The sequence below is a fragment of the Moschus berezovskii genome, chromosome 26, assembly GCF_049115385.1.
Source record: "Moschus berezovskii isolate FMDL1 chromosome 26, NW_MosBer_1.0, whole genome shotgun sequence".
Taxonomy (NCBI): domain Eukaryota; kingdom Metazoa; phylum Chordata; class Mammalia; order Artiodactyla; family Moschidae; genus Moschus; species Moschus berezovskii.
In genome coordinates this window covers 34955418-35027506 of record NC_142485.1, presented here as the reverse complement: position 1 = coordinate 35027506, position 72089 = coordinate 34955418, and positions in this window count along the sequence as shown.

The following is a 72089-nucleotide window of genomic DNA, read 5'->3' as shown; positions in this document are numbered from 1 at the left end:
CATTCTCAACACATTATAGCTACTCAATAAATATCTGGCATCAATTATCAGTAGGGTTGATCTGTGGAGTGGAAGGAGAAGCAAAGTTCCATGGTTTCAACTTTGGCAGAATGTGATAAATGTAGAAAAAAGCACAAAAAGTAGTTAACTGAGTAAAGATACTACCAAATATGGAGCGGACTGTAATATGTACGATATGGCTCCAAACAAATTAATATGGACATGGTTACTATGGTTGTTGCTGCTGCCTAAGCATAGAATTATAACAATCTCAATTGATTTTGGAATTTATTTGTATATAGCTTATTTTCTGTCAGAGATTACTCCATTTGAGTAGAGTGACCAAAAAATCATTGCTTTCATATGCTGCTGCTGCTGCTAAGTGGCTTCAGTCATGTCCGACTTTGTGCGACCCCATAGATGGCAGCCCACCAGGCTCCGCTGTCCCTGGGATTCTCCAGGCAAGAACACTGGAGTGGGTTGCCATTGCTTTCATATAACACACCCTAAAATGCTTTACTTACAATAAAATGTAGTAGATGATCTAGTTTTAAAAACCATGAAAGAGGAAGAGATAATTCTTGGCCTACATATATTTTACCAATTAGTCTGAAAAGTAACTTGGAGGGGCATTTGAATCTCCTGAAGTATACATTTTCATAGAATATTTTTTTTTCTGCTCCACACATCCGTGTCTCTGCTGTTGTCTCGTATATAGGGTTATCATTATCCTCTTGCTTTATTCCATATATATGTGTTAATATACTGTATTGGTGTTTTTCTTTCTGGCTTACTTCACTCTGTATAATAGGCTCCAGTTTCATCCACCTCATAGAAATTTTTTAAAAAGAATGATGTGTTAGTGACGTGTTTCAATTCAGTTCAGTTCAGTCGCTCAGTCGTGTCCAACTCTTTGCGACCCCATGAACCACAGCACGCCAGGCCTCCCTGTCCATCACCAAATCCCGGAGTTCACTCAAACTCATGTCCATCGAGTTGGTGATGCCATCCAGCCACCTCATTCTCTGTCGTCCCCGTCTCCTCCCACCCCCAATCCCTCCTAGCATCAGAGTCTTTTCCAGTGAGTCAACTCGTCGCATGAGGTGGCCAAAGTATTGGAGTTTCAGCTTTAGCATCAGTCCTTCCAATGAACACCCAGGATTGATCTCCTTTAGAATGGACTGGTTGGATCTCCTTGCAGTCCAAGGGACTCTCAAGAGTCTTCTCCAGCACCACAGTTCAAAAGCATCAATTCTTCAGAGATCAGCTTTCTTCACAGTCCAACTCTCACATCCATACATGACCACGGGAAAAACCATAGCCTTGACTAGACAGACCTTGGTTGTCAAAGCAATGTCTCTGCTTTTTAATATGCTATCTAGGTTGGTCATAACTTTAGTTCTTACTAAAAAGTAAAACTCCTTCAAACTCTATTGAAGAGTTTGAAGAGAATGTAGCTGCATATACATTCTCTAGTGCATCCAGGAGATATAACTATCCTACATGGAAGAGTGAGTATAGGCATAAGGAAATTAATTTTATTTCTCTGTGTAGGACAAAAAGATAAGTAAAAATGAAGCTGAAGAGTAGTGCAACCGTCAATTAAGAGTGTTAGAAGGAATTCATGGCAATGTAAATGCTGTAGCCCCATCTTCAGACAAGTCTCTGCCTGTCATTTTAGAAGTAAATGGATGCTTTCTGCAGCAGTTAAATTAGGGAGGCAGGAAAAGCAACATCCACTGCTCTAACTATAGCAGCCCCACCATGACAGGCAAGCTTATAATCCATCCAATAACTGTAGCACTTGAAACCACAAGACAATTGCAAACAATCAGTTTTAATGGCCAAAGAGTGTGTAAGCAAAACGTATTAATCAAATGTTTTCTAGTAAAATTCAGGTCAGGGATGAATTTATTTTTAAGCACGGAACTCATAAAGTATCCGTATTTGTGTTAATTCACTTCCTAAAAGCATACTAATTGATAACTCATTGATCACAATTTTTATAACTTAAACATCTCATGCATTCAAATGGGCATATTGTTTTCAGTGAAATTACTCACTTTCACCCAATAAAAAACACTGTGGTAAAGTTCTGGGAATATTTTACAACAGAATTAAAATAAAAAACTCCATCCACTTTCACAAAGTTAACCTAATCACTATCAGAGGAAAAATTCTCAAAGTCAAATCACTTTCAACATTTTGCTTTTAGAAACTGACCTGAGTCTGTATAATATGGGATAAGAATGTCAGTCAACCGAAATGTATAAGCACATTACATTTAATAGGGAGAATCTGCAATAATAAAACTATTATTGTTATTCATACATCAAAATACATATATCATCTTAAATATTATCAATAATAAAATATTTGAATTCTGAGAACTTAAAAACAACAAGTGACTAGGTATACATAATAACTGTACGTGAATGTAATTCAGTAAATATGTCGTTTTATAAACCTCTCACGAGTGCTCTCATTTTCTCACTGCCACTCAAGAAAGCATGTACTTTTAAATGTTGATGATATTCTTAATAGTTGTCCAAGAGGATGTTACTGCTGTGCATTCAGAAACTACTCTCTGAGCATTTACTACTTTTATATCTTCTGACAATCATGGGATATAGGATAATATAAAATCTAGACCCTTGAGACAAGAAATCCATAAACTAATCGGAGAGAAAAGGATACGGAATTAAACAAAAGGTTAAGTTAAATGATAAATTGTGTCACAAAAAGAAATGCCTTGGAAATTAAGATTATGTAAGGAAAAAACAATATCCATGGTCATGATAATTTTTTGAAATGACCAAGATTTAAGGTAGGCCTGGAGGATTAGTCAGCAGTAATCCTCTGTTTTCTCAAACAATTTTACTCAAAATTACTCACCAGTAATTGTTGAGTGGTGGTTTTATCATTTAAAGAAGGTGGGATCAAAGACAGGATTATAAATTCCCACTCCAGTATTTAATTAATTCATTCCAGTATTTAAAATATTTGTCATAATAAAAAATTCAAATAAACAAAATAATGGAAAGATCAATCATATTTCCAATGAACTATTTTTCACAAATACTTTATGAATTTTAAGTCATTGACTTAATTTCCTTTAAGCAAAACAAACATTTAAAGTATTCATAAAAGTGTTACTCTCAACTCCTTTTTAAAAAAATTATTTTATATTTATTTCTGTCTGCTCATTATTGATTATTTTTTGTTACTTGATTATTACACATATACAGAGAATTTCGAATTCAGTCTGTCACTATTTTTAATAAAATAAGCATATCATTTAACTACTGTTCAAGACAAATATAGAAAAAGAAAAAATAATAATTTCCACCATGCTCTTCTCTTCATTATAGAATATAAATTAATCAGCCTTCTAACATCTATCTCCTTGGTCTGGTTCTACCTTTTCTGAAGTTTACATAAGTTGAGTCACATAGTGTACATACTTTCATGTTTGGATTCTTCCCTTCTTTTTTTAAAATTTCTTTTTAAATTAAAAATAAATGTTTTATATGTCACACATTCTAAGGATCTAAGATCATACCTCACCCTCCTCCAGGTCTGTGAACAAATTCTAGGGTGTCCTGGAGACCTCTCTATTCCACATTGAACAACGGTCATCGTCCAAGATTCAGTAGTTGACTGAATGAACAAGATAGTAAATGTCATATTTTAATTTACAAACAGAAGTCTACTTTGCATGAAACTACTCTTCAAATGACTGCTTCCTTGATATTCTATGCCTTTGCTTTTATGGAAACCATATGGAAAATAGTTAACTTTTCTTCTTGACTTTCTAATTAGTACAATAAACTCTTTTTCAAATATGAATAAAAATAAGTAAATATGCATTGTCAAGCCCCTTGAAAGGACCAGAAAGAAATATAATCTCTATAAATCAAAGATACAGAGGGAAGTCAGTACTTCATCAGGAAGATTACCATATCTTCTGGGAGACAGGATAGCATACCAGAATGAACAGATTCATATGATAAAGTCTGAATGGGTAAGAGTCACATCAGATATTCTGAAAGCTCCACTGCCCTCCTACAATCCACCCTGTCTCACATTTTGCTAGAAAAGTTATACACTTAGTCTAATTCAGATACAGATTGCTATTGATAGTTCTCATTTGAACCAGGAAGAATTTTATGAAGTTAGTTCTACAAATTTAGAACATAACTACAGAGGTACAAATGACACTGAACATTCAGACACGAATCACTGCCTCCCCATCAACTGCCCCAGATTAACACAGCCAGGTTCAAGTGCTATCCTGAACTTGGAGCTGCTGAACTAATACAAAGGTCATCTACTGAGAAGTCTCAGGGGCATCATTTGAACTGATCCTTAAATCAACTGCAAAATTTAACCTGAAAGATCAAAACAAAAAAGACACATGGGGGACCATTTCAGAATATTGTTGGAAAAACACTTAAGGTACTAACATTTTGAAACTAACTGTTATAGAGACAGGAACTATAAATTAGGGCCACTCCCAAGAACTGTGACATTATTTCACACTGGAAATTAGAGTAAATGAGGTACATTTTTCTTCTAGTAAATGTTTCTGAGAAAAATAAATATTGATAAAACTGCATATATGAACCACAAAAAGATGACACTTGTTTATATCACCATTAGCTGTTCAGGAGATTTAAAAAAATAAAATATTTGGATTTCTCATGTAAACTTGTTTACATCCAAAACTCATGTTTCTAAAGAAAATGATTGGGCAAGTAAAAAACAAAATCCAAAAGCTATGGAAGAAATTCTAAAAGAGTTTAAATCCCAAGCATACTATAATTGCTTTGAAATGGGACTCTCATTAGATCAATTCTTCTCAGAGCATAGTCCGCATTATGGACAGAAATTGAGAGTAATCACTTGAAATATTTTAAAGAAATCTGACCTTATGGTGACAATCAAGAATATGATTTCTTATATCACAAAAATTATAGGCTGTAAAGAATTGGGAAAAATCTCAAACTGGTACTCAAAGATATTTTAAGAAACACTGCTCTAGGTTATTTCTTCCCAAGAACTATTTCCTCTATTGAAAGAAACCTAACCCTCCTCTTGTTTGAGAAATACGCACACTAAATGACCATATCTATATAGTCATAACATCTGTGAAGGTATTATGCATCTGATGATATTAACATGGAATCTTGGGTTCTAAGACAATTTTTGTCCTGGTACAATCCTTCTGAGTACATGTTACAATTTTCTTTTTTTAATTTATTTATATTTTAATTGAAGGATAATTGCTTTACAGAATTCTGTTGTTTTCTGTCAAACCTCAACATGAATCAACCATAGCCTTTTGAACTTCCCTCCCTTCCATCAACCATCTAGGTTGATACAGAGCCCCTGTTTGAGTTTCCTGAGCCATACAGCAAATTCCTGTTGGCTATCTATTTTACATATGGTAATGTAGGTTTCCATGTTACTCTCTCCATACTTCTCACCCTCCCCTCCCTTCTCCCAGTGTCCATAAGTCTGTTCTCTATGTCTGTTTCTCCATTGCTGCCCTGTAAATAAATTTTTCAGTACCATTTTTCTAGATTCTGTATATATGCGTTAGAATACAATACCTATCTTTCTTTTTCTGACTTACTTCACTATGTATGATATGTTCTAGGTTCATCCACCTCATCAGAACTGACTCAAATGCATTCCTTTTTATGGCTGAGTAATATTCCATTGTGTATATGAACCACATTTCTTTATCCATTCATCTGTCAATGGACATCTAGGTTCCTTCCATGTCTTAGCTATTGTAAATACTGCTGCAGTGAACAATGGGATACATCTGTGTTTTTCAATTTTAGTTTCCTCAGGGTGCATGCCTAGGAGTGGGACTGCTGGGTCATATGGTGGCTTTATTCCTAGATTTTTAAGGAATTTCCATACCATTTTCCATAGTGGCTGTTTCAATTTACATTCCCACCAACAGTGTGAGTGTTCCCTTTTCTCCACACCCCCTCCAACATTTACTGTTTGTAGACTTTTTGATGATGGCCATTCTGCCTGGTTTGAAGTGATATCTCATGGTAGTTTTGATTTGCATTTCTCCGATAATGACTGATATTGAGCAACTTTTCATGTGTTTGTTATCTATCTGAATGTCTTCCTTGGAGAAAAGTCTGTTTAGGTCTTTTTCCCACTTTTTGATTCGGTTGTTTTTCCAATATTGAGTTGTATGAACTCCTTCTATATTTTGGAAATTAATCATTTGTCAGTTGTTTCATTTGCCATTATTTTCTCTCATTCTGAGGGCTGTCTCTTCACCTTGCTTATAGTTTCCTTTGCTGTGCAAAAGCCTTTAAGCTTTATCAGGTTCCACTTGTTTACTTTTTCTTTTATTTCTGTTAATTTAGGAGGTGGGTCATAGAGGATCTTGCTTTGATTTATGTCATCGAGTGTTCTGCCTATGTTTTCCTCTAAAAGTTTTATAGTTTCTGGTATTACATTTAGGTCTTTAGTCCATTTGGTATTTATCTTTTTGTATGGTGTTAAGAGGAGAAGGCAATGGCAAGCCACTCCAGTACTCTTGCCTAAAAAATCCCATGGATGGAGGAGCCTGGTGGGCTGCAGTCCATGGGGTCGCTATGGGTCGGACATGACTGAGCGACTTCACTTTCACTTTTCACTTTCACACATTGGAGAAGGAAATGGCAACCCACTCCAGTGTTCTTGCCTGGAGAATCCCAGGGACAGGGGAGCCTGGTGGGCTTCCGTCTATGGGGTCACACAGAGTCGGACACGACTGAAGTGACTTAGCAGCAGCAGCAGCATGGTGTTAAGAAATGTTTTAATTTCATTCTTTTACATGTAGCTGTCCAGTGTTCCCAGCACCATTTATTGAAGAGGCTGTCTTTGCCCCATTGTATATTCTTTCCTCCTTTGTCAAAATGAAGGTACCCATAGGTGCATGGGTTTATTTCTGGGCATTCTATCTTGTTCCATTGTTCTATATTTCTGTTTTTGTGCCAGTATCATAGTGTCTTGATGACTGTAGCTTTGAAGCATAATATGAAGTCACGAAGGTTGATTCTTCTAGCTCCATTCTTTCCCAAGACTGCTTTGGCTATTTGGGGTCCTTTGTGTTTACATATGAATTGAGAAAATTTTTATTCTAGTTTTGTGAAAAATGCTATTGGTAATTTGATAGGGATCACACTGAATCTATAGATTGAGTTTGGTAGTATAGTCATTTTCACAATATTGATCCTTCCTACCAAGGAACATGGAATATCTCTACATCTTGATTTCTTTCATTCAGTTCAGTTCAGGTTATTGATATTTCTCCCAGAAATCTTGATTCCAGCTTGTGCATCTTCCAGCCCAGCGTTCCTCATGATGTACTCTGCATACAAGTTAAATAAGCAGGGTGACAATATACAACCTTGACGTACTCCTTTTCCTATCTGGAACCAGTCTTTTGTTCCATGTCCAGTTCTAACTGTTGCTTCGTGACCTGCATACAGGTTTCTCAAGAAGCAGGTCAGGTGGTCTGGTATTCCCATCTCTTTCAGAATGTTCCACAGTTTATTGTGATCCACACAGTCAAAGGTTTTGGCATAGTCAATGAAGCAGAAATAGATGCTCTTCTGGAGCTCTCTTGCCTTTTCCATGATCCAGCGGATGTTGGCAATTTGATCTCTGGTGCCTCTGCCTTTTCTAAAACCTGCTTGAATATCTGGGAGTTCACGGTTCACATATTGCTGAAGCCTGGCTTGGAGAATTTTGAGCATGACTTTACTAGCGTGTGAGATGAGTGCAATTGTGTAGTAGTTTGAGCATTCTTTGGCATTGCCTTTCTTTGGGATTGGAATGAAGACTGACCTTTTCCAGTCCTGTGGCCACTGCTGAGTTTTCCAAATTTGCTGGCATATTGAGTGCAGCACTTTCACAGCATCATCTTTCAGGATTTGAAATAGCTCAACTGGAATTCCATCACCTCCACTAGCTTTATCCATAGTGATGCTTTCTAAGGCCCACTTTGACTTCACATTCCAAGATGTCTGGCTCTAGGTGAGTGATCACGCAATCGTGATTATCTTGGTCGTGAAGATCTTTTTTGTACAGTTCTTCTGTGTATTCTTGCCACCTCTTCTTAATATCTTCTGCTTCTGTTAGGTCCATACCATTTCTGTCCTTTATCGAGCCCATCTTTACATGAAATGTTCCCTTGGTATCTCTAATTTTCTTGAAGAGATCTCTAGTTTATCCCATTCTGTTGTTTTCCTCTATTTCTTTGCATAAATTGCTGAGTAAGGCTTTCTTATCTCTCCTTGTTATTCTTTGAAACTCTGCATTCAGATGCTTATATCTTTCCTTTTCTCCTTTGCTTTTCATTTCTCTTCTTTTCACACCTATTTGTAAGGTCTCCTCAGACAGCCATGTTGCTTTTTTGCATTTCTTTTCCATGGGGATATTCTTGGTCCCTGTCTCCTGTGCAATGTCACGAACCTCCGTCCAGAGTTCATCAGGCACTCTATCTATCAGATCTAGTCCCTTAAATCTATTTCTCACTTCCACTGTATAATCATAAGGGATTTGATTTAGGTCATATCTGAATGATCTAGTGGTTTTCCCTACTTTCTTCAATTTCAGTCTGAATTTGGCAATAAGGTGTTCATGATCTGAGCCACAGTCAGCTCCTGGTCTTGTTTTTGCTAACTGTATAGAGCTTCTCCAACTTTGGCTGCAAAGAATATAATTAATCTGATTTCGGTGCTGACCATCTGGTGATGTCCATGTGTAGAGTCTTCTCTTGTGTTGTTCGAAGAGGGTGTTTGCTATGACCAGTGTGTTCTCTTGGCAAAACTCTATTAGCCTTTGCCCTGCTTCATTCCGTGCTCCAAGGCCAAATTTGCCTGTTACTCTAGGTGTTTCTTGAGTTCCTACTTTTGCATTCCAGTCACCTATAATGAAAAGGACATCTTTTTTGGGTGTTAGTTCTAAAAGGTCTTGTAGGTCTTCATAGAACCGTTCAACTTCAGCTTCTTCAGCGTTACTGGTTGGGGCATAGGCCTGGATTACTGTAATATTGAATGGTTTGCCTTGGAAACGAACAGAAATCATTTTGTTGTTTTTAAGATTGCATCCAAGTTAGCATTTAGGACTCTTTTGTTGACCATGATGTCTACTCCATTTCTTCTAAGGGTCTCCTGCCCACAGTGGTAGATATAATGGTCATCTGATTTAAATGGTCATCTGATTTCTTTCTTTAGTGTCTTACAATTTTCTGGGTACATTCTTTTGTCTCCTTAGGTAAATTTATTCCTAAATATTTAATTCTTTTTGTTGCACTGGTGAATGGGATTGATTGAATGATTCCTTTATTTCACTTTCTGATTTTTCATTGTCAATATATAGAAATGCAAGTGAGATATATATATACACAATGGAGTATTACTCAGCCATTAAAAAGAATGCATTTGAACCAGTTCTAATGAGGTGGATGAAACTAGAGCCTTTTATACAGAGTGAAGTAAGCCAGAAAGAAAAACACCAATACAGTATACTAACACATATATATGGAATTTAGAAAGATGCAAATGATAACCCTGTAAAACAAAAGAGACACAGATGTATAAAACAGTCTTTGGGACACTGTGGGAGAGGGTGAGGGTGGGATGATTTGGGAGAATGGCATTCAAACATGTATATTATCATATGTGAAACGAATCGCCAGTTCAGGGTTGATGCATGTTACAGGATGCTCAGGGCTGGTATGCGGGGATGACCCAGAGGGAGGATAAGGGGAGGATGGAGTTGGGAGAGGTTTCGGGAGGGGGAACTCATTGTACACCCGGGGCAGATTCATGTCAATGTATGGCAAAACCAACCAATATAATATTGTAAAATAATTAGCCTCCAATAAAAAATAAATAAAAAGCAGAGATATTACTTTATCGAGAAAAAAAAAAAAAGAAATGCAAGTGATTTCTGTGTATTGATTTTGTATCCTGCACCTTTGCTAAATTCAGTGATTAGCTCTAGTAATTTTCTGATACTATCTTTAGGTTTTTCTTCGTATAGTATCCAGAGAAGGCAATGGCAAGCCACTCCAGTACTATTGCCTAGAAAATCCCATGGATGGAGGAGCCTGGTAGGCTGCAGTCCGTGGGGTCGCTAAGGGTCAGACACGACTGAGCAACTTCACTTTCACTTTTTACTTTCACACATTGGAGAAGGAAATGGCAACCCACTCCAGTGTTCTTGCCTGGAGAATCCCAGGGACGGGGGAGCCTGGTGGGCTTCCATTTATGGGGTCACACAGAGTCAGACACGACCGAAGTGACTTAGCAGCAGCAGCAGCAGCATACAGTATCATGCCATCTGCAAATAGTGAGAGCTTTACTTCTTCTTTTCTGATCTGGATTCCTTTTATTTATTTACTTTTTTCTTCTCTGATTGCTGTAGCTAGGGCTTCCAGAACTATGTTGAATAACAGTGGTGAAAGTGGCTACCCTTGTTTTGTTGCTGATCTTAGGGGGTATGCTTTTAATTTTTCACCATTGAGAATAATGTTTGCTGTAGGCTTATTATATACAGCCTTTACTATGTTGAGGTAGGTTCCTTCTGTGCCCATTTTTTGAAGTTTTAATCATAAATGGGTGCTGAATTTTCTCAAAGGTTTTTTCTGCATCTGTTGAGATTATCATATGGTTTTTATCTTTCAATTTGTTAATATGGTATATCATATTGATTGATTTCTGTATATTGAAGAATCCTGTATTCCTGGAATAAAGCCAACTTGATCATGGTGTATGAGTTTTTGATGTGTTGCTGGATTCTGTTTGCTAAAATTTTGCTGAGGATTTTTGCATCTGTATTCATCAGTGATATTGGCCGATAGTTTTCTTTTTTGTGTGGTCTTTGTCTGGTTTTGGTATCAGGATGATGGTGGCCTCATGGAATGAGTTTGGAAGTGTTCCTTCCTCTGAGATTTTTTGAAAGAGTTTTAGGAGGACAGGCATTGCTGCTGCTGCTGCTAAGTCACTTCAGTTGTGTCCGACTCTGTGTGACCCCATAGACGGGAGCCCACCAGGTTCCCCTGTCCCTGGAATTCTCCAGGCAAGAACACTGGAGTGGGTTGCCATTTCCTTCTCCAAAGTGTGAAAGTGAAAAGTGAAAGTGATTAGCTGTCCTCTAAATGTTTGATAGAATTCTCCTGTGAAGCCATCTGGTCCTGGGCTTTTGTTTATTGGGAGATTTTTGATCACAGCTTCAATTTCAGTGCTTGTAATTGGGTTATTCATAATTTCTACTTCTTTCTGGCTCAGTCTCGGAAGACTGAACTTTTCTAAGACTGTCCATTTATTCCAGGTTATCCATTTTATTGTCATACAGTTGCTCATAATAGTTTCTTATAATCCTTTGTATTTCTGCATTGTCTGTTGTAACCTTTCCTTTTTCATTTCTAATTTTGTTGATTTGATTCTTCTGTCTTTTATTTTCTTGCTGAGTCTGGCTAAAGGTTTGTCAATTTCATTTATCTTCTTAAAGAACCAGCTTTTAGTTTTATTAATCTTTACTAGTGTTTCTTTCACTTCTTTTTTTCATTTATTTCTGCTCAGATCATTATAATTTTTTTCTTTCTACTAATTTGGGGGTTTTTTGGTTTTTCTTTTTCCAGTTGTTTTAGGCATAAAATTAGGTTGTGTTATTTGATGTTTTTCTTTTTTCTTGAGGTAGGATTGTATTGCTATAAACTTCCCTCTTAGAACTGCTTTCGCTGCATCCCATTGGTTTTGAGTTGTCATGTTTTCATTGTCATTTGTTTCTAGAAATTTTTTCATTTTCCTTTTGATTTCTTCAGTAACCTGTTGGCTATTCAGAAACATTTTGTTTAATCTTCATGCGTTTGTGTGTTTTTTTTTTCAGTTTTTTTTTTCTTTTAATTAATACCTAGTCTCATAGCGTTGTGCTTGGAGAAAATACTTGATACGATTTCAATTTTCCCAAATTTACTGAGACTTGATTTGTGACCCAAGATGTGGTCTATCCTGGAGAATATTCCATGTGTACTTGAGAAGAAGCTGTATTCTTTTGCATTTGGACGGAACGTCCTGAAGATATCAGTGAGATTCATCTCATCTAATGTATCATTTAAAACATGTTTCCTTATTAATTTTCTATTTTGATGATCTGTTCATTGGTGTGAGTGTGGTTTTTAAAATCTCCTTCTTTTATTGTGTTACTGTCAATCTCTCCTTTTATGTCTGTTAGTGTTTGTCTTATGCACTGAGGTGCTCCTATGTTGGGTGCATAGACACAATTGTTATGTCTTCCTCTGGGATTGAGCCCTTGATCGTTATGCAGTGTCCTTCCTTATCTCATGGAATCTTCTTTATTTTAAGGTTTATTTTGTCTGTTATGAGGATTGCCACTTCAGCTTCCTCTTGCTTCCCATTTGCATGGAATATGTCTTTCCATCCTCCAACTTTCAGTCTATATGTGTCTTTAGGTCTGCAGTGAGTTTCTTGTAAACAGCATATATATGGAAAAAAAAAGCTAAAAAGCTTAATTAGTGCCATTAAAATTGAAAACTAACAGAGGCAAGAAAAAGGGAAAAGAAAAAAAAATCCAAAAGAATCTACAGAACAAGTCAAAACATAGAAATAATCAATGTTTTCTTGAGTCACTGCTGTCAGAGTCCGTTCCCTTGCTGGGAGTCACAGCCTACCTCACCTCCCTAGGATGCCCTCCAACACTGTGCTGGTCTCGACATACTGTGGGGGCAGCTCAGATTCTAATCTGGTCCTACTCCTGTGTGTTCTTGCCTCCAATGTCCACAGCTATCAGAACTAGTGTGTTTTCTTTTGTGGGAGCTCTCAATGTCCTTTTATATATTCCATAGACATAGTCTGCCTAGTTGATCATGTGGATTTAATCTGCAGCTTGTACAGCTGTTGGGCAGGTTTTGGGTCTTCTTCCTTAGCCACTGCCCCTGGGTTTCAATTGTGGTTTTATGTCCACCTCTGCATGTGGATCATCCACTGGGGTTTGCTCCTAAGGCTGCCCTGAAGGACTTGGGTCTCCCTTGGTGAGGGCCAGGTGTTTACAGATGCTTGGGTCACAGGGGTTCTGGAAGAACCAGGTACTCAGGGCAGAATTTTGGCTAGGGCAGTAGGAAATATAGTCCTCTATAAGGGTATGGCAACTAGGATTAGCCAATACACTCCAGTATTGCCTGGAGAACGTCCCCTGACAAAGAAGCCTGATAGGCCACAGTCCACAGGGTTTCAAAGAGTAGGACATGACCGAAGTGACCCTGCATGCACAGATGCAAGACTTTTTTTGCCTGTGGCATCTCTACCCCAGTGAGGGTTGAGTGTGAAAGTGGTGCAGCTGTTTGGATTGCAGGGACCTTGGTGGTGCCAACTGTGCAGGGACATGGACTGCCTCCACCATAGAAGTTATGGCCCTATCAGAGTCTTACATTGAAAAAAAAAAAGAGAGTTCCATAAAAACATCTATTTCCACTTCATTGACTATGCCAAAGCCTTGACTGTGTGGAAAACGATAAACTGTGGAAAATTCTGAAAGTGAGGGGAATACCAGGCCACCTGACCTGCCTCTTGAGAAACCTATATGCAGGTCAGGAAGCAACAGTTAGAACTGGATATGGAACAACAGACTGGTTCCAAATAGGAAAAGGAGTATATCAAGGCTGTATATTGTCACCCTGCTTATTTAACTTCTATACAGAGTACATCATGAGAAACACTGGGCTGGAGGAAACACAAGCTGGAATCAAGATTGCTGGGAGAAATATCAATAACCTCAGATATGCAGATGACACCACCTTTATGGCAGAAAGTGAAGAAGAACTAAAGAGCCTCTTGATGAAAGTGAAAGAGGAGAGTGGAAAAGTTGGCTTAAAGCTCAACATTCAGAAAACTAAGATCATGGTATTAGGTCCCATCACTTAATGGCAAATAGATGGGGAAACAGTGGAAACAGTGGCTGGCTTTATTTTTCTGGGCTCCAATATCACTGCAGATGGTGATTGCAGCCATGAAATTAAAAGACTCTTGCTCCTTGGAAGGAAAGTTATGACCAACCTAGACAGCATATTAAAGAGCAGAGACATTACTTTGCCAACAAAGGTCTGTCTAGTCAAAGCTATGGTTTTTCCAGTGGTCACGTATGGATGTGAGAGTTGGACTATAAAGAAAGCTGAGTGCCAAAGAAATGATGCTTTTGAAATGTGTTGTTGAAGATTCTTGAGAGTCCCTTGGACTGCAAGGAGATCCAACAAGTCCATCCTAAAGGAGATCAGTCCTGGGTATTCATTGGCGGGACTGATGTTGAAGCTGAAACCTCAATACTTTGGCCACATTATATGAAGAGCTGATACATTTGAAAAGACCCTGATGCTGGGAAAGATTGAGGGCAGGAGTAGAAGGGGACGACAGAGGGTGAAATGGTTTGATGACATCACCGACACAATGGATGTTGGTTTGGGTGGACTCTATTATTTGGTGATGGACAGGGAGGCCTGACGTGCTATGGTTCATGGGTTTGCAAAGAGTCAGACAACTAAGCGACTGAACTGAACAGAGTCTTTTTCAAGTCTCTTGTAGCTGGTGATCAGAAGGCCTCTTTGTCCAGTCTTTCTCCATAGCTCTGCCTATTCAGGCACTTAGAGGGCTCGCTTGCCTTGGGACCTTCTCTGTTTTTTGGTGAATCAGGCACACAGAGGGGGCCCCAGGCTGGGGTGCTACTCTGTAGATCGGCATGTCAGGCAATTAAGTTATGCCGGGTGGGGTCCTACTCTGTAGTCAGTGTGTCAGGCATTTTTTGGGGCCAGCCTCTCTATTGTTCAGCTGCCCATGCTGGCATGTGGGGAGTGAGAGGCTATAGTGATGGCTCCACCCACTACGCATGACTCAGCTGTATTGCCTTGCTTCCACAGCTGCCTGGCTTTCCTCCACAGGCCTTTCCCACCACAATCTCCTCCCTCACATCCCCTCGATCTGTCTCTCCAGTCAACAGCAGCCCTCGACCTGGGAATGATCCACAATCCTTAAAGTCCAGCTCCCAGCTGCTGTGTCTTCTAGGGGACCTGTGTCCCTGTCTAGGGTATGTATGGCTGAAGCAAGGACTGTCTGATTCTCATTCCATTTAGGCTGCTAAAGATCAGCTGTTTCACTCTCAGCCTTAAACGTTTCTCCTCTGACTCAAACAATTGCCCCGATGTGGGGATCTGATCCCTGCTTCATTTCCCTCACCTGCCGAGGGCAGGTCCAGTCCTACTAACACTCCTGTTTTTCCCCCTAGCTCCTTCATCCTACAGAGTTTTGTGTGGTTCTATATATTCTTTTCTGCTGGTCAGGTACTCCTGTCTGCTCTCAGCTGGTGTTCTGCATGCACTTCTGTGTCCAAAGGTGTATTTCTGGTGTATCTGTGGAGAGAGATGTACTCCTCATCACCTACTCCTCCACTATCTTTGCTCTCCATGTTACAAATTTAAATAGAGAAAGTAATCTCTCATGTGTGACATATGGAAGTAGAGTAGACTGAGCATGTAAACCAGAAGTTCAAAGTTCTTTTATTTTCTACTATGCCATCCACAAGAATGTAATTGTCAGATGTTTGTTGTAACTCTACCCATTGCCTCCTCACTGATAAAAAGGGGTGTCTCTTTCTATATGCCCTCTCTTAAAGCAGAAAAGTTATCATGACATTTTCAAGGCAATTTCCCTTCATTTTGCATTGTCCACAATTGTTATGTGTCTATAACTAAGCCAGTTGGTGCCAAAGGAATCAGAATTATCATGTTTCTTTCACGCTAATAGGGATTCACGCGCCTTCTGGCTTGAAAAAAGGCCATCCATTCTTGAAAGATGCTAAATTTTTAATTTAAAAAAGGGTTCTTACAGTGAGAGAAAGGAAAGTGTAGGTGAGGTGCATCACTAACATCTTTCAGAATGACATTTAATACAGGGGTCAGAGAACATTTCCTTGGGGAATACAAATGTGATAATGACTGAAAGGGCCCAAAAATAAGTTCTGAGGAGATCAGATTTTTGGTATTGGGAGAGGAGGAAGATCCAGTAAAGGAGACTGCAAAGCTGCCCACATAGTCAAAGCTTCAGTGTTATGGAAATAGTGGAAGAAAAAATTTCAATGTAATTAACTGTGATGAAAATTAATAAGAAAACAAGTAGGATGGATACTGACACTTTTAAATTATACCAATGGTTAGTAAAAGAAAGTCACGTAGGATTTTAGAATAAACAGGTCAGTGGAAAATTGGGGCATGAAACAAAACTGGAGTTTGTAAAAGTATGAAGAGAACATGAGGAAAAGAAGCCAAAAGGTGATCCAAAACACAGAGATACCATCTCACACTGGTCAGAATGGTCGGCATCAAAAAGTCTACAAACAAATGCTGGAGAGAGTGTGCAGATGATGGAACCTTCTCACACTGCTGGTGGGAATGCAAACTAGTATAGCCACCAAGGAGAACAGAGTGGAAATTCCTTAAAAAACTGGGACTATAACTGCATTCAGTGGCACAGAAATCCCACTGCTGGGCTACACACTGAGGAAACCAGAATTGAAAGACACATATGTACTCTGATGTTCATGGCAGCACTGTTTACAACAGCTAGGACATGGAAGCAATCCAGATGTCCATCAGCAGACAAATGGATAAGGAAGTTGTGGTACATATACACAGTGGAATATTACTCAGCTATATAAAGGAACACATTTGAGTCAGTCCTAATGAGGTGGATGAAACTGGAGCCTATTATTCTGAGTGAAGTAAGTCAGAAAGCGAAATATCAATACAGTATATTAACACACACATATATATGGACTTACAAAGATGGTAATGATGATCCTATACACAAGGCAGCAAAAGAGACACAGATGTGAAGAACAGACTTTTGGACCCTGTGGGAGAAGGCGAGGGTGGGAAGATTTGAGAGAATAGCATTGAATATTATGATTTACTAATATATTACGATATATGAAATAGATGACAAGTACAAGTTTTGATGCATGAAGCAGGGCACTGAAAGTCAGTGCTCTGGGACAACCAGAGGGATGGGGTGGGGAGGGTGGAAAGAGGGTAGTTCAGGATGGAAGGACACATGTGCACCATGGCTAATTCATGTATAACAAAAATCATCACAATATTGTAAACTAATTATCCTCCATCTAAAATAAATAAATTAATTTTTTTAAAAAAGAAAGGAAAAAAAATTAATTCAACTCAAAGGAAAAAAAAAAGAAGAAGCAGCCAAAAGGTGTGCAATATTTGGAAATCAATACTAATGCATAGGAGAAAACGTGCCAGGAATTGATGGACGACAGAATGGTAGCCCCCTCAAGGATGGCTGTGTCCTAATTCCTGAAACTTGTACGTGGCAAAAAGGAGTTCCTGACGTAATTAAGTAAGTATATTGGGATGCCAAGAAAAACCTAGATTATCCAAATGAGGCACTCTATACTTTGATTTCTTTAAGCTATGGCTTTATTATTCTTTTTTAAAATTTTTATTCATTTTTTTAAAAAAACAAAAGGACAATTCACCCATTTCTCCCACCTCTTCATCCCTTGCCTTTTGCAATTACTTAACTGTTCTCTGTTTCTATTAGCTTGGTTTTATACTACATCAATTTAAAAGAATAAAATGTTTCAGTAAGATACATTCATTCAAATCACACAAAACAGATTTTTTAAAAGTAGTATACCTTTATAGAGACAAGTGACATTAGTAATATTGGAAAATATGCATGTCAAATATTCAGTTCAGTTCAGTTGCTCAGTCTTGTCCAACTCTTTGCGACCCCATGAATCACAGCACGCCAGGCCTCCCTGTCCATCATCAACTCCCGGAGTTCACTCAAACTCATGTCCATTGAGTCGGTGATGCCATCCAGCCATCTCATTCTCTGTCACCCCTGTCTCCTCCCACCCCCAATCCCTCCTAGCATCAGACTCTTTTCCAGTGAGGCAACTCGTCGCATGAGGTGGCCAAAGTATTGGAGTTTCAGCTTTAGCATTAGTCCTTCCAATGAACACCCAGGATTGATCTCGAGAATGGACTGGTTGGATCTCCTTGCAGTCCAAGGGACTTTCAAGAGTCTTCTCCAGCACCACAGTTCAAAAGCATCAATTCTTCGGCGATCAGCTTTCTTCACAGTCCAACTCTCACATCCATACGTGACCACGGGAAAAACCATAGCCTTGACTAGACGGACCTTGGTTGGCAAAGTAATGTCTCTGCTTTTCAATATGCTATCTAGGTTGGTCATAACTTTCCTTCCAAGGAGTAAGCGTCTTTTAATTTCCTGGCTGCAATCAGCATAATTTCAAATATTAGGACCTACAAAATTATTTCAATAATATATGAATTTAGCAATTTTTCTCAACGTAATTTGAAGTCACTGGTGTTTATATAGTCTCAGTAAAACTCAATTATGTCCGTATAGGTATAATTGAATAATTAATTTCTAACGTGTTAAATTAATTATGCAATTTTATTCTGATTTTTGAGATCTAAAATAATTTTTGCCAAGTATATTATATTACCAGCAACATTGAAATTTTGATTGTTCTTAGTCCAGCCTTCTTCCTTTACACATTTATTTTAACTCTCATAAATCTACTACATTTTTTTTTGTATTGGTTAAGGTAAATGCCAGATTTTTCATCTTAATAATATTAAAATATCCTTCTCTTTCACATTTAGTCCAAAATGATGCCCCTGCATGACTTTGTCATTTAGCTCTGGCCTTTCTACCCTGGGGCTCTTCTCTCTCCAAGACAAGAAAACAAATTCAATGTCTTTAGTAAGGAACTAATTGAGACAAAAACTGAAACATGGATAAAAATTAAAATCACCAATTCATTGATATTTTTTTATCTACCCAAGCTCAAAGAATTTAAAAGTCTCGGAAACTTAATACACAAAGATAGTGCTGAGTATGGATGAGTCAAATACACACTCCAAGTGCTATCTAGCATTACAATTTGTTAAGAAGTGAAAGTATTGGCAGTGAGCTTTCAGTAGTGACAAACTAGCCCAGTACTTTTTATCATTTTATTGAATTGACATGTGTTTTATTGCAATGACTAAATCAATCAATCTGTTATTTTGGCATTGGTTGTAAACAGACTGGAAAGACTTATATCAAAAGAAATTTTCAGTACAATTCAGTGAGGTAAAAGTTATTAAAATTTTATTAAAGATGACATTATGATAAAACAAAGTCTAGGCAATTTATCCAAGGTCAAGGTGTGAAATATGAAATATATATACATGATAAGTAACTTTGGAATCCACAGACTCTTATTATTAAAGTAATACTATTCATTTTCCCAAATACAGTCAGTTGATCTATCTTTTATGCTTTTTCCTTAATTGAGAGATTAAGGAAATATAATCTCTCTCCTTTTCCCCCTCAATGTCACTCTTTCCATGGATGTAGCCATACTCTTATTTATATCACACAAAATATGCCAAACCACTATCATCACAATTATTTTTACACAATGATCTTTTCCCCACTATGGTCTTAGTGTGCTCTCATTTCAAAATTCCCTCAAAAGTGAACATTTTCAATATGATGTCAGTGATAACACAAGATGTCAGTGATGAACTGAAAGTAAGAAGAGTGACAAAATGTTCCCATTTTCTGTATTTTCTATTTCTTCTTAAATTGAAAGTGAACCTGTTTCTTCTGTGTTATCAGCTGTTTATATCTTATTTCTAAATACTGTCACAGAGGTACCTTAGCATGTTTAACTAAACAGAGTATAGTCCATCCTCTGCATCTGTAGGGGCTTGGTTCCAAGACTGCCATGAATACAAAAATCCACGAATGCTCAAGTCCCTCACAGAAGGATCTGCGTATCTGCAAATGTGGAAACCAGGGATGCGAGGAGCCGATGGCCCTGCAGCATTGTTTCAGCTTTTATTCATGTCAAGGTATTAAGCCTGACCCCGGGCTCCTACTTCAATTGAGGTGTCCATAAATCTTACTGACTCAACTGTTTTCAACAATGGCTTGTGGTACAAATGACTCCACAGTCTGAATCATTAATCTTGACTAAATCTGCCCCTCTCTGCAGATACTACTGGGTACGTGCCCCTAGTTCACTGTGAGGTGAGGAGAGAGGGAGCCCCATCTTCTTGGCCACATGTGTCCAGAGTGGAGTTCCCATCAGTCTAAGCTGAGGATTGGCGGGGAAGACATGCATGTTGTGTCTCAAGTGCCACAATCTCACTTTTATTATTGCAGTTTATTACATTTTCTTGAGAAAATGCCTCTGCATTAGTTGGATACCCTTAGGACAATTTCCAGAAACTTTAGATGGTTGTTGTTTTTATAATTTCCACCGGTTATGGTTGTTTCACTGAAGATTGGCAGAGTTCCTCAGGCTGCCACCACAAATACATATCTCTTATGTTTCTTTTTTATATTACATTATATGTATTTCTTATATTTCATATATCTATACAGTCCATGGAATTCTCCAGGCCAGAATACTGGAGTGGGTAGCCTTTCTCTTCTCCAGGGGATCTTTCTGACCTAGGAATTTAACCAGGATCTCCTGCATTGAAGGCAGATTCTTTACCAACAGAGCTATCAGGCAAGCCCTATATTAAATTTTATATAATTTATTTTCAGATAAATTTTCAAGTGTTGCTCTATCATGTCCTGAAATACAGCAAAGTCAGTCTTCCCTTGAGGGTAGATGAGGTGGTGAGAGTAGAGTTAGTATCTGGGTCTCCTCACACAACCCACGTGAGTCTCAGGTACCAGCCTGAGTAGGATGCCATTCCCCTAAAGCATTGTACACTTCAGTTGTAAAAAGCTGGATGAGACTGTGCTTCATGAGGACCTGCGCTGGAAGAGTTACTCCCATCCCACAACAGGTTTGCTTTCTTTTGGTAAATAAAGGGAACTAACGTGTACTTATGGTGATAGCTAGTGTGTGTGATTTAAGACCAGCAAACCACCGCTCATCTCAAACATAGCACACAACTTCTAAACATTCACTGAATGTCCATTTTAAACCATTTATTATTTTGATTTTTTTTTAATCTTGACTCTATCCACTATTCAGCTTGGATTATTAATCAACAAAATGCCTTAAACTGCTAAACAATAACAGCAACAACAGCAGCTAAATTCCTCCCTTCAACACTTAAGCTATGATTATACAGAGAAAGAGATTATCACAGAGAAAGATCATGGTCACAGAGAAAGTACTTTCAGTACCTCCTTCTCTCCCTTATTTTTTCCCAAGACAGATGATGACAGCAAAGCCCTATTTCTCCTAAAAGGATCCCAATTATATGGCTCATTAAGAGGGGGCATATTGTCGATGTAAAGATCTGCTTCACAGCAAGTTCCCCAGTGCTTAATAGTGCCCCACACATAATAGTCTCATTATATGTTTGCTGTTTAGATTAATAAATGAACGTATGGTTGTTCAGTAAAATCTGCTTCAACACCAGGAAAGTTGAAAAGGATGGCACCCACATTTTACAGACTTAGAGGAATTTCTTCTTGCTGTTTAACCCAGAGCAAACGAATGAATAAATAGCAGACTTGAAAGATGCTCTCCTTTTGTGAAGCAAGATCCTACCTGGGTGATAAATAAAAGACACCTGTACAGACCCCACTCATGCTCCAAACTGACTAAGGCAAGAAGCAGGATAGATGTTGGAGAAGGCAATAGCACCCCACTCCAGTACTCTTGCCTGGAAAATCCCATGGACGGAGGAGCCTGGTGGGCTGCAGTCCATGGGGTCGCTGAGCGTCAGACACGACTGAGCGACTTCACTTTCACTTTTCACTTTCATGCACTGGAGACGGAAATGGCAACCCACTCCAGTATTCTTGCCTGGAGAATCCCAGGGACGGGGGAGCCTGGTGGGCTGCCATCTATGGGGTCGCACAGAGTCGGACACGACTGAAGCGACTTAGCAGCAGCAGCAGCAGCAGGATAGATATAGAGTGCCTGCATGAGTGTGTGCTCAGTCGTGTCCAACTCTTTGCAACCCCATGAACTATAGCCCACCAGGCTTCTCTGTGCATGGGATTAACCCGGCAAGAATACAGAAGTGGGTTTCCATTTCCTCCTCCATGGGATATTCCTGACTGAAGAACTGAACCTGTGTCTCCCATGTCTCCAGCACTGCAGGCAGATTCTTTACCACTCAGCCACCTGGGAAGCTGAGATATAGGGTTCAGTTCAGTTCAGTTCAGTTCAGTCGCTCAGTCGTGTCCGACTCTCCGCGACCCCATGAATCACAGCACGCCAGGCCTCCCTGTCCATCACCAACTCCCGGAGTTCACTCAAACTCATGTCCACAGAGTCGGTGATGCCATCCAGCCATCTCATTCTCTGTCGTCCCCTTCTCCTCCCGCCCCCAACCTTTCCCAGCATCAGAGTCTTTTCCAGTGAGTCAACTCGTCGCATGAGGTGGCCAAAGTATTGCAGCTTAATATCTAGATTTCACCAGTGGTTCTGAAACCAACTGCAATATAGGTAAAAGTTCAGGTAGAAATGGCACGTGCATTTCTGCTGTTTCTTAACATTGGCCCCTCAGGCACTGCTCACCATTGTGCTGTTTCTCCATCACTGGGACCGTGACACGGAAGGTTCGTAGGCATGACTTCAGTTACCTGAGAAAAGCTCTGAGATGACATCAGAACTTATTTGTGCAAGTATCTGGAAAAATCCAGTCTTGACTGTTTCCCATCTTCTCCAGCCGTAGAATATCTGCCTTGGTAAAATAAAAGCAGAATAAAAATGAATATTCTCTTTTTTTTTTCATATTAAACTACTTAGCTATTTAAGTACATTTGCAAAATAATTTCTGAAATATATCATTCTAGTTTCCTATGTCATGTTGAGCACACAAAAAAATATTCCCAGAAAAATCAGAGGACATTGGAGAGAAAATGAAAACAATCAGTAAGGAATTCCTGTCTGTTTACTGTAGTCTCACAAAATTCATGTGTTGAAGTTCTGATTGCCAGTACCTTAAAATGGAACCATATTTGGAGATACAGCCTTTAGAGACATGATTATGTTAAAATGGGATCACTGAGGTGGACCCCACATCAGTATGACTGGTATCCTTATAAACAAGAGGAGATTAGGATATGCACAGAAAGAGAGAGGGAAGATAACAGAAAGGCACAATCAGAAGGCAGCCATCTGGAAGCAAAGGAAGAAGCCAACCATGCTGATACCTTGAACTCAGAATTCTAGCTTCCAGCATTGTAAAAGAATCCCTTGGGCTGCCAGGAGATTAAACCAGTCAATCCTAAAGGAAATTCGCCCTGAATATTCACTGGAAGGTTTGATCCTGAAGCTAAAGCTCAAATACTTTGGCCACCTGATGTGAACAGATGAGTCATTAGAAAAGACCCTGATGGGGGAAAAGATGGGAGGCAAGAGGAGAAGGGAGAAGCAGAGGATGAGACGGTTAGATAGCATCACCAACTCAATGGGCATGAATTTGAGCAAACTCAGGGAGACAGTGGAGGACAGAGGAGCCTGGCATGCTGCAGTCCATGAGCTTGCAGAGTCCAACATGACTTAGCAACTGAATAACAACAAAGCGATCTAATACAACCATGAGTGAGTGAAAGTCACTCAGTCGTGTCTGACTCTACAGATTCTTAATGCATTCCTTACTATAAAGAAGGAGATTCTTACTATATCTCCAAATGTGCAAAGCCTCTACCCGGCTGTTCTGCCACATAGTCTGTTTATTCCCTGCTTCTCAACTGGAGCCATTAATTCTGTCCTGATTACTTTGGGAAAGTTTTATTTGCCTGGTTACATATTTATTATTAAAACCAATCTCGAAGGTTTAGAATACGAAAAGAAACTAGGTATTTTGCTCTTTGCATATAAATGAAAGAGGATGGTGTGAAGTAGGTATAATTAATACAGTTTTCTACTGTATTACTCAATTGAGTAATATGAGAATTTTTATGAAAAAAAAATATTTTTATTTTTTAAACAATTTATTTCAATAAATTGAAATACAAATAACACTAAAATATAATGCCTTCTCAATTTTAAAGATACTTGCATCTTATTAGTCAAATATAAAATCTGAACTTGCAGCAAAAATGTCTACTTTCTCTAAATATTTAGAGTTTCTGCTGTAAGAACTCATTTCACATAATTCCTAAAAAGTTCTGAGAACACGAAAGCATTTTCCATCAAGAAATACTCAACACAAATCATGTCTGATGCTCAATCTAACTTTGTCCATCAGTACAATCAACAGAAGCATAGGTGACTATTAGGAAATCACAATCCAGTGCCTTTTCAATGGATTTGTTTTCAATAGTCCTATCAAAATTTTAGAGAACATTTTTTCAACTTAAAAGTTATTTATCAGCTTGCCACTTTAATTTTAAAGTGATTAAAATTCTGCCTATGCCATGTTGCTAATGATTGTTCAAAGCAATATTTGAAACACATGGCATTATATTTAAAGAATAATGTCACTATTAGGGTTGTTACACATACATGCCAGTTTTTCATTCTTGAAGATATACCCTTTGACAAAGTACACAGGATATTAAGAAGGAATTTGGTTTTGATTTTTCTAAAGAGGAAATGCAATGGCTCTATCTCCCAAAGAAAATATAACTTTTATATGATGAGATTGAGCTTTCAAGGAGCCAAATTTCAGATAAGGATGATGCTATGATCAACAAAATTTTACTAATGGTTCCTGAATCAAAACCTCATTAAAGACAGGAACCCTCTTGTGGGTTCTGTCAATGGCATTGTCCTTTTGACAGTCATGAGGCACTGGCAGCTTTATCTCTCTGGAGCCTTCTTTGGCATTCTATCCCCTGAATGAATGAACGAAACACAATAGGCATTTGCTGTAACAGTCTTCTTAGGTAAAGTCCACTGGCATTTTCAGTCAATCAAACCACAAACAAATTGCCTTGGAATATTTGTGACCCTTCCGCTGAATACACATTTTCATTTAAAGCAGAAAAGCAATAAGTTTGTACCATGCAGTTCTTTGGCAGTATCTGTTAGGAATGTACTTTAATTCTACATGAACAATATTTTGCCATGTTGTATATTGCCAATAACCTCAAACTGCAGTGTTGGCATATAAAAGGAAATATCCTGATAAAGATCAGGTTAACATCTTCTATTTATTCCTGGCTTAAAGGTGAAGTTTAGAGCAGTCCCAGTTTTCACTACCAGGAATATGTGCAGAATGAGTAAAAATAAAGGAAAAATAGATATAAATTACACCAAGTACTAAGTCAGAAGCCCTTCACTCCTCCAGGGGTGTCTGGACTGAGGCAGCAGAGCCAGACAAGGGTTCTGGTAGCTGATCCTGGAGCCCAGATTTAGCCTTTGGCTTCGCTTCTGGAAAAATATTTTAACAATGAAATCTATATAAAAATTCCTTCCTTTCAATTATTCCTGCCTGAGAATGGCTTTGCAGTGATGTGCCTAAGACCAGAACAAGGTTAACGCATTTAACATTTTTCTAAAAAAAGGTTTTCAAAGAAAGCTATGAGGGGAATCATGAGTTGCCTTCTTTTGCTAGGCAAATCTCCCAGCAACTTTCATATCTCAAATGCCTACAACAAAGAAAGTGGACACAGCTTAGATGAGAACACATGAGTATATTGTTATAAGGTGAGGAGTCGTCTTTTCTTCAGGGACTTTAATTATAATATGTTAAGAAAATATTAAGGGTATTGGAAATAAATTGGAGTTTCTATTTTGTTGCTTTTTATATTTACAGATTTCCAAAACTGAATTTCAGTGATGAAGGTATGTTATAGTAATGACTAAACTTCTTCCTTGAAGCTAGGAGATTAAGAAAGGATTAAAGAGAGAACAGTAATTTATCAAATAATCACATGTTAACATAGCTTTAAATAAACGTTTTTCTTTGGCAATAGCCTTTGGCAACATACATAAAACATGTATTGCTCAAAACATACATCTTTTACGTATAAATAATATATAATACATGTTTCTGTAGCAAAGGCTTACAAGACGAAAATAGAGTGAAAGACTCCTGAGTATAACTTTAAATTTGCTCCTGGTGATAATTAGAAGTCACTGAAGCTCTAGGGTAAGACACAAACATCACGGCATATAATGGAGCGATACAGTGCATGGTTGTTGTATGCTACAAAGTAGAAATACTAAGAGAAAAAAAAATTAAACTTGGAAACTTTGTTTCAATAGTGGAATGATCTTTGTGCCTTCGGAACAAATGTTTTCTACCCTAGCACTAGAAAAATATCTAAACACCGAAGATTTAAAGGTTGGTTTTGAGACAGTATGAATACAGTCTCAACTAACAAAAGTGATAACGATACTGACAACAGCAACAAAAAGCCCATATATGAGGAATCTAGAAAAATGGTAAAGCTGAATGAATTTGCCAGGGCAGGAATAGAGGGGCAGGCATAGTTGGGTGGGGGAGAAGGGGTGGGATGAATTGGGAGATTGGGATTGACATATATGCACTATTCTTTAAGCATATCATCTAACATCCATAATTTATAGCAATTCAGAAATGTAAAATGTCTACTTCATTAAAGCATTTTATCAGTAAATATTCTGTATTTTCACACACTTAACAAAGCAAAGGCTTTTAAAATTAGGCATGTTATTAAAAAAAAAAAAAAAACTGGTCAGTTAAATTTAAAAGACTAATTCAACAAGATGTGTGTTTAGCACCAAATAGGTAAGTCAATGATCTGATTGAATTTCCCAATATGGAAAGGGTTGTATGCAGTTACTTAAAAGATAAAACTGAGTGAGTGTATATAAGGTAGATATGTGTGTGTTTGGGTGTGTGTGTGTGTGTGTTGGATCAAAAATCAGATGACCCATGTTCTGCTTCTAGTTAAATGGTTTTTTATAAGTCATTTACTTTCCACCTGGGGTCAAAAGTTTTAATCTGAGAAACGGAGACACCAAGATCTGACTTGCACACAAAGTTATCATGATAAGATATATGTGAAGGCAAAATGAAAATCACATGGTCTTTTGTAATTAATTAGCTACTTTAGAAGCAGATGTGAACAAGACAGATGAATAGTCATGGTAAGAAAGGAAGAGAGTTAACTGATATAATCCACTTAATGTAGTTGTGTTTTTCACAATATTCAACCAGTCAGAGGTGGAAACTTTTGTCAGTTGGCTGCTACCTGACAACAAATACATTGTCTAGCTGATTTTTCCCCATAAATTGACTAAAAAGATGAGTTATTTTCGCAACATGTAAACACAGCCAGAGAAAAATTTAACCTTCTCTAACCTCCATTATCTATCTGAATTTGAAACCAAATGTAGATGAACTCATTATTACAGTGACAACCTCTGTTGTAATTAAAAAAACATGGGATCTTTTTCTAAAGTAGAGGTAAGGCAAAGGGCAAAGAAATGGCTCACCCTCTCCATGCATTATCCGAGGATTTCCTAACATGAAAATGTTCCAGCTGTTTCCAGAAGACACACTGAACTATGACTGACTAGCTAATACAACTATGACAGAAAATTCTAAGTGCTATTAATTAGCCACTAGAGTACAAAGTCAAAAGGTGAAAATTAGAATAAATTCTAGGATATCTGCTGATTCCTTTCACAAAATTGCATAAATTTAAACTTTCTAAAAGATCCACTTATACCAATATAATGTGACTGAATTAAATCCACAGTACAATTTTTTTGTTTCTTGGCTGCCAGCTTGAATGTGTCTGTTGATCTCACATTTAAATACTTATGGAGTCTTTACAAGTCATTTTGCTGCCCAGTGTGTCAGTCCAAATCTATTCCTTTTCACTCACTTTTACTTGAATGCCATTTTAAAAGGGGTAACAGAGTTTGTTAGTACAGCTAACTCATAGGTCATATTTCATATCAAATAACCTGGATACAAAAAACAAGTGAAAATTAGATTTTTCATTAGGTTTATTTTATACTAAAATAATAGGATGGAATACAGAAATAATTAAAGGAAAGCAGTAAGGTCAATCAAAAACCCCGTATTAAGTAAGTAGATTAGAGGTATTCATGTTCTTAATAAACTTTTTTATTTAGGAGATTTTTGAATCTGAGAGACCAAGTACTATAAGGCAGAAAAAAATTTTACTAACTTTTTCTGCCTTATAGTACTTGGTCTCTCAGATTCAAAAATCTCCTAAATAAAAAATTTATTAAGAACATGAATACCTCTAATCTACTTTCTTTATTTCCACAGGGCAGAATATTTGTAACCACTTAAAACTTGTAAGGAATAGTCATAGAAATTAAATTTCCCCTCCGTTAAAAGACATTTGAGATTCACCTTTGCACAACTTGGATTTTCCTGCAATGAGGACACTGTCTCCTTCTTCCTCTTCATATGCTTCTCATTTCCCCCATTGAATGGTAATTCCACAATCCAGATGCCAAACTGCAAAAATATTCTTCCTGCGGTAGCATATGGTTCCTTGGCACGCTTATGCAGCATCTGTACAAAAAGCTTATAGTTTCCTCTGGGTATGTAATACTTCTGGCTGCTAAGAGGCTATTTGTGCGGTCTTTCCCTCAAAGACACCATTTCTCTTGACAAACCTTTGGTTCTAAGCAAATTTTGCACATTTTCTGTCCATTTGAGAATCAGTGATATACATAAGCTTGCTTTACAGCCAGGCAGCTCTCCAAGTATTCTCATTCTATGACCAGGGGGTGGATCTGGCACAGATACAAATTGGTTTAACTACAATAAGAGTTTATTTAGCTACCTTAATAAGCAACATTTTGTTGCTGATAAAATATGAGGATTGTCAACATTGGGGTAGCTATCCGTAAGGATGATCAAGGTCAAGAAAAATAGCATTTGAAAGGAAAGCTGCATAAAGTAGCAATATGGGAAAGCGTGCCGTGTTCTGCGTTCATGCTGTTGTAAATGGTGTGTGTGATGTGTAGTTACTCATATGTGACTTTTCCCTAACTGAAAATTTAGCTTCCACACAGCTGTTGGACCAAGCCCCCAGGTGGCACATAGCACCACTACCTCCAGCATTATTTCTGTGGGGAACTGCTTTATCGGTCACCATTTTATCTAAGCACTAGAAGCAATTATGCAGCCAGAATTAGAGATTATTTCATACTGAAGAATTTAAGAGTTGACTTAAGAAAGACTGAGAAGAAAATCTTTTCAGACTTCTCATAGTCTATACCACATTTTTCTAAGCTTGAGGGTTATTTTCTCAGAAGAAATTTGTAGAAAGGAAATATTTTTCCAATAAGACTCATTATTCCTGTTGACAAGGTAAGGCATAACAAAATGTTCAAAATTATCAATAATCATCTTGTACTATGTATGTAATACTCTTGGAAACTAGCATTTTTAATATTCCTTATCTTGGTTGCATGGTATTGTTAAGAATATCTTTTAAAATAGGCCCTTAGGAATACAGACGTGATATATATTTTCCCTTTATGTAATTTCCTCATGGATGATCATATAATCTTGGATTTCTGAATTAATAACATTTTAAAGAACCTTTGAAAAGAACTGAAGGCAATCTATTCATAGATAAGGCTACATTATAGGAAGCTAGTCTCATGTATATTGAGTATACTTTAAAGATAACAGTATTTCCCACATAATATTTTAAAACAGTTATTCAAAATAAATAGAGAATTCCTTGGCCAGATAACCAGTAAATGATTAAGCAAGTTTAAACAGATTTCTCCACCAGAAGGCTTCTTCCAGCCTTAGTATTCTGGTATATGTTGTGAACCTCTAAAGGAAGATATGTTATGCACACACTTGACTGTGAACTCTTCTGCCTGTAAGTAAATTCTACAGGACTGCTGCTGTGCAAAATTTTGGGAAATTCACATATAGAGAAAAGATTTGCATCAACATTTCTTAGATAAATATATAAATGTTACTTTGGGAGCTGTGAAAAGCTTGAATATCTGTGATGAAATGCACTTAATGCAAGCAATGTTGGAGAGCCTTTATCAAGATTCAGCAAAACCTGAGAGTTAAAACTATATCTAAAGATCTGACATCTCTACAGTGCACTGGACTAACAAAAAAGTTACATTTCCTGCTCCAAAGATATCTATCTACCAAATAATATGGTATAAAGATGCTGTTCAACCCATAATATAACTGAAAGAGAAGAGAGAGAAATTCTGATATGCAGATATGTACATCTTGCACTTGAAGGAAACACAAAGAAAAAATAGCTCATTGTGTTATGAAAACTGGGTATGCAGAGAAGTGGATGCTTTGGTTAATTGCTTTTTGTTTTTATTAGTTATTCATTGTTTTTTTTTTAATTTATCTTGAAAAAAATTAAAAAATAAAATTTATCTTGAGTAAAACTTGCTAGTTTATAATTTTCTTTTAAATATTGCCCATTTCCTTTCAACTTTGAAAGTTCATTGGTACAAGTGATTCAAATCCTTGATTTTGATTTTTTACAATCTCTATTGGGATGAATAAATTGAGAAGAGCAGAAATCCATTAAGTAACAAAATATAGATGGCATCTCTATATCTTGGTCCCCTAAGTTCCATTTGACTGAGAAAACCAATGGAAAGATGTCTTCAAATAGTAGCAACAATTTGACATAACATTTCAGAAGGCTTGGTCTGGATAAGAAGTGGTAGTGATATCATATTTCATTACATAGCTTAGAGATCAAAGGCGGAGAAACTGAAACTATATTTAGGGAATTTGCTAGGACTAAGTAGACAGTGTATTAAAGAACAGAAACATCACTTCACTGACAAAGGTCTGTCTAGTTAAAGCTGTGGTTTTTCCAGTCATGTATGGATATGACAGTTGGACCATATAGAAAGTCGAGTGCCAAAGAACTGATGCTTTTAAACTGTGATGCTGGAGAAGACTCTTGAAAGTCCCTTGGACAGCAAGGAAATCAAACTCAGTCAGTCTTAAAGGAAATCAGCCCTGAATATTCATTGAAAAGACTGATGCCAAAGCTGAAGCTCCAATACTTTGGCCACCTAATGCAAAAAGCCGGCTCATTGGAAAAGACCCTGATGCTGGGAAAGATTGAGGGCAAAAGGAGAAGGGAGTGGCAGAGGATGAGATGGTTAGATAGCATCACTGACTTAATGGACATGAGTTTGAGCAAACTCTTGGAGATGGTAAAGGACAGGGAAGCCTGGCATGATGCAGAGCATGGTGTCATAAAGAGTCAGACATGAGTTAATGACTGAACAATAGAAACAAAGAAGAAATTACTCAAGCATTCTATTCCTTGTGACTGGGCCTTCTGGAGCTGAAGGGCTATCATTTAGACTTGCCTGTGTATTCCATGGTGATCAAAACATAAAGTACATCCAGGCTAAAAGGGAGAGAGATTGGTAGGGGGAAAAGGAATTCCCCAGACAAAGATTTGGCCACCAACTGCAGTAATTATGTTAGAAAGTCATGAACTGGAATTAGCATTTTGATTTCAAACCTCAGCATCCATACACACCATCTGGGTGTCCTTAATCAAGTTTGTTATACTTTCTAAATTTCAGTTTCCTCCTTAAAACAGAGACATTAGTTCTCACCTAGTAAGGTTGTTAAGATTAAATGAGATGATCTTTGTGAAGTACTTGTTAAGGATATGGGAAATGTTAAGTAAATATCAATATTATTTTACCAGCAATATTAAAAGCCTGAAATCCACCTAATGCCAGCTTAGAGCAGCTGATGGCAAGATAGAGAAGGGAAGGGAAAATGATTCTATTGTTATACAGTCTGCATTTCTATACATTTATATAAACAATTGTGTTTCCGTAAGTGAAATAAATCCACAATAAACATGAGAATATATAGATATGAGAAAAAGAAAGGATGCAATGCAAATAATTTTTTTCTGGTGTTTTGAATGACCTGATATCTGTCAATATCAAGACCAATTAAAAGCTGTGCCAAAGATTCTTAAGGCAATTGAAAAACAAAAAAGGTCAGATGTTGGTTCAAAGGCATCAAAATAGACATCATAGAAAGCATTACATCCTCAGCTTCAATTGCTTTATTATCTACAAAAGAAAATTGCAATCAGTCTGTGAAAATATCATGTGATCTTAGACTCTTTTTTATTAGTACCTAAGTGTATGGATGTGAGAGTTGGACTGTGAAGAAAGCTGATCGCCGAAGAATTGATGCTTTTGAACTGTGGTGCTGGAGAAGACTCTTGAGAGTCCCTTGGACTGCAAGTAGATCCAACCAGTCCATTCTAGAGGAGATCACTCCTGGGTGTTCATTGGAAGGACTGATGCTAAAGCTGAAACTCCAATACTTTGGCCACCTCATGTGACGAGTTGACTCACTGGAAAAGACTCTGATACTGGGAAGGATTAGGGGCGGGAGGAGAAGGGGACGACAGAGAATGAGATGGCTGGATGGCATCACCGACTCTATGGACATGAGTTTGAGTGAACTCTGGGAGTTGGTGATGGACAGGGAGGCCTGGCGTGCTGTGATTCATGGGGTCGCAGAGAGTCGGACATGACTGAGCGACTGAACTGAACTGAACTGAAGTGATATAAAGGTCCAATATCATAAATGAATAATTGGTAAGGGGTAGATGATAATAGCTAACAAGTTTGGTTCAGTGTGTGAACTATAATTTGGAAAATCTAACTCAATATATACATATATTTATGCTAATTAATCCCCACTCTTAGGCCAGGCACTGTGCCCTTCAGTATTAGTTTGCTCAGACTTCCCATGAGAGGTAAAACAGAAATCTTTGGTTATCAACCTTACATTAACTGCCTTTATCTTCTTTCTTGATATAATCATGATGATGATAATGAAAATAATAAACTGCTTCTCAGTTTTCTATTCTCGTTGTATCCATATACTTTAGTGTGGTTGGGCCCATTCTCAGTTCCAGAATATCAAATCTGAATATTCTGTCAGATCTAGTCATTCCACAAAAATTATATTACTTTACTGTTTATTAACTAAATTATGAATTCTAACATATAACTAAATTATGAATTCTAAGCTTACGATAATTTTTCTCCAACTTTCAAGATTTTAAAAATGTTTCTCAAATCTACCATCTGAACCCTGTTTTAAAATATTAGTTTGCTTGTTTTTTTTCCCCCACCATGTTGAACATTAGATCCTCATGACTTGTTTCTTTTATAATCGAAGTTGTACTTTTGACTCCCTTCACTGATTTTGCCTACATCCCCTCCCTTTGCTTCTGGCAACCATGAATCTTTGTTCTGTATCTATGAGCTTTATTTTAGTTTTCACATATAAGTGAAATCATATGGTATTTTTTGTCTTTCTCTGATTTATTTCTATTAGCATAATGTCCTCAAGGTCCACCCATGTTGCACAAATGGCAAGATTTTTTTTCTTTTCTGTGTCTAATATATACTCATTTTATTTACATACATCTTCTTTTCCATTCATCCATCAGTGGACAATTATGTTGCTTCCTTATTTGGCTTTAATAAACATGAAAGTACATATATGTTTTTCAGTTAGTGTTTTTGCTTTCTTCAGGTAAATATCCAGATGGCTGGATGGATGGATTGATGACTGGATCACATGGTATCTCTAGTTTGACTTTTTTGAAGAACTTCCATACTATTTTTCATGGTGGCTGCCACAACTTATGGTCCCACCAACAGTGCAAAAAATTTCTCTTTGGTCCATATCCTCAATAGCCTTGTCATCTCTAGCCTTTTTGTTGGTAACCATTCTAACAAATATGAGGTGACATCTCTTATGTTTTTGATTTGCATTTCCATGATAATGTGTGATGCTGAACATATTTTAATGGACTAGCCCATTTGTATTTCATTTTTTTTAAAAGTCTCAGGATCTTTCTACACATTCTTTCATTGCATTGCTTGATTCTTTGTTATTGAGTTGTGCTGTGTTATGCTCAGTTGCTGAGCTGTGTCCAACTCTTTGCAACCCTTTGGACTGTAGCCCACCAGGCTTCTCTGTCCATGGGATTTTTTGGGCAAGAGTACTGGAATGGGTGACCATTTCCTCCTCAAGGAGATCCTCCAGACCAAGGGATCGAATCCTTATCTTCTGAGTCTCCTGCACTACAGACAGATTTTTTTTTTTAAACCACTGATCCATTGGGGAAGTCCCTTTGAGTATTTTATATATTTGAATAGTAACACCTTATCAGATATATGATTTGAAAATATTTCCCCTGTTCAGTAGGCTGCCTTTTCATTTTGTTGATGATTCCCTGTGCAGAAGCATTTTAGTTCAATATAGTTCCACTTGTTTATTTTGTCTTTTGTTGTCTTATTTTAGATTATTTAAATTCTATATTCTTTTTTATATTTTACTTGCCTTTGTCTGATTTTATTTTATAGATCAGTGATAGTATTTTGAGGAACACTGACCTATATCGCAAAGTACTGATATGTATCTACTACAGTTTAAAAAAAAATAATTCTGGTAAGATAATAGTAACATAAATTTACCATCTTACCTATTTTTAATGCACAGTTCAGAAGTGTTAAGATTATTCACATTGTTATATAACCAATCTCTGGAACTCTTTTCATCTTGCAAAACAAAACTCTACATCCATTAACAACTTCCCCTCCCCATTCTTTCCTCCCTCCCTGCAGTTCCTGGAAGCCACCATTCAACAGTCAGAGGAATAGTAGTTTTTGTCCTACATTAGATCCACTCCTGAGATGCCTGGTATTTATTGGTCTTTTAGGGCACAGAATCTATTTGGCTAATTCAGTTGGCAATAGTTTTCAGAATCATAGATTACTGTTATAGGTAGTAACTTATGGGCTTCCCTGGTGGTTAAAAAATCTGCCTGCAATGCTGGAGACCTGGGTTCAATCCCTGGGTTGGGAAGATCCCCTGGAGAAGGGATTGGCTACCCACTCTAGTATTGTTGCCTGGAGAATTCCATGGACAGAGGAGCCTGGCAGGCTGAGTTAGACATGACTGAGCGATTTTCACTTCACTTCACAACTTATGGTTTAATATCTGTAACTTCAAAAATGTGTTTTCCAATGTTTTTGGTCCCAGCTTTACTTGAATAAGAATTATAAGGGGTGTTTGTGAAACATGCATATTCTGAGCTACATCCCTAAGTAATTATGCCGGAATTGTCTATACAATGCTTTCTCTCCCATAAGACCCAAGAATCTACATATTTATATACCTGAATCCTAAGGCAAAGTAAATGTACACATTTTAATTGTGAAATTATTCTACATGTATTCTGTATATTCCAATAATCTGTATTCTTTTCATTCTCACTCTCTTAAATACAAATAGAAAAAATTCCTATACCTGCATATCTAAAGGAGGAACATCAGTGTAGCCTAGAGCAGTCTGGCTGGTGGACTTAAATTCTAAAATGGCCGAGGTCACATTTTCTCACTTCAGAAGCCACTTTCAAACTATCATTTTAGCCTTAAAATTACTGACTTAGCTGCAGAAATTCAGAAAAGTCTCTGTGATTCTGAGGGATATCAAATTGCAGCATGCCATAGAATACTTAACATTAGTAATTGTATATAAATGTATATGTACATATTTAACTGCACTGCATAATAATATGTTTAGAATATGTGTCTATATATAAGCATGTTATTAAATAACAACTTTCAGCATATAATTATTGCAGATATCTAGTAATTCTTGGGAACACTAAAGAACAAAAACCTACATAGAGATAACTTTAATTAAAAATATTGATGTTTAGTATTAAATACTTGAAAGGGTCTTTAAGGGAAGCTAGACCTATAATTCCTGGTAATAGTTTGGATAAGGGAAAACAAACATTTTATTAAAACTGAGAAGTTACACCACATGTTCTTTAAAGTTCTATATGGTACTTAATTAGGTAAGAACCCACCTGCAATGCAGGAAACTGAATGAAATACAGGAGATCTGGGTTTGATCCCAGGGTCATGAAGATCCCCTGGAAAAGGAAATGACAATCTGCTCCATTATTCTTGTCTGGGAAACCCCATGGCAGAGGAGCCCAGTGGGCTACAGGCCATGGAGTCCCAAGAGTCATACACAATCTAGTGACGAAACCACCACCACCACCATAAGTAGGCTTATGGCATTATTCTTACACGGTCTAATTATAATGAGAATTTTGACACACCCATATTCTCATTAATTTCTAGTTGAGCATCATCAGTTACAGTGATTTCCAAGCATCCCATTCTACCTGAATCAGGAAAAAATACAGTGAAATGTAAATAATGTATACTGCATTTAGAAAAACAACGTAAATACTTTATAGACTGTTTGGTAAATAATGTATATACTTAGAAAAACAATATAAATATTTCATGGACTGCTGGGCCACTGTTAAGACTCAGATTAAACCTCTGGGTTTAAAGAACACTGTGTTTATCAAAACTCAACTTCTTCTACCCAATAGAATTCTGTAAGGTTTGGATAAATTGCCATATATAAGTTATGTATTTATGATACAGTCCTACTGTAGTCACTACATTAACTGAACATTGTTTTTTTTAGCTGCTGCACACTAAAATCATATGAAATTCAAAGTTTGAGCTCTATTTTATTGTAACAAAATGTACAAAGAGACTTCCTGTCAAACCCTTTTCCAGCTTGCCAATCACATTATAAATTCCTATTATATTCTTGATCCATTAGGATTACAAATCCGAGTCACATATTTCTAATAATAATGCTTACTGTTCTTGATTATTTTATTCCATTATATAAATTAATTTTATTCCTTTCTCTTCTCAAAATTGCACCACCCTTTCTGTATGCATGTTGCCTACTAATGCTTTAAGAAGTCTTTTCTTTCCATTTCTTTTAAATCAGAGCTAAAAATGTGCTTCATATGTGTGTCCTTTTAGTTCTTCAACACTATAGCATTTCCTTCAGTCCCGCATTCAATATTCAATATCTATTGTTAAATTCCTCATAAAATGCCAGTAAGTGCTCATATGTTCTAATTAATAGGCATAGTGTGAAGGCCATAACCAGCTTCGCAGAGAACAATGAGCTCACAGATCACAGCTGCAATCCACCAGAGGTTGGATGTGAACATTCCCTCTTCAACTGCTGAGTAGTTCAAGCAGGAGGAGCAGCTGGCAAGTGAACAGAACCCAAGATGCAGTAACAGTTTGTTGGATCCATGAAAAACGGTAGATGTCAAATGCATATCAAATAGTATTCTCAACCAACTGGTTAACATTGTCCCCAAAGATATTGAATATAAAAATTGAGATTTTCCTAGTAAATTAAACTGGTATTTAGAGGCATAAGAGAATAATTCAAGATGCTTGAAGTCTAAAGAGTAGCTTCAAGGTATTTGGAGTGAGAATGGAAAGAAATTTAAAGAAGATCGTAGGTGGCATATTTTATAATCATATTTACTGTCATGACACCAATTCTATCATAATATGGGCCAGTTATTAACCAGTACATAAACAGTATGTTCTAGGTTTGTAGACTTGTATGTGCCTAAACCAAGATGAAAACCAGAGAAATGGGTGAGTGGAGCATCACAAAAGCTAGCCAGGTGTGCCCAGTTTAACCCATCATTTATTATCTGAGACATAACTCAAAGTGTATGCTCCCACCAGTATCATCTCTATATTTGTGGATTTTGTGACTCAGATGATAAAGACTCTGTCTGCAATGCAGGAGACCTGGCTTCGATCCCTAGGTCTGGAAGACCCCCTGGAGAAGGAAATGGCAACACACTCCAGTATTCTTGCCTGGAGAATCCCATGGACAGAGGAGACTGGCAGGCTATAGTCCATGCAGTCAGAGTCAAAGAAAACTGAGTGACTAATACACTGATTTACTGACAAGGAAGCCTTTTACAGTTACATTACAAGACATGGATTCAGAAACATGAGGATATGTTCTAAGGAATTTCTGGATATAAGGTATGAAGAAAAGAAAGCAAAAGAAAATGATAGAGTGATAAAAAATACAGACAATATTCTAAGAAACTTAAACAAAAGGAAGGCAAAAGTACAAAGAAATATTATAGAAAACATTCATTTTAAATGTATAAATTTAAATTTCAAGAATTCTCCTGTTCACTGAATGGAAGTATAATATTTTAAAATTTCCACTTTTTAAAAATATGCAAACTGTCATATATTCTGAGATCTGCTATAAAATACTAGAGTCTGATCCAGTGCTTCCTTATACACCAGAGCTAAAATTTCTAATTCAAAGTAGTCAGTGCCAGATTAGGGGCAGATCTGCACACAGAAATTAGAACTACTGAAGGTTCTTTAAAAATATATAATATGAATCTTGTTGGCCCAACCCTAGCGTATGGTACTTGGCTCATTTTTTTGAAATAAGATTTGTTCTAATTTTATTTTAAAAACACTGATTGCTTTGGAATTTACAGAATGTTTACACATATATGATCTCATCTGACTCTTAAAATAACCCTAATAAAGAGGGTGGTGTTAGCTCCACTTTACAATTGAAGAAATGGAGATCCAGATGGAATAACTTGCTTATTGCTTATAGATATCTAGGGAAAGGCAATGCTGATACCCTAGCCTAAAGCTGCCTATTCCTAAAACTGAAAGAATTTTAAATTATAGAAGAAGAGAAGAAGAAAGAGAGGACAAGGAATGGAAGGAAGGGTGGATGCAAAAACTGAAGGAAGGAAGGAAGGAAAGAAGGGAGGAAGGAAACAGAGGGAGAAAACCATGCCTCCTTGAGATAGAAAGTAGAGTCTATTGTTTTAGGACTCTGTACTATAAGCACTAGAGCTTAACATTTATTGAACTGTCAGACATTAAAATAAGAACTAAAGAAAATACTTCAAAACCTTTTAAATATATACTTAATGTCTAAAAATTAATTTCCAAATTACCTTCCACCTAAAACTTACCTTTTACCTAGGGGAAAAAAAGAAAACAAATAATATTTACATAGGGCTTGTTATTAATGAACTAAATTGTTCCTGAACTTGGAATAACAATAATTTCACATTTTCAGCAGTTTTCCCTAATAACACCAGGCACATAAGTAATTAATTTCACTCAATTACTTCTAAACATCCACTTAAATTTCTCTTCGTGCTGCAAACCAGGTTGGGAATAAAAAAGGATTTGCCACATTTTGTGAAACAATGCATGTTTAACACACAACCAATGCTTGTATCAAAACAGCTTATTTTCCTTAATTTCTGACAATGAATGTAAGTGGAAATATTTTTCACTCATAATTTTTGCATATCAGCAATAGTATAAGTTGACAATTACCACACAAAGGATCAACATACTTTTGATTCAAAAATGTATCAGCTAGTTCTCACTGGCCTATTCACGTGCTCACTCTATTTGGTAAATTGCTTAGTTTAACCACATTTGAACTAAGCATATTGTTCCATAACTATTTAATTGCATCATAATTGTTCACTACGTTTTATCAGCACAGATTAGGATCTGTCTGTGGATGAAATATTAGAATTTGTTAATTACCATAATACCACAGATTTTGAAGGCTGCTGATACTGTTTATAAATGCTAAGTAAAACTTGTCAAAATTTCTCTGCAAAGAATATCTTGTGTAATCAGAAAGTGAAGTGAAATCGCTCAGTTGTGTCCGACTCTGTGACCCCCGTGGACTGTAGCCCACCAGGCTCCTCCGTCCATGGGATTCTCCAGGCAAGAATACTGGAGCAGGTTGCCATTTCCTTCTCCAGGGGATCTTCCCGACCCAGGGATCAAACCCAGGTCTCCCGCATTGCATGCAGACACTTTAACCTCTGAGCCAAAAATCTTTGCCTGCCACTTGCTAACTAACCAAGCCATTTCACATAACTGAACATTAGTTTTTCATCCATAAAATAGATTTATTAAGCTTATATTGATATGCTTACCATTTTGTCATTAATATAAAATGGTATGATATGTATGGATATAGTTCCTAAATCATACAGTATTTTTCAATACTGATTGTTAATCTATAGTGGATGGTATCTGTGCCTATCTATCAATAAATCAGCTATTTGTGTATCAATTTATTTATTTTATGGAAACAGGATATAATCAGGTCCCATGACACTAAGACTATTCTAGTATTTTGCCTCTCAGATCTCTCATCTATTCTTTCTCTATAGCTGGTTTTCTTTTTTGCTTTTGCACTGGCTGCTGCTTACCAATTCAGCAAGAGCTTTTAATTGCAGTTAATGCTTCCATTTACTCTCCTCTATTGTTTTTCTTTTCTTTTTGTCCTTTTTCTTGTAAACCTCTGGCTGCTTTTTTACAGATATTTTGCATTTTATTTGAAAAGGCTCAAAGGAAAACTCAGAACAGGATCTATGGAAAACCTCTGAGGAACATTAAGGCACTATATACATATAGGGTCAATCAAACACACTTTGCTTCAGGACTTCTGACTGCTCCATGATCTTTATCAATGTTCTCTTACTGCAAAGTGCTCTGGAGCTGCTTCATTAGCTCCAAAGAGGATTTGGGATGGAGGAAGAATAAATCCTTAAATTCTGCATGATGAGGATTTACTGTTTTCTGTAGCTACATATATGGTCTTAATGGGAATGTGTCTGTGTCTGTGTCCGAGTGTGACATACATGATACACACACTCTGACAATGTCCATTAGCAAATACTCACTGCAATACCCAACACACTGATTATCTTGTATGCTCTCGATATTGGTTTATTTAGCTGATGCTTTACTAGTAGCTATTAGTTCCTATTTGTTTACTCTAACAATTAGATTCATGTTTGTATTATTTGCAACATCAGTTTATGTTGTTGAGTATCTAATGGAGATTCTTTAAATATTTAGTTATGAAAAGAAAATACAAGTAAAACTCATTTTGCTAATTAATTTTGAGTATGAAATATTGCTAACCAATTGATGAATATCTTGTTCTGTATGTGGAACAACATTGCAATGCACTGTCCATTTTTATACAGGAACTAAAAGAAGTTAAGTAATCTGCCTAAAATTGCATAATTACTAAAGATGGAATTAATATCCAGTTCTTCCTCCTGCATTATATTGAATTCTAACTAACACAGATTTTTTTGAATGGAGAAAGAGGCAGTCAAAGAGTTTACCATAAAGTTAGTAAGGAAAGAAAGTGGAGTAAATTCATCAGTGACATAATGCACTAAATTCTATACCAGGGATACCTACGAAGGATGATGGACAAAAAAGGAGGGAGGTCAAGTTTATCTGAGTGAATTTTCCCAAAGACCGCTCAAAATAGGGTAGTTTTGTTTGAGTAGTTAAATGAGTGTTTTCCAGGCTACCTACAGAATGAAGAAACGTTAGTCTGTCAGAATAAAACAAGAGGCAAAACTACTGAAGTGAGAAAGTTTGAAAACAAGAGTCCAAAATATGTAATTATATTTTATCTCTTACATGGGCTTCCCTGGTGGCCCAGTGGTAAAGAACCTGCCTTCCAGTGCAGGAGCCACTGTTTCCTGAGTTTGATCCCTGGGTCAGGAAGATCCCCTGGAGAAGGAAATGGCAACACACTCCAGTATTCTTGCCTGGAAAATCCCAGGGAGAAAGGACACTGGCGTGCTGCAGTCCATAGGGTCACAAAAGAGTCAGACAGGACTTGACGAGTGAACAACAATAACAATAATCTCTTCAGTTCAGTTCAGTCGCTCAGTTGTGTCTGACTCTCCGCGACCCCATGAATCACAGCATGCCAGGCCTCCCTGTCCATCACCAACTCCCGGAGTTCACTCAAACTCATGTCCACAGAGTCGGTGATGCCATCCAGCCATCTCATTCTCCATCGTCCCCTTCTCTTCCCGCCCCCAACCTTTCCCAGCATCAGAGTCTTTTCCAGTGAGTCAACTCGTCGCATGAGGTAGCCAAAGTATTGCAGTTTCAGCTTTAGCATCAGTCCTTCCAATGAACACCCAGGATCGATCTCCCTTAGAATGGACTGGTTGGATCTCCTTGCTGTACAAGGGACTCTCAAGAGTCTTCTCCAACACCACAGTTCAAAAGCATCAATTCTTTGGCAATCAGCCTTCTTCACAGTCCAACTCTCACATCCATACATGACCAGGGGAAAAACCAAAGCCTTGACTAGACGGACCTTTGTTGGCAAAGTAATGTCTCTGCTTTTTAATAATCTCTTACATAATCACAAAAACTGTCATGATGAGAATTAACTAAGAATTACTGAGTCGTCACAATTTGCTAACATCTTACATGACAGCATATTGTCACCAGCAAAGCCTATTAACAATTCCTGAGAAACAATAAAAATAATATGAATAAGAAGATAAAGTCTGACCTTTTCATTCTATCCTTAGTCTAGTTCCCCTTGCTGACAGGAGGCGACACGCAGACCACAGTTTGGGTGGGAAAGGGCTACACGGGGCCCTCAGCAGGGTTGGGCCGTGAGCGGAAGTGCCACACGGAACACGTCAGCTCAAGATGGCGGCGCTGGGCTGTCTGCCGAGGCGCCGCAGCGGCGCGGTAATCTGGAGCCTGAGCAGCACGGCTGCACTAGCCCCCGGAGATTTCTGTCCCCACCCTGCTGAGGGGCCTCTGAGCGGCAGCCTCGCTCGTGGCCTGTCATGGACAGCGGGTACTCTAGAGCTCAGCTTGCACATCTCCATTCTCTGATCAAAGAAGGAAGGTCTCTTTTGCTTCTGAACCAAACTTGGCCTCGTTCTATTGACTCAAAAGATCCTGGGCAGAAGGACCCTTACTGGAGACTGATGAGGGAGGTCAGTGACACTATAACACAGGAGTTAAGTCATTTATTATTGCCACTCACAGATAAAGAAAAAACGAGTACAGCAAGGTTTAACAACACTGCAGGACTATTGCTAAACAAACAGTTTAAACAGTGTGGGCTCAAAGTCTGGTTGCTTAAACCATTATGCTGGCTATTAAATAGGTCAGCGATTTCAAGTTTTATTATCATTATTACTATTATAAAACATACCATTAGTTTACTTAATATTGAAGATTCCAGCATAGATAACAAGCTATCTGTTTTTCCACAGTGAACATTTGAAAAATGCTTTCAAACATGGTTGTAAAAATTATTTTAATGACTGGTAAAATCTTACTATGAATTATTGTGATGTATCTTGTTGATAAATCACAAAAAAACAAAAGGTAAACAATAAAATCGTGTATGGATGTTGTCTTGTACTACTTATCAAGCTAGGCCTTTTTAGAAAAGTCGATTATGTCATGTGTGTATGTGTGGTGTATGCTTTAAGGCTTTTGCATTCCTGGGAGAAATAAGGGATTTGATTTTAAGTCCCAAAAAGACTTATTCAGAGCAAGCATGTTCAATGGCATTATGGAAAGATACATAGATATATATATAAAATTACAGATTGTCCCAAAGCAGCACATACTGTTGATTTATCATGAAATATTGCACTTAGACCATCAAGGGTATCAACTGGCACATCTCTTTTATGTAATGAAATTTACAGCGAAGAAGTTGAGGATTCAAAATGAGAAGAGTGGGTGTTGTGGCCAAGGGGGAAAGACTCAGTTCAAACTACATGTTAATTCCTGCTGAGTAGGCTATTGAAGTGGTAATAAGGCAGAGGCATTGCCTCTGGCCTTCCCATTTGTAGCTCTCAGCCTAGATGTTCACTACCCATCAAGGACATTATTCAGCGAGGCAGTCTGCAGTCCCAGAGCTAGCAGCTTCATCTCTAACTGAACTTTGACAATTATAGTCTGGGAAGCTAGGAATACTAGGTGAGAAACACTGAAATGTTTTCTTTGTTGCCAAGCATTTCTGTATCTTCTTCACTATTGTTTCTCTGGATGTTATTATTATGCTATTTTTTTTCAAGTCTCAAAATATCTCATTGCTGTAATTGTCTTTTCAATTAATCTGTGAAAGACTCATTTCAGTAGTGAATGTTTTGGGGACAAAAGTAAAACAAAACAAAAGCAAGCAAAAAACAAATGGAAAGTGAAGGCTTATTGGTCATATTCTATGTTCTAGAAATCTAAACATGCACAGTTGAAATTATCCTTTAAACATAATTTTGAAAAGGGAGTTTTATTGAGATTAATATCTAAATCAGTATCATTTGGAAAAGAAAAATGGACCAAATCCTCAGAGCCTAGTTTACGTCTTGGTCAAAATATGTTAGGCAAATTTTAATGTGGCAAAGTCACTGATAAAAAAATAAATTCATAGTGAGAGTCTCTAAAAATTAAAATTGACTAAAAAAAAATAATTCTAATATGCTTACTCTGAGTGCTCAGAAGCTTAGGGAAAAAATGGGGGGGACCAAATATTTTGTCTTCATTCTCAAACAGCAGTTTGATGAGAAAATCAAAGTTAAAGACCAGTTCTCATGACTTTTACAGTGTTTTGACTCCCATACACTTCACTTCCTTTCCATCTTTTGGAGTAAGCCAATCTCCAATTGCTTAAAAGAAAGACCTTATGATGTTGTAGTCAAAGCACTAATACATGAATTCCAGTTCTAGTTTTACTTTGGTACTTGTTAGTAGTCTGAAATAGCATATCAGTGTTTTGTAGATAATATAGAGGTTTCAGTATTTTTCTGTTGCATTGTTTTATTATTTGTGGATGTATGAAATGCTTTGTAAACCATGAAATGTGCTGCATTTCTAAGATATTACTATTATATGAAATATTTACACCCTCTTATCGCCCTGGGTTAGGACAGTTAGAGTTTTCTCTAATTGTCAACCTCATTTCCTCATTTTTCTCTAGGTTGCTGTGTAACCAAAAAGGAGACTAATGGAATTTAGAGGTCCTCATTCTTTAGATTCCATACCTGGCCTTAAGGCTTAGCCTTAACCTTTTGGTTCATTTCTTACTCAAGAAATCCTTATTGCCTTGTTAAATAGTGGGGAAACAATTGTATGAGGATGTTAGTTGCAGAAAAACAAAAGTCTTTATAAAAGCAAACTTTGATTCATTTGCAAGAAATATGGAATCTTCATATATTTAACAGTTTACTGTGTACAAGCAGAATCTTTGATTTCATTTAATGTGAGAAGGGATTGGCAAGTTGATGCCACAGTGTGATTTCCCTCAGGAGGGCATTGGGCCAGGCTCAAAGCTGTGCCACACAGATGCAGTTCTACAAATGTAGAAGATAATGATTCAGTGGCCAAATAGTGCACATCAAAATAGATGTGTTGACTTCTCAGTGTTCCCTCCAGTGCTAAAGTCCCAAGATTCTTTCTATAGTCTACAAAATATGCAAAGTACCAAATGAAAGAATTTATGCCCTAAGGTTATCTCAGTGTTTAAAAACACAAATCATAGATAGCAAAAGACTTTAGGGAATGGATAAAATATAGAGAGAAAAGATAAAAGAATAGGCAAGAACAGAGAAATAAAAATAAAGAACAAAGAACCAGAAATAAAGAACATCATGGCTCATATAATCAAAAGGGAAAATGCTAAATATTTAAATGACAAAAGTAGCGATAGCCTAAAACAAGAAAATAAACACTTTAACATGCTTGTCTAAATATGCAGAAAGTATAGAGGAGGTATGGAGAGATGCTGTGTTCTTGCAAACTATCAATATCTTTCAAAATTACCATTTCCTTTGCAAATATTTTAAAAAATAGTAATACTTAACCATCACTTTAAAAAATCCTCATAACCTACTATTTATCTGATAGGTTCAAGTACAAAATGTATATTAATTCAAACCAAATATACATTCATTTTAAGTTGAAGGGCCGGTAGAGATCATATAACTCAACCATTAATTTTTCAAATAAACAAATAGACACACAGATAAGTTGATGAGTTTACCCAAGAAACCTGTGAAAGAAATATGACAAGAATAAAGAATTTCACATCCATAGCTAAACTTGCTATTTCTCTGTGATATTTGTTTTCCTTGTAAGAAACTCCTTCAATGCATAATTGTTTTACAGAATATTAAGTGCCTATCTTAGGGACTAGAGTAAGACAGACAAAAAAAAGATATTCATGAAATTCAGTTCAGTTCAGTCCAGTCACTCAGTCGTGTCCGACTCTTTGCGACCTCATGAATCACAGCACACCAGGCCTCCCTGTCCATCACCAACTCCTGGAGTTCACTCAAACTCATGTCCATCGAGTCGGTGATGCCATCCAGCCATCTCATTCTCTGTCATCCCCTTCTCCTCCTGCCCTCAATCTTTCCCAGAATCAGGGTCTTTTCAAATGAGTCACTTCTTCCCATCAGGTGGCCAAAGCATTGGAGTTTCAGCTTCAGCATCAGTCCTTCCAGTGAATATTCAGGACTGATTTCCTTTAGGATGGACTGGTTGGATTGCCTTGTAGTTCAAGGGACTCTCAAGAGTCTTCTCCAACACCACAGTTCAAAAGCATCAATTCTTCGGCACTCAGCTTTCTTTATAGTCCAACTCACATCTATACATGACTTATGGAGAAAACCATAGCCTTGATTAGACGGACCTTTGTTGACAAAGTAATGTCTCTGCTTTTTAATATGCTGTCTAGTTTGGTCATAACTTTCCTTCTAAGGAGCAAGCGTCTTTTAATTTTATGGCTGCAATCACCATCCACAGTGATTTTGGAGCCCAGAAAAATAAAGTCAGCCACTGTTTCCCCATCTATTTGCATGAAGTGATGCTACCGGATGCCATGATCTTAGTTTTCTGAATGAGGGACACTCACAATTCTCATCACTAGGCAAAATGTAGGAAACAGAATACACCCAAGATTTGATAACAGCTGCTGGCTCCATTCCTTGGCCTGTATATGTATCCTCGGGAGAGCTCTATTACATTTCTTAGATGTGGCTGCATACAAATGAAATAGTTGTAACTCTTCTTTCTTTAGCAATATTGAGAGAAATTCCTCTGACATTCAGAATTAAAATCTTTCTGGTTTTCTGAATAAAAATGTACCATATTGGTACTACATTCTTTTAGTTATATCCACGCAAAAGTCCATAAAACATAATCAAGAGATTAGTTATAACAGAAAAATGATTTTTCTATTTAAATTGAAAGATCATTCCTTTTCATTTGCTTCGAAAAAAATGTAGTTGAGACAATATTTTGAAGCGCAGGCTAAGAGACTTAAAATTGTTTCAAACCTATGAAAAATTAAAATCAGTATTATCAAAATTATTTTATTAGACATAAATGTTAATAAGTAACTGAAAACTGATGAATCTGGTTTTAAACAAAGCCAGCAATTCTAATATAATGACTAATGGTTTCAACCTATAGATATTACTTGTACCCAATCCATATGATATCATCATTAAGTTTTCAGTACAGAATGGCAGTTGCTCTTAGTTCTTGGATGAAACTATGTCCTTAATATGTTTACAAAGACATTTCCCACAGTTTACCTATTTATTACCTAAACTAACAGTTGAACTTTGCTATGCAAATTTGGAGCCTGTCCCTACCTAAGAGCAATGCTATTATTGATTAAGTGTGTCCCTTATTATTTATGGGGAAGGCCTAACCCTGGAAACTGTGGAAGGGACCTTATTTGGAAATGGAGTTATTACAGATGTCATCAAGTTAGGATGACGTCAACATGACCTTGTTGGTATAAGGAGAGCAATTTGGACACAGACACACAAGGAGACAGGGAAGCAGGAGGAAGATGATCATGTGAAGATAGACGCAAGGACTGAAGTTACCCCACAAACCAAGGAATACCTGGGGTCACCAGAAATGGGACAAGGCAAGAAAGGATCCTCCCCTAGAGGTTTCAGAGGGAGCAGGGCCCTACCAGCAGCTTGATTTTGGATATCTATCCTCAAGAACTATAAAATAGCACATTTCTGTGGCTTTAGGCCACTCAGTTTGTAGTGCTTTGTTATGACAGCCCTAGGAAACTGACATACTGACAAATAACAAGATTGATACCAAGCATTTTAAAGAAACATCATTACATCTCTGGCTGCTTCATATTAGTGATCATCAACATAGTAATGGTCTGGTAATTTCAGCCACATTGTTATAGATAGGCAGCCAAACAGCAGGGCATCAAATAGGAATAGTATCCTTTTGAAGGACAGGCAAGTATTTTGATTTCTAGACCTCTCACTGGATTTATATTAAGGTCCTTGATTTTATATGCAAGCATTTTCCAATTTCCTATAACATGAATTCTCTTGTTTGTCTGATATATGCTGACATCGTTTGCTCATTCCAAGGTTATACACTCCTCAACTGTGTCAAATGAAGGTGGAACTGAAGTTTTGTGCAAAAGGAAACCGTGTACCAATGAACAAAGAAGTCAGAGATTCTAAGGAAAGAAACTTTCCGTCAAAATCTTTACTTTGCTCTTTTTATAAAGGGTTTGAGGAACACAGGAATATCCTGAGGGTTGTCCAAAACCTGATGAAAGAAGAGAAGGTGAATATCAAAACGATACACCAAGGCCCCTGTGCCTGTGCTCAAAGTATTTTTGGCAGAACCGCTGAGTATTTCAAATGTTCCATTCAGCGATCACAACATGTGAAACGAGCAGCCATTGTATTTATGTTCAGTATGCTATGGCTTATTAACTTGGCATAACTTATCCCCGCCTTTTCCCCCTTCCCAAACTTAGAATCCCAATAGAAATATCACCTTCACATGTTAACAATCAATGGCAGATTTTCAACATACTGTAGTAATACGCTTGGAAAGAACACCATCACACTGGCTAATTCAGTGAGACTATTTCACTTGCAGATGAGCTCGGTTCGATTTGTTACCTGCCACGTGTGGCAGCTCAACACTGGGTGTGTTATTCAAGGACCGGGGGAAGAGGTGCTCAATGAGCTTCCCTGTCAATATGTTTTCTCACTAACAACGTCAAAAGTCCACACACACACATATCCCTCTTCCATCTGCTAGCATGGCGGGTTGATGCTACAACAAACCAACTCCACTCCATCTATTGATTTGCACTCTGTTTCTCTAGACATCAATATCTGTAAAATTTCTCCTGACTTTTTATCTTCACTTGGGGCCTGGATTTTTTATTTGTCCTTTTGACAAAAAGAGGAAATGGTAAAAGAGCAGGAAGAGAAATCACTTGAAAGCAGGAATTTGAATATGCTACACACGGCTCGGCTCTAAGTGACATTAAAAGGGAAAAAGTTGATATAGCCAACAGAGCATAATTTTTTTTTAAATTGCAATCCCTTCATGTAACTTTCCAGACTTGGATGGAAGTTCTACATGGAGAACCGAATCCATGGTAGAGACTAAACCCTGGCTGACAAACAAGAGAGACTAGAATCATTAGGTCTGTTGTTTCATGCTCCACGCACAGTACTCTGTGAAGATATTAAGGAACGGGCACCCACTGACATGAGATTTCTGTAACACCTGGACTGAAAGCTCTAAGAAAGCGGTAAGTAATGACAGTTCCATGATGATTCCCTATCTGGTCAATTTCAATCAGTTCCTTAATGTGACTTTAACGATGTTTTGGAGTGTTCATCTCTTTATGTTTTTAATGCCATACCAATAGCAGTTTCATTCAACCACTGTGATGTTTTCATTAGAATAATTATAATGGAAGATGACTCTCAGTGGAAATATATGAGACACTCTTGCTATCCATGCACCATTGTTACTATACGCTAATTGCTCCAGTCTGTCATGTGAATGAGTATTTAAGGAGATTTTAATCCCTGAACCACCACATTCATTGTAATTCTGTATGCTAAAGATACTTACGACAGTATAGTGATAAAATTGCTAGCACTGCACACATGCCCAGATCCTCTACAATTTAAACATAGTTAAAGAACTTGGATGCATTTTAATTTGTAAATAATTTGCTTCTAAGATAAACTGATATGTGCTAAGTTACAGTTTGGAATAAACTTGCAGTTAAATGTCCATGATTATGGCTTAAGAGAAAACTGAATTTTTCAAATGATTTCTTGTTCTCATTTGCAGACTATGTATCAATTAAGTTCCTAGTAAGTGTTCAGTTCAGTTCAGTTGCTCAGTCGTGTCCGACTCTCCGCGACCCCATGAATCACAGCACACCAGGCCTCCCTGTCCATCACCAACTCCCGGAGTTCACTCAAACTCATGTCCACAGAGTCATATATTAAAAAGCAGAGACATTACTTTGCCAACAAAGGTCCTAGTAAGTGTAGGCAGTTACAAATGGTGTCCAGCTAGCACAGCTCCCCGCTCCTATGAGAAAGATGTCAAGTGCACAAACCCATCAAAGCACGGATTTAAGTCATTAACTCAACCATAGATTTGAAAGAAACTTGAAAACTGGGTCAGTTTGTCAAAGGTACAAACATGACATGACAGAGCCCGTGCTAAAATTGAAGTGCACAATTACAAGTCACATCAAAAGTAATCACTGCAGTTCATTATAAAATCTGTTGTTTAGGGCAACTACAGCAAAGTTCAAAGTAAAAGCTATACTTGTCTCTATCCAGGAATGATGAAAAACAAAAAAGATTAGAATGATAAGATGGCGACATTATCAAAGAGTTGTAAATATGTGACATACTGAGCTGGCATTTTAAAAGTTTCTTTTTCAGTATAGAACTTCCATCACCATAGCAATGGATTTTACAAAGACTGTATTAATTAGATGCAAATGGCTGCGAGGGAAACAGAACCTTTTCATTTCTGAGAACCAGAGCTTAAATCTAATATATTGTAGTGTACAATATGGAAACTATATTGTCAGCTGAGCATACTGAATTTGATATACAGTCTTTCAAGAAAAGGTCATTTGAGCTGGCATGATTGCAATTGTTTTGAAGTAAGCATGAAACTGCCAGTGCTAAATAAAGTTAAGTGATGATAGGATTTCAAGTATTGCAACATGCAAATGCAGTAAAAAAAAAAAAAAATAAGTACAAAAATGAAAGAAAATACACAAGAGGAAGCAAAGGTTCAAGAGTCCACCTTGAATTAATGATTGATTAATTGTGAAAATAATCCAATGAAATAGTTAAATTGCAAGCTTAAGTAAGAGTTGAAACAATTTTTAACTTCTAGATCAACTCCAGGTAACTGTGTATCACTCTGAGTATGTTCAAATCTATTGTTTTAAGAATAGTTTGGGTGGAAAGAGCTCAAACTCACCTTGAGCTTTGTGGAAAACTGAAGAGAAGGAAGAGAGATCAGGACAACTCTGGAGGCTCACTTCTGCCCCATTTCAGCAGCAGCTTAACAGAGACAGCTGGTCAAAGATAGCTTCCAGAAGCACAGACCTTGAGCTATGAATGCTTCATTAAACAAGGTCTAACCTCCTGGAATAAGGAGCTTTCACTGCTTCCAGGTCATACAGAAATTCTCTGCTTGATGCACAGAGAACTCTAGAGAAAAACCTCTTTACACTGGCCACCCGTCTGCCGGGTCAAGCCTGGCATGAGCACACATTTGTGGAAAATCAAGGGATCTCAAGGAAGTGTGTGCTTTGCGACATCTCTGCTTGTAAGGTTTCCCCATAGACCCACTTTTATCTTGTGTGTAACTGTTTTGTTCTTGTGCTCCCTTGCGAGGACAAGAGGTAACCATTTCTCCATTTTTTGATTCTTAGGCTACTGACCTGTGGAAAAACTAATGCTTCAATATGAAGTGCTCACAAATTTAAATGAACTCTGCTTCATTACATGACTGTTTCCCTCACCACTTAAAGCTTCCAAAATGGCAACGGTAATTGATTCCTACAATCACGCCACTGTCATTTTTGTTTTTGATGTTCTCTGTTCTGCATGGCCCCTAAACCTGAAAAGATATAATCAGTTCTGAGCTGTCCTCAGAACTGTTGTGAGCCATGTGAAGCCCATTTGCAGTGGGAGAGAATAAAGAGGAAGAGAAGAGAGAGACTTGGATGATTCTTGGCATCAGACTTCCCTAAAGGTAGTTTCTTTCTTGTAACTTCTATGTTTGTTACTTAAGCCAAAAAGGTTCTATGGAAATGTGGGATGTTCAGGAATGCCTGATATGAATTTTGTGAGATGAGTAGAGAATGTCCCAGTGTGTGTGCTGTGGATGGGAGCATTGGGAGCACTGGGGCCAGAGGGGAAAAGGAGCGGCCCTGAGACGGGGGAGTTTTTGCAGCAAAATGCAAGGAGGAGCAAGGGCATGATCACCCGCAGAGAAATATCATGCCTTGTCCAGGGAAGAGGACACAATTCAGTGGGACTTGAGCTTTGGGAGACTGGATATGTGTCATAGGGAGAAATAAGGGTGGGGATATGCTTCCTGTGTCCCAAACACTGTTCTTGGCATTTGCACATGTTACCTCAGTTCTCCCTAATCCTCATGGCAACATTACGAGACACTTACTATGATTATATCCCTGTGTTACCCATTATAAAACTAAAGGACAAGGACAGCCAGCCATATGAATACAAGCTCTTCAAAATCTAGCAGTGGGCTGCAGTGTGTGTCCATTATCCCTGTGCTGCGGCAGCTTTCCAATGAACTTGAGGAGGTCGAGAAACTGACAGCTTACTATAGACAACGTCAGTGAGAATGGAGAGGGAAGAATGGCTTAAAGGATATTCATGGGGCATTATTGCTATGGCGAAGTAACCAAATATATAGTCAAAGGACTTTTTTTCTTTTCTTCTTTAATACCTGTACCAACTCTATTCCTATTGGCTATCTCATTACTTTTTGAGTCCAGACCTAGATGTTGTTCTTTAAGCTATTCAGGTATCTAGTTTTGTGATAGTCCTTCATACTTCAACCTGAAGCCAAAATTGACATAAAAGAATCCAGAGACCCTTGATTATTGGAATCGTAACAGTCTCCCACTGATGTATTTTCAGATTTGAGCCATAAATCACCGCTTGTCAAGCCCAGTCCTATTCTTCAGTGCCTTCACTGGGACAATTTCTAGTTCCTCAACTCAGGGACCACAGTGTGAAATTGTACCTGAGAGTCATCTTTTCTGATTTGAGGATGAAAAAAAGCTCACAGCAGAAACTAAAATTTCTACCTGTCTCCACAAAGTGCTATTACTGGGGAAAGTCCTTGCTGGGTTCCCTTTAAATTTTCCAATATTTCCTTTGACAGAGTGATGATGAGCCCCTCGATGTACAGCAGCCGCTCTTAGAAGACCATGAAACTAAACCCCCTCCAACAGGGAAAGGAAAGTCCTAGTTGGTTGTAGAACTGGTTCTATTAAAGTTCCATCCAGTGGCCCCTATGCTATGATGGACAGAACCTAAAATGATATTTGTCTTAGAAGTACACCTCAGGGATAGCTTCCTCAAACAGAACTATCAATAGCACCACTTCTCTTGGTTAAATATATGAGGAATCATGGAAGGCCATAGATCACATATCACTGTTTCCCAGACACAACACATAAAATCTGTCAAGCAAAATTTCAATGAAAAGAATTGACAGGCTAAAATCAAGATACATGACAACTAATAATATGGGCACCAATATAAAATATTCTAAGGATACATGCTTTGAAAGTCTGTTCAATTTAGAGGTGGATTTTTATGTTATCCAGAGAAATATCTGGACTGACTGACCATCCTTCAGGAATCTTTCCCTAAATAATGTTTCTGTCAGGAAAAACCTTTGAAAGGAGTGACAGAGAGTTCAAGAAGGGGCCAAATGCAAATAAGTTGTTTACATGTTTGTTTAAGCTACAGATGTAAACAGAGGGAAGAAAAGAAACAAGCAGGAGATGAAATTTTTAGAAAGGTAAGCTGTTCAGAGCCCTAAAATCTTAAAGTTTAACCAAGGAAAGATGTGCATCTGCTTTTTAATAAGGTCCACTCTTAGCCCATTTAAATGAACAGCAGTTTACAGATTTTTATTTTCACAAAACTAAAGAAAGTTTGTTTTTGTTTCAAAATAAATGACAGTAGTTATGGTGTGAAAGAGACCTACTCCAGCTTTTCTCATAAAACCCTCTCCTCCATTCCAACCTATTTCTTGCACATATCACATGACCAAACCCTTCTTCAGTTAGATTATATATTCACGTTTCCATCAGGTTTTGATTAAAGACAAATGTCAATTAATGAAGCAATCATTCTAAATAAAAATTGCCTTTATATAATTCTAGATTACATTTTAAAATGTTTTACTCATTCCTGGGATCAAATAACGTGACATATCTCTAAGTTTCCCAGCATGATTAATATTCATGATAAAGTTCGACCTTAGTTAAAAATCAGTTAAAATTAAATAATTGCTTAGTGGAAACAACTCATTTAATGAAGGATATTTTATTAAGACCCTGCAGCATGAACTGTCCTTTCGGGGATAAGAGGAGCTTCCCAGAACCGCTCATGTTCATTCTATAGGTGTTGTAAAACTTATCAAGTATTCAAAGTACAAACACACGCATCTCTGCTCTATCAATATTTATAGCCTGAAAACACATTATTGTTGCAAATATGTCAGGACAATGAAAAATATCCATTTACAATGGGAATATATAACAAAGGGCAGTTGAACAATATAATTTATTTCTATCATTTATTGAATGACTCATAAGTAATAAGAAATGAAGCTACAAGTAAGTTATGAAGGTCATTTCCTCTCATGTGCGAAAAAACATAAATTGTTTATATAGTTATCAGCTCCAAGACATTCTTTCCATTGGGGATTCTAAAAATTATGAGCCAGATGTCTGGACTCTATATTGTGAAAATACCCCAAAACTGGTATTCAATTGGCCATGGCCAATCAGAGAGAATACAGATCATGTCTGGACTTATCTAAAGTATCAATCGAGGGCTTCCTTTGTGGCTCAGCTGGTAAAGAATCTGCCTGCAATGCCGGAGACCTGGGTTCAATCCCTGGGTTGGGAAGATATCCTGGAGAAGGGAAAGGCTACCCACTCCAGTATTCTGACCTGGAGAATTCCATGGACTGTATAGTCCATTGGGTTGCAAAGAGTAAGACACGACTGAGTGACTTTCACTCACTCATTCATTCAAGGTATCAATACTTGTGTTTTTCTATATTTCTATATTTAAACCTATATTAATATGTCATTTGACCCAGCTATAGATGGAATCAATCTCCATCTGATACTACCCAGATTGGACCCTAATAGCTGTCATTAGGATGAATGATAATAACAATAGCTTGTATTTACATTATTATTTATCATTTTAAAGTACTTTAAAAAGTATAATTTTACAATATTGTGGTGGTTTTTGCCATATTCAACATGAATCAGCCATGGATGTACATTGTAATTATCCTCCAATTAAAATAAATAATCTTTTAAAAAGTACAATTTTAAGAACACTTCAGAACATTCTTTTTAAAAACACTCTTACTCTTACATAAACATTAATATATTTCATTTTAGCACTTGTGAGAATACGTAGGCTCAGAATGGGTATTGAGGGGAAGGAGAACACCTTTGTATGCAGGACAAGGAAGTTGGGAGGCTGTAGTGTGCTCTCTGGCTCTGCATTGTTTAGGTCCTTGCCAGGGCTTCCCTGGTGGCTCAGCTGGTAAAGAATTGCCTGCAATGCGGGAGACCTGGGTTCTATCCCTGGGTTGAGAAGATCCCCTGGAGAAGGGAAAGGCTCCCCACTCCAGTATTCTGGCTTGGAGAATTCCATGGACTGTAAAGTCCAGGAGGTCGCGAAGAGTCAGACACGACTGATCGATTTTCACTTCACTTCAGGACAAGAGGAGTCTCTTCTTCCTGTCCAGCTCTGCTATTGTCACAGGATATGAGAACTCCCTTTTCTGTTCTCCCAATTTTATTAATAATTGAGGTTTTCATTTATCAATTTTTCTTATAAGAGTCAGTGGACTCAGAGACGAGGTATGTTTATAACAGAGTTTCAAGTGCTGTATTTCTTTGGCCACTGCATAGTGTAAATAGTGCTTGGGAAGTTGTCTTTTTCTGTCTGTTGTGTCTCTTCTCCTGGGGTCTCAGGGGATCCTGCCTTCATCCCTCTCTGCAGAATTTGAACAAACAAGGTCGAATGCATACAACGAGGCTTCTACTTAGTACATTGGTATATATAGGATGTTCCTAATCTATTAATATATAGAGAGATTTGCAATCCCTTAGGTGTTGCCATTAATTAACAAAATTATTTATTTATAGTTAACTTTTTTTGTCAATTTAAAGGGAGAATTGTTTTTCTTTTTACCAAATTCTTAACTATAAGGTAAAGAGAAGCCTAATTCTTTCTTCCCAGTTACTTACCTAAGGGGTGTGAGTTCAGGACATTGTCTAACACACGGCCTCCGTGGGTAATCTTGCTCTTTACTGTCCTAGGCAGGTCCAGGCTCTTAATGCAGCATGACAGGTTGTATTCTTCCTTTTGGTCCACGCATAAAAGTATATGACAGGATGCCCATCCCTTTATCTCATCCCCACTTCTCTTTCCTTCCCTCCTCTCTTTAACTCTGAAAGATCTTTACTAGGCAACACTAAATGGAGGCCTTATCAGACTTAGTAAAAAGTTTTCTATAAATTGAAATAAATGGCACTTTTATAAATTACAATTATTTATGTTTTATTTTGCTGTGTTTATCTATATATAATATATTGCAAACTTCGAGGAAGAGATTACAATATGGAATTGAACATTCCTAGGTACTAGGACCCAAAAGCATAATAGCACCAAAATACAAACTAAATCAGAGCATTATGGAACATTTTACAGTAACTAACATTTACAATATTTTAAATATACTCCCATTATTATAATGGGTCCATTACCAGCAGTTTCTTAACAATGATTTAGTGGTGGGAAGACTCACACAAAATACACACAAAATTTTTAAAAATAGTAGTATGACTCATTATACTTTTGGGTCATTTCTAAATATATACAAGCTACATGCTATTAGTAACCACTACTTAACATTTTCCGTCCATAAGAATTTTCCTGTCTAATTCATAATCTTCGGCCCAATTTATAACCTTAAATTGACACTTTTGATGGGCTTCAGATTTGTGTTCCAGTTGACCACCTCTGTGTGAGTGTCAGACACCAGGTTTCCAATTCAAAATCATTTTTCAAAGTCAACCCACAGTCATGTCTTGTTTGCTGTAAACTTGCACCTGACATAATGCCATATGATTCTAGGCTAAATTCTTGAATATTGAATAGCGTAGAGAGCTTGAGTGTTTTTGATACAGCTGTAGGATAAAATAATCCTAGAAGGATGGAAGGACAGAAATGCAGAATGTCACCTTTAGCAAAGAAATTTGATCTGAACTTTGTAGCAGTGTTAATGGAAGAGAAATAATAGAAAAACCAGGAAAAGTAACAGAACTTAATTTACCTGTGCAAGTAGATTATTATAATTTGTATGTGTATACCACTTACACTCTCCCTTGCAATTTGGCAAATAGACACAAGCCAAAAGAAACTTTAGTGCATTGATTATATACAATAAATTCTGTACCCTGTGCCCAGTCTAAAATCAGGTAAGGAAATGTTCTCTAGGGAAAGTAATAATAGAAACAGCTAATGCTGTTGGTATCAGGGGAGATATGGTGGCTGAGAGGAGGAAGGTAGTGATGACCTCAACTTGCTTTTGAGTCTTATCTCAAGGACTTTTTATGACATAGCAATAGTTCCTCTTTGGAACATTGAATATTAGCCTCATACATTTCCATGATAAATGTTGATTTTAAAAAACAGTCAAACATTCAATCACAATTACAAAAGTAACAAGAATAGTGGTATTTTATTGCTTTGTGTTTTCAGAACATCTAAAGCTTTTTGGTCATACATTTACATTAACAGACATTGCTTGTTATTGAAATCAAAAGTGGTGTAGAAATATAGCTGAATATAAACCACTTTCTACCAATATTTCTATCTCTAGCTATATTTAGATGTGAGAATTACTGCATTTCATTAGTGTTTCCAAATTCACCTGATTCAGAAAAGGCCATGATTCTGGTCTGAATGCTTGTGCCCCTCCTCCACCATTTCCTAGGTTGAAATTCTAACTGCCAAGGCAATAATGTCAGGAGATGGGACCTTGGGAAATGGAATAATCTCCTGCAGAAAAGAGGTTCCACAGACTCCCCCAGCCCTTCCACCTTATGTGATTACAGGCAGGACACTGGCAAACCATCCCATCCCCAGATGCCAAATTTGCTGGTGATTTGGTCTGGACACTTTCCAGCCTCCAGAATTGTAAGAAATAAATGTTGCCCCAGGTAGCTCAGTTGTAAAGACTCCACCTGGCAAGCAGAAGATGTGGGTTCCATCCATGGGTCAGGAAAATCCCCTGGAGAAAGAAATGACAACCCACTCCAGTATTCTTGCCTGGGAAATTCCATGGACAGAGGGGACTGGTGAGCTACAGTCCATGGGGTCTCAGGAAAGACGGACATGACAGCAACTAAACAGCAACAAAATAAGCCACTCGGCCTGCAGTACTTTGTGACAGACAGCCACGCTCTGCCTTCCACACCCGACCAGGAATATAAATGTCCTGGCACATTTCCAGCTAAGTAGAGGAGGTCCTTTGCTGTTGGGTTGTTAGTAAGGCCCCTTCAGGTTGACCTTCATGCCATCTAGGGACATGGGATTCTTGGATGCAGCTGGGTGTTTCTTTGCATGAGCTGGATATTCCTAAAGTGTTCTGAGTGCTCTTTGCCTCCACTTAAATCTAAAGGACTGATTTCTCCCTTGTCTATAGGGAAGGAGGACCAGACACTAAAGACTTTCCTCTTCCTGGTCTCTCAAAATAGAACCCCTTTCTTTGCATCTCCTTGACTTCAACTATTTTCTTCTTCTGCCTTCATTCTTAGACCCAGCCTGCTTCATTTTTCTCAATGGGATTTGGCTTTTACAAAATAGAGGTCAAATCTTGACTTGATACTGCACCTGAATTCTGTGCTGCCAGCAAAAATTCCTGCAGCAATAAAGCCTAAAACAACTCTAATTGTAGAACATCAGAAATGAAAATACAGAGACAGAAATACAAATTATTTTAGTAAATTACTCTGTAAACAGTTTAGTTATAAATTTCTTGAAGCAGATGTTAGCTGGGTATACATTTAATATAGAAATGGGCATAATTAAAAGAGAATTTTTAATTTTAAACACACTTCAGTCAGTAGTAAATCCTCCAAGAAATTCAGGAAGTTAACTGGAACATTCTGAGCATCTGTTCTCAGATGCTCCCATATTTACAGGTGACAATATTCTTAATATCATGTACTCATTTCATGTAAAATGCCGTAGTACTATAGTAAGCTAAGTCAACCAGAAATTAAATAAAATATATGACATCATACTTTATACAGAGAAGGAAAACAAGGTTATCAAAGAAGTTATGTTTTCTATAAAATAAAAATAAATTAAAAAAACACACTTCCCTCATCAGAGACTCAGGGCTTTAATGTATTATGTTGTTGAGATTTGAAAGCCTTCTTCCAACTCTGATGAACATTCTTGCATATAACAAGCAATGGCTTAAAATGAAAATCTATTTTCCTTTTTTTCCTCTTTTTCACAACATTGCTTTCTTTCAACTACTACTTAAAATTCAAGAAGGGTTTTTTTTTTATGACTAAGGTCACATTATAAAATAGCATATAAGATGGAAGTAATAGAGTGTAGCCAAAGAGGGGCGTGAAAATGAACACATCAGGAGTCAGGGTGGTAGAGAGCAGTTTCTGAGGTGTTCGTTTTCATTGGATCTTTAAGGTAGGCTGACAAGAACAATCAGTCGCCTCATAGATCACTGACAGAACCTCAAGAAGACAGATGACATACAGAATAGCAAACCCCACAGAAATTAAACAAAGTGCTGGAAGAACAATTAACATCTTTGGGGATGAAAATGCCGAGGTGGAACATTGCTAATTTTAGGGCACAGAACCAAACCTGAATGACATCTTCATCTCAATGTCATTTAAGCCCACAAAATAAGTATTGTGATTTTACCTACAAGTCTGGTTGTGTGTTTTCATATCATTTCACAATGTCATCAGTTTCTGATCAGTTGCAAGCAGATACATGAGCATGTCCCAGGAAATTTTGTGACTTTTATGTAGCACATTTTAAATCTCATCCCAGTTCCATAACAGGAATATGCCTCAATAAACACGTGGACTAATTCTTCCTGAGATGAGTATAAATCCCAGAATAAATAATAATAAGTTTAATATTATTTATTTAATAATATTTAATCATTTAATAATAATAATAATAAATCCCAGAATAAATCCCATCCTTTACAAAAATGACTCTATAGCTGGAGAGTGAAATTTGGAAGCTCCCAGAGCTTAGGATGCTACCATGTTCTTAAAGCAGGAGAAAAGCCTAGCACTCAGCAAAATCTCCAGACTACAAAAATTCTGATAGATGATATAATGAAAAAGAAAAACTTTATTTATTATTGAGATCATGAAGTTTGTAGCATAATTCAACTTTGAGTTTATATATAATCAATAAAGATAGTAAGACGTAGAAAATAGCATATTTTGAGTATTAAATTTTGCATTGGTGGATTCCACTCAACCAGTATTTTAAAATACCATATTTCCAGATGCTCCAATATTTTTTCTTTTCAATAATTTGTGCTATTATTTTCTAATGCAATTTCATACTTCATGGGGGAACAAAGATATGTGTCGGGGGGGTCTAAAAATAGAAAAGCAGAGTCAACAGTAAAATGGTCTTATGTTAGGAAGTTCTTAAGGTAAGGCCATTTCATGTGCTTCTACTTCCAAAAAAAAAGAAACAAACAAGTCATGACTCAATCCTTATATTCCCTGTAATAGTCTTAGTATATAAGAATAATGTAATATAAAAATGTTTTAGTTAATATGGCTTTTAATAAGAAAATCTATTTTATCACTTTCTATATTACTTATGAGTATAATTATTAACAAGCACAAACTGAATGTCTTCAACTCCACATATCCAATGAACCACCAGCATGTAATTGAAATCATTTTGCTTTAGACAAAGTGTAAAGATACAGCATATTCTAATTTTTTTTGCTATTTTAATATATGCAAATCCTCAAACAATATTTAACTGTATATTACACAAAAATAAAACACCAGTTAATCACTGGTTTGGAGTTGGAAATTCAGCTTGTTCAAAATAAATTCTTTTCCAAAAGAAATAATTTGCCTAATATTTTAATTCTTGCCTAATATTTTAAACATAATGTTTATTATTTTATAGTTTATATTGAATAATAAAAGTAAAGTGTGAGCTTCTTCACTCAAGTGTCAGGTATTCATATTTTGCTGACAGCAAGAGTAAAGTTGCCCAAATTCATTCTACAGTTCATGGGTTGTAAAGAGTCAGACACAACTTAGCAACAGAACAACAACAAATTCATTCAGCAAAGTAGCTATATAACAAACTTACACATGCAGTGATCTAATTAAAAAGAAAAATTTGAAACCAAAAATTTGATTTATCTAGAAATCTATTCCTAGCATCCTGTAACCTTTTCTTATCAACTCTCATTCATTCAAGTCTAAGTCAATTAAAAGCTAATCCAGAGAATGTCCTGTCACTGCAAAATATATATGTGGAAATGATGCTTTAGGATCTAAGCTGTCATTTGCTTTGCTCACAACATTAAATATCATTAATATGAGTTTGTTGCTTAGGAATGAAACACCTACCTATGTTGCCACCAAGATAAGAAACTTGTACTTTTCTAATTATAATTTTCCCCATTAATGGTTGAAAGCTACTAGGTTACAAATAGAATGAACATAATGAAATGTATCCAAAGCATGATTCACTTTAGTTCAGTTCAGTCGCTCAGTTGTGTCCAACTCTTTGCGACCCCATGAATCACAGCATGCCAGGCCTCCCTGTCCATCACCAACTCCCAGAGTTCACTCAAACTCATGTCCATTGAGTCGGTGATGCCATCCAGCCATCTCATTCTCTGTCATCCCCTTCTCCTCCTGCCCTCAATCTTTCCCAGCATCAGAGTCTTTTCCAGTGAGTCACAAAAGGAAGATGGCCCTAAAATACAACAGACATCGATAAGTGGGGCGTTGGGGAAGAGTGTGGAGTGCAAAATCCTCCCTAGGTGAGAACCACCGGCCTAGGTGGATGGAATCTGTACAAGACACAGACCAGGGAAGCTTCTGATGTGCACTGGGGCAGGTGGGGGACCTTGGAAGCAAAGCTCCTTTAAAGTGTGGGAATGCCAGCAAACAATTGAAGACATCTGCCAGATATTGAACCTGCAGTGACATAAATCTACATAAACATTTTGAGCTTGAAATCTGAGATTAGAATTTTCAGAACCCAGCAGATGACCTGTCAGGAAAAAAAATCTCTTCTAGGCTAGAAACATAGATGAAACTGCTCAATCTTATGATATTTAGGAGAGAAGTCCCTCTGGATGAGAGGCCAGCATTCAATGCACCACATCTCCCACTCAAGACACTTGCCAGATTTTGGACTTTCATGAATTGGAAGGCTGAAAAACTAGACTCTAAATTCCCAAGTGAATCTCACCCAGGGGCCAGAGACATGCCAATCAAAATTTCAAGAGGCTACACCTAAGAAATAGGAATAAGCTGAGTATTAATCAATCTAAACTGTAACTACAGCTGCTTGACCTGGTTCAATGCTGAATTGGATTTAGCTCTAGTCATTCTTTCTGCCTAACACAGCAGCCTGGTGGCTCAGATGTTAAAGTGTCTGTCTATCAGTGTGGGATACCTGGGTTCGATCCCCGGGTAGGGAAGATTCCCTGGAGAATGAAATGGCAACCCACTCCAGTACTCTTGCCTAGAAAGTCCCATGGACGGAGGAGCCTGGTGCAGGCTCCACTGTCCATGGGGTCATAAAGAGTCAGACACGACTGAGTGATTTCACAACACAGCAAAGGAAACTAACATTTTCAGGCACACGCACACACACACACACACACACATACACACACACAAAAACCTTCTCTGATGCTAGAAATGTTCTTTATCTTGATCTGAGGGTGGTTACATGTAGGATCAAATAAATATATATATATATGTATGTATGTAAGTATATATATGTATGTAAGTAAATATATGTATTTCATGCATAAATATCTGAATATTTAGGTTTAAGATTTTAGTTTACTTTCCCACATTATGTTATACCTCCATTAAAAAGCATCATAATAGCAATAACCATAATTTTATATTAAATACCCACAATTGCATCATCCAAAAGAAAGCTAGTTTCTTGAAAATAAAATATATCTAATCATTCCTTCATCATTCCAGCCCTATGCCTTACCTACTCCTGCCTGAATTCCATGTTCCTTATCATTTTTCCTTTGTTTTATTTAGTTTCATTATGTCTATTTGTATTCCTAAATAATGTATGTTGGTGGTGGTGGTGGTTTAGTCGCTAAGTCATGTCCTACTCTTGTGACCCCATGGACTATAGCCCACCAGGCTCCTCTGTCCATGGGGATTCTCCAGGCAAGAATACTGGAGTGGGTTGCCCTTTCCTTCTCCATAAATAATATATATAAATAATGTGTATAGGCATATATATAACATATGTTATATACCAGTTGTAATGAGCAGCATTTTATATGAGATGTTTAAATTCATTTGTCTTTTTCACTGTGTTTCAGTATCTTACACGCAATAAGCCTCAAGGTCAATGGTTTGTAGCAATTATTCCCAGTTGCCATTTATCTCATGGATAGACTTACTTGCTCTAAATAGATTTTTGAGGCCTTTTTTTTTTTTTATTCTCCCCTACAGGAAAAGTTGGAGTGTCTTTTCTGTCCTCCGTACATACAATGTTCCCTCTAATGGCGATAATCAAATTGTCTTTTATTCCTTGATTTTAATATGATCATATCATATCAGTCATTTCTTCCATCCCATTAGTTTTATTTTAAACACATTATATATTGTCCTCCATTTCTAAACTGTCCATTAGTACAATAATGGTATTAGGTTGGTTCTCATTTTGCTTTCATAGCTCTGCAATCTTATTTCAACACATTCTTTTGTTTTATCAGTTTGTATTTGAACAAAATGATTTACTGAATACATACTAAATTCAATTTGTCTATGAAATAAATCACAACTGGGAAATCTGCTTCTGTTCCTTGAATTACACTTTCTCTTCCTGATTAGATTTCTCAACTGCCTTTTGCATTTTGTACACTTCGTCTCCTTTCTTCCTCTTACTATGGGTTTTGCCGCTTTACTTTCATTGAAAAATAAGAATAAATCCTCCTTGACATCATTCCCATCTTCTCTGGGAACAGACTCCACTAACATCAAGCGCTGGTATGAGTTTCACTTTTTTAATGAAGTTTCTTTAGACCAAGGCCATTGGAGTGGTGGAGCAGAAAACAGACTTGGAGTGAGAGTGAACTATGCACAGGCATCTGACCTTGACTCTTTTCTGCCATCCCTCTAAGTGTTCATTCCAGAACCCATTCCAGCAAGTCAGGGTTGTAGCTCACACCTGTGGGCTTTAGCACATTTCCCTTTCTACGTAGTGCTCTAGAATATGGGAAGCCAAGGAATGTGGCAAAGCCTAAAATAACTGTGATCCTGGGAATAGACTAGAAACTGAAGGATACAACCCTTGGTTATGGCAGGTCCTGACACAGTGAAAACCCTGGCAGTTATACTTATTGGGACCCAGTGATGATCCAGAGATATCTACCATCCCTCGCCTATCATTATATAAAGAAGAAAATAAAATAAATAGAATAAATGCAATATTATTTATGAATTGAAAACAGTGTAATAAGTAATTTTAGCAGAGAGGGAAACTTTATGATGAAACTTGGCCACAGTTTTGAACTATTTCAGCAAATATTCTGGTTGTTTAGAGAATGTATTTGGCAAATGCATCTTTGATAAGGAACCTGTAAAGTCTAACACAGTCCAAGAGACATTACTGAGGAGCCTGGTGGGCTTCCGTCTGTGGGGTCATGCAGAGTCGGACACGACTGAAGTGACTTAGCAGCAGCAGAAGCAGCATTCATCTTTAGCACATCCATTTCAATGGAAAATGATTTGAATGAGTTTCTTATTTTGAAATGAAGACTGTAAGATAAGGGGTAATGGTGATTTGTGCCACTTTCTTCCATGACTGACACAGACAAAACATTAGCTTCCTATTCTTAACTAAGATCAAGGTTTTTGGTGCTCAAATTGATCCCTACAAGTATGTGGCTTTGTAATGACAGATTAAAGTGCTTTCACTTCTGTTAAAATCTGAATCTGAATTCTCTTAATACAGAAAATCCAGGAGAGTGCAGTGACACAAGTAGCTTGTGTCCGTAGTTCTTTCATTTCAATTGAGAAGAAACAGCCTGTAGAGCAGAGTGCCACAGTTTGCTCATTCCCCTGATGAAGGACATTTAGACTCTTTCTAAATTTTGACCCAGAAATCTCACTCCTGGTATTTACCCTAGACAAATGGAGGCTTATGTTCACAGAAACATTGTACATATATTTATAGAAGTGAAGTGAAGTTGCTCAGTCATGTCTGACTCTTTGCGACCCCATGGACTGTAGCCTACCAGACTTCTCCGTCCATGGGATTCTCCAGGCAAGAATACTGGAGTGGGTTACCATTTCCTTCTCCAGGGGACCTTCCCGACCCAGGGTTTGAACCTGGGTCTCCAGCATTGGAGGCAGACGCTTTAACCTCTGAGCCACCAGGGAAGCCCTTATATTTATAGAAGCATTTTCATATTTACATAAAACTTACCATATTAACAAACAAGAGAATTTAATTATATGTATCTATGCATTTGTCTGTATACATAATATATAAGCATATATTTATTTACATATATAAATATATATTTATTTACATATATAAATATCACCAATATATATAAATATATCATACATATATAATCTCCAAGTTGACTAAGTGGTAAATAATTACAGTTTTCATTTCAGAGACAGTATTCAAAATAACTATAAAAAATACTTTTGCTGTCTTCATGAAACTGCTGTAAAAGATCTCATGCAGATATTTTTGTAATTGTCTGAACTGAGCCAGAACTTTCATTTATTAGAAGAATGCCAAGAAAAGAAACAAAAGAAGTAGCACACTTTCAAGCTGTAACATTAGACTAGGACTTCAAATTTCAATCTGCTTTTATTACGCATAATGGAAGCACACCTCATAGTAGAATCATTTATGAACATTCTTAATATACTATAATCCAAATACACTAAAGCTGAAACAAGCATATAGAGGATCATATGAGAAACTATCCACAATACATATTCTTATTTCTGTGGGGAAAATGATCTGTGATTTTTTTTTTCAAAACTACTGGTTGGCATGTTGTATTTGCTTTAATTGTAATAATGTTTCAACTTGCTTTTAAATCCTGTCCCTATAAATATTGTTTAACCTACTTTATATGATTTTTGTTTTCGCTTCAGTATTAGCCTCAACTCAGAATGGATTTACAATCATAAACATGTGTTCCATACCTTGCTTGTATCAGAGACTCTTACCATCCCAGGAACTGAACTTTTGGAAAATGTTATCACAGGTCTCACATATCTAGTTTTAAGGAAAGAGAGAGTGATGATTTTAATTCTAGAAAGTACATAATGATATCAGGACCTTAAGTTGCCCTCAAATGCTATGGACACTGTTATCTAAAACCTATTTCTTTGAGATCCATGATTATTTCTGCTTATGACATGATTACTTAGTTTTAATGACTGTGTCCAAGAAAAATGATATCAAAGAAAAAATGCTGACAGGTTAATAATAGGGAGAAGTTCAGGTGATGGTAATATTAATAATAACAGGAAAAATCTTTACCCTGAAATTTAATGGAACATTTTTTTTCTCATATTATTCCTTCTAGAAGGTTGAGGTACCTATTCTGGTACTCTTTACACTTCTAAGAGAAGAACCTACACGAATATAAACTTGGTTTAAATAAATGGTGAATTTGTTGTTGTTTAGTCACTCAGTCATGTCCAATTCTTTGCAACCTCATGGACTGCTTCTCTGTCCTTTTCCATCTCCTGGAGCTTGCTCAAACTCATATCAGTTGAGTCAGTGATGCCACCCAAATATCTTGTCCTCTGTCATCCCCTTCTCCTCCAACTTCAATCTTTCCCAGCATCAGGGTATTTTCTATTGAGTCAGCTCTTTGCATCAAGTGGCCAAAATATTGGAGCTTCAGCTTCTGCATCAATCCTTCCAATGAATATTCAGGATTGATTTCCTTTAGGATTGACTGGTTTGATTGTCTTGCAGTCCATGGGACTCTCAAGAGTCTTCTCCAATACCAAAGTTCAAAAGTATCAATTCTTCAGTGCTCAGCCTTATTTATGGTCCAACTCAGACATCCATACATGACTATAGAAAAATCATAGCTTTGACTATATGGATCTTTGTCAGCAAAGTAATGTCTCTGTTTTTTAGTATTCTGTCTAGGTTTGTTATAGTTTTTATTCCAATGAGCAAGAATCTTTTAATTTAGTGGCTGACACCATCTTCTGTGATTTTGGAGCCCAAGAAAATAAAGTCTGTCACTACTTCCATTGTTTCCCCATCTGTTTGCCATGAAGTGATGGGATCGGATGCCATGATCTTAGCTTTTTGAATGTTGAGTTTTAAGCCTCCCTTTTCACTCTCCTCTTCACTTTCATCAAGAGGCTCTTTAGTTCCTCTTCTCTTACTGCCATAAGGATGCTGTCAATTGTATATCTGAGGTTGTTGATATTTCTCTGGGCAATCTTGATTGCAGCTTGTGCTTCATTCATACATCAGCATTTCACATGATGTACTCTGTACAGATGTTAAATAAGCAGGGTGACAATATACAGAGTTGACCTATTATGCTTTTCCCAATTTTGAACCCATCAGTTTTTCCATGTCCGGTTCTAACTCTTGCTTCTTGAACTGCATACAGATTTCTCAGGAGGCAGGTAAAGTGGTCTGGTATTCCCATCTTTTGAAGAATTTTCCACAGTTTGTTGTAATCCACACAATCAAAGGTTTTAGCATAGTCAATGACGCTAAAGTAGATTTTTTTTTTCTGGAACTCTCTTTTTCTATGATCCAACAGATCTTGACAGTTTGATCTCTGGTTCCTCTGCCTTCTTGAAATCCAGCTTAAACATCTGGAAGTTCTCAGTTCACATAATGTTGAAACCTGGCTTGGAGAATTTTTATTATTACTTTGCTAGCATGTGAAATGAGTGCAATTGTGGTAGTCTGAATAGTCTTTGGCATTGTCCTTCTTTGGGGTTGGAATGAAAACGGATCTTTTCCAGTCCTGTGGCCACTGCTGAGTTTTCCTTATTTGCTGGCATATTGAGTGCAGCACTTTAACAGGATCATCTTTTAGGATTTGAAATAGTTCAGCTGGCATTCCATCACCTCCACCAGTTTTGTTCATAACAATGATTCCTAAGGCCCACTTGACTTCACACTCCAAGATGTCTGGCTCTAGGTGAGCGATCACACCATCACGGTTATCTGGGTAGAAGGACTATGCTCATCTTCTCCTGTGAGAACACCAAAATGGCAACTGGCTGCTGAAAAACCACCAATAGGAGAATGTTGTTGTATTGTGTTTAGTCACTCAGTCGTGTTCAACTATTTGCAGCCCCATGGACTGTAGCCCTCCAGGCTCCTTTGTCCATGGAATTCTACAGGGAAGAATATGGTGTGGATTGTCATGTCCTCCTCCAGGGGATCTTCCTGACACAGGGACAGAACCCCGATCTTCTGCATTGCAGGCAGATTCTTTACCATCTGTGCCACCAGGGAAGCCCAGGAGAATGGTGCAGCTCACCAAAAAAAGATACCCCACATCCTAGGGCAAAAGAGAAGCCTGAACAAATCAGGAGGCAGGGTTCAATTGCATTTAAAATAAAATCACAGACCCACCAGAGACGCTTGAAGGGCACAAAGAAAACCTTGTGTGTACCAGGACTGAGGGAAAGAAGCAGTAACTCCCACAACAGACTGAGCCAGGCCTGCGCTTGTCTGTTTGATTATCTCCTGTGGAGGCACAGGTCAGCTGTGACGTGCCAGGGGGACAGGTGTTCTGGCTGCAGCAGACCTGAGGAGGCGTGGCGTGTGGAATATGTTCCCTTCGAAAAGGTTGCCATTAGCCCCACTATAGAGCCACCAAGCGGACAACCCTAAACTGGAGAACAATTGTACCAAAGTTCTTGCACAGTTGCAGAAGTTCTACACAACAGATTTCCCACCCTAGGATCCAGCAAAAGGACTAAGAACCCCCAGGGACACAGCATCTTGCAGGGCACAACAAAATCTTGTGTGTACCAGGACCCAGGGGAAAGGAGCAGTCACCCCACAAGAGCCTGAGCCGGACTTGCCTGTGAGTGTCCAGGAATCTCTGGCAGAGGTGTGGGCCAACAGTGGCCTACTGTGGGGTCAGGGGCACGAAATACAACAGTCCTGGGAGCCACAGCATTCTGGCATAAGTCCTTTTGAAAGAGGTCACCATTACCATCATTACGCCTACCATAGTTTGGCCTGAGGCCAAACAGGGAGGAAACACAGCCCTCCCGTCAGCAGAAAATTGTATTAAAGATTTACTGAGCATGGCCCTGCTCAGCAGAGCAAGACCCAGTTTGACCCACAGCCAGTCCTTCCCACTAGAAAACTACCATAAGCCTCTTACCCTCATCCATCAGAGGCCAGACAGAATGAAAACCACAGACACAGAAAGCTAACCAAAGTGATCACATGGATCGAAGCCTTGTCTGACACAATGAAAATATGAGCCATGTCATGTAAGGCCACCCAAGATGGATGGGATATAATGGAGAGTTCTGACCAAACGTGGTCCACTAGAGAAGGGAATGGCATACCACTTCACCATTCTTGCCTTGAGAACCCCATGAATAGTATAAAAAGGCAAATGGTAGGATATGACCTAGTAATTATGATAATTAATTATATCTCTTAAAAAACTAGGTTATTTGGTTCATTTTCTTGTCTACCCCCAAAGTAGCTGATTGCATCATTACTGTCCCAAGGTTTGCCTGAGAAGAGCTGCTGGGGAAGGTGTTACGAGTAGAGATGAGCTCATGGAAATTCCAGGCCACATCACTTGTGTACAGAGAGATCCAGAGCTGGGCTGAGTGGCCAATTCCTTCCCCAAAACTCTCATAGTAATGAAATAGAGGATATTTTCAGTCTCTGGTCTTAGAGAAAAGCCTCTCATAGATGAATTCATTTGAAAATTTCAAACTCAATCTTATAGGTTTTTTAGATCATGAAACCTTCATAAATAAAGAAAAAGTATCATCATGATTTACACTCACCTTTCCACTGGATCTCCACCTTTAGATGTAGCTCTCCCTGCCTGAGTATCTCTGGCTTGCTAATCAAAAGAAACTGTGTGATTTCAGGTCAGCCTTTGAAATGAAATCCCAGCATGCTTCGATGCAAAACTGTTTTTATGTTTACTGTGGAAGAATGCTGTGAAAAGATGGCCAATTTACTTTTACGACAAACAACCCCCTCCATACACACACACAGACACACATACATACACTCTCATCATATATACTGATCCCTTCACTGATATGTGTTAAAGTAAAATTAATCATTACATCACCTAGGTGATATTAACTACATAAAATGAACAATATACTTGTACATTTAGAGACAGAATTTAATAAAAGTCCAGTGATGTTCTTTTTTTATTTCACAAACTTAAGATAATCTGTAAAACAACTCTTAAGAAGAAAGATTACCCTCAATTTTCCAGATTAAAAACAAACAAACAAAACCTGAATTCAAAGCAGTTAAATAGTCAAAGTGGTTAAAAATACTCTAGCTAATAAGTAGGAGAGATAAGAATGAAATATTGTCTTATACAATAATGAGCATTTTAAAATTAAGCATTTATTCACTATTATTATAATCTTAATATCTCTCAATAGAATTGATACTGATTCATTAAAAGTATTTTACTGTCATAAAAACCAAAAAAGCAATTTTTATAAGATGACACTGTGTTTATCTTGATTTTTAGATTTGCACTTAAATATATCTGAGTGGTATTGTTGTTTTTTTTTAAATCATATTTGTGTTTTCTTTAACCAGGGGGCTAGAGAAAGGCAAACTAAATTACTTTCCTTCAGGTTAATTTGGACTACAACCAATTTTGCTCAAGTTTTCTCTCCTGAGCATATTTACTGATCCTAAATTAAAAGTGATTTATAATCTTTTTTTTGTCTGATTTCAAACATTATGACAGAAAAGTTGCAATATAACTTAGCATTTCTTTCTGCTCCTATTTCTCCAGTCAGCATCATTTTCATGGAAACAAAAAAAACTTCAGCAGAAATCTTTGAAACAACTACTGTAGTATTTACATATGCAAATATATGATAGATATTAATTTTTAAATATATGAATGTGAAATTGAGAGATATTATGAAAATTACATTTTTAGAGTCAATAAAATGCATACACAGATGTGTGTTTCTAATTAATCTGTGCTGGATAAATTTCTTAGTATTCTCTACATGTGCTTTCAGTATTTGTTTTTTTTATGCTAATGAAAAATTAAGTATGGTTGTCTATCATAATAAAAGACTAAAGCAATATATAATATCATACATTCATGTTACATTTAAATGAACACATAATTTTTCTTATTCAGGGAGTATATTATTTATATTTACACTGTAGCATGCTATATATTTAAGTTGACAAATTGAATTGTCCATCTTGATTTTGCTCTTATAGCTATATATGAATATCATTAGAAACATGAAAAATTCCCTAAAAAGGAAGAGGTTTAAGTTGAAAATGCATATTTTTTTGGTTGGCAATCTTTTTTTTTTTTTTTGCCACCTTTAAGTTCTTTTCATGCTACTTTCAATACTCACCTAAAAGTGTGAGAGATCTCACAGCTTTATTATTTTAGAATAAAGTCATGTTTTGTTCAACAGGTATAAAAATATAAAAATCTATTAAACAGAAATACATCAGATCTTTTGTAAGGTGAAATTGTGTGAGGAAAATGCTTAATGGTATAGGTCATTAGTATCTGTATAGCACACATGACAATTTTAATTTGTTTATATTTTTTTATGAAATATATCCTGCCCTAGTGCTATTAATAGGAACTTT